At 37.7% G+C, this 52,857-nt stretch overlaps 2 protein-coding genes across 3 annotated transcripts; one reads left to right on the forward strand and one right to left on the reverse strand.

Moving 5' to 3' along the window:
* Positions 1 to 5,273: 5,273 nt before the first annotated feature.
* LOC130712908 (uncharacterized) lies at positions 5,274 to 6,453 on the forward strand. Its single transcript, XM_057562725.1, has 3 exons — positions 5,274 to 5,576; positions 5,713 to 5,932; positions 6,053 to 6,453. The coding sequence occupies exons 1-3, from the start codon at positions 5,274 to 5,276 to the stop codon at positions 6,451 to 6,453; spliced, it is 924 nt and encodes a 307-aa protein (XP_057418708.1).
* Positions 6,454 to 7,747: 1,294 nt separating this feature from the next.
* LOC130710163 (structural maintenance of chromosomes flexible hinge domain-containing protein GMI1) lies at positions 7,748 to 36,713 on the reverse strand. Of its 2 annotated transcripts, none has more exons than XM_057559323.1 (37): positions 36,263 to 36,713; positions 36,153 to 36,185; positions 35,969 to 36,055; positions 35,821 to 35,876; positions 35,578 to 35,661; positions 34,963 to 35,035; positions 34,685 to 34,740; positions 34,489 to 34,591; positions 33,958 to 34,023; positions 33,150 to 33,236; positions 32,532 to 32,582; positions 31,492 to 31,627; positions 27,639 to 27,700; positions 27,431 to 27,559; positions 26,562 to 26,652; positions 26,437 to 26,471; positions 25,688 to 25,763; positions 25,418 to 25,603; positions 25,057 to 25,215; positions 22,322 to 22,343; positions 22,107 to 22,221; positions 18,460 to 18,576; positions 18,171 to 18,314; positions 15,565 to 15,665; positions 15,186 to 15,363; positions 15,000 to 15,108; positions 14,817 to 14,911; positions 13,112 to 13,210; positions 12,806 to 12,872; positions 12,481 to 12,566; positions 12,121 to 12,402; positions 11,907 to 12,050; positions 11,463 to 11,574; positions 10,738 to 10,936; positions 10,432 to 10,623; positions 9,967 to 10,287; positions 7,748 to 8,202 (listed from the first exon to the last, which is right to left on the reverse strand). In XM_057559323.1, the coding sequence occupies exons 1-37, from the start codon at positions 36,593 to 36,595 to the stop codon at positions 7,971 to 7,973; spliced, it is 4,518 nt and encodes a 1,505-aa protein (XP_057415306.1). In that variant the 5' UTR covers positions 36,596 to 36,713; the 3' UTR covers positions 7,748 to 7,970. The 2 variants fall into 2 exon arrangements, with proteins under 2 accessions (XP_057415306.1, XP_057415307.1); XM_057559324.1 differs by having other exon boundaries at positions 7,749 to 8,202; positions 25,418 to 25,600.
* Positions 36,714 to 52,857: the final 16,144 nt, after the last annotated feature.

Here is a 52,857-nt window from a genome sequence, read left to right on the forward strand (position 1 = left end):
TTAGCACAATCCAGCTCCAAACTCTCCAGAGATTTGAGTTTCGAGGTCTGGCTAACACCTTGCTTTGCCCTTTTCAACCCTTCCTCGTCATCGAGCACACTCGATTAATAGTGGATTATCTTTCTCGGGTGAAAACCCTCCAGACGTAGGTGACATTGCACCGAACTGGGTTAACAATCTTCTGTGTCTTGTTTGTTATTTTTGTTCTTAAACTTGCTTATCTGAACATTATATTTTGTGTTATGATATACAAGATGTCATGGACATCTGGTAGAACATCTATCCGCGTGTGTCAGAATTTCAATTGGCATCAGAGCAGGCACCCTGTTCTGGTTGGGTGAGCTCCAGGGAAATACTATTATGGTAAGATGGACAACGAAAAAGATGTGGGATCGATTCATAGGCCACCTATACTTGATGGGACTAATTATGACTATTGGAATGCACGCATGGTTGCTTTTCTCATATCAATTGATGGCAAGACCTACAAGTCATTTCTCAAAGGATGGAAGCACCCTGTCAAGACTACTCAAGAAGGAACCTTAACCACTGAACTGAAACCAGAAGAAGACTGGAATAAGGAGGAAGATGAAGAAGTTGTTGCTAATTCAAAGGTTGTCAATGCTATCTTTAATGGCGTTGATAAGAATATGTTCAGGCTAATTCACGCTTGTATTGTTGCCAAAGATGCTTGGGAAATCCTCAAGGTTGCTCATGAGGGTACTGCTAGAGTTCGCATGTCAATACTTCAACTATTAACTACTCATTTGAGAACCTCAGGATGAAGGAGGATGAAACTATCTCTGAGTTTCACATGTGTGTACGTGACATGGAAAATGCATCCTTTGCCTTAGGAGAACATATGTCAGAGGAAAAACTCAGCCTAAGAAATTTGACATGAAAGTCACAGCTATTGAGGAGGCACAGGACATCAGTAGCATCAAGGTGGATGAACTTATTCGCTCGCTACAAACATTTGAAATGTCTTTCAATGATAGAACAGAGAAGAAGAGCAAGAGTATAACATTTGTGTCCAACACTGATGAGAATTATCAAAGTGAGAAAGACACTGAGGAGAATTTGACAGAGGCTTTAGCACTGCTTGGGAGAAAATTCAACAAAGTCATGAGGAGGTTTGATAGAAGACCTAGGCCAAATGGTTTAGACAAGCGGTCAGACATTGCCAAGAACTCTGGATAGGCTCACAAGAATAAGGAGGAAGACAAATCTAACAAAAGCAAAGGATTTCAATGCCATGAATGTGAAGGTTATGGTCATATCAAAGCTGAATGTGAAACTTATCTGAAGAAGCAAAGGAAAGGAATGTTGGCAACTTGGTCAGATGATGATGATTCTGAAGATGAAGATGAGAGTCAAGTACTGGGTTTGACAGTAAAATGCCATTCTAACAGTGAGTCTAGTGATGAAGAAATTTCAGAGGAAGAACTTGCTGAAACCTACAAGTTACTTTTCAAGAAATGGCAAGAAGCTTGTGACTATGCAAAGAAGCTGGAAGGAACTGCCAAGGGACTTCAGAAGGAAAAACAAAGTTTCAAGACATCAATGATAACCTTCAGGAGGAATTATCAGTGATGAAATCCAGACTTGAAGGGATGGTAAAATCAGTACGTATGCTGAACAAGGGCACTGATACGTTTGACCAGATTCTGAAATCAGGAAAAACAGCCAAAGATATGAAGGGTCTGGGATATGAGAGTGACACCACACCAGAAGAAACCAAAAAGGCTACTCCTAAGTTTGTTGCTGCTGAAAAGAAAAGTGAATTCAAGATGTCGGACAACATGTGTACCCACAAATACCCTATGTGTATCCACAGGTTCAGAAGGCAAAAAGCACTGGCTGGAAATGTCATCATTGTGGTAGATATATATGGACACATAAGACCTTATTGCTACAGGTTGTCTGGATTTCCAAAAGGAAAATCTTCTCAGTTAATAACTCATGAAGCAAGAAAGAAAGAGTGGAAGGTTAAAAGCAACATGTCTACTTTATTTGCTTACACCTCTCTAAGAGTATCCTCTAAAGAGGATTGATATTTTGACAGTGGTTGTTTAAGACACATGACTGGAGTGAAGAGCTATCTTGGTGACATGAAGCCTCACTCTACCAGTTATGTTACCTTTGGTGATGGTGCTAAAGGAAAAATAAAGGGATCTGGAAAACTTGTCAGTAGTGGATCTCCTGAGTTGAATGATGTGTTCCTAGTTAAAGGTTTGGCAGCCAACCTGATCAGTATAAGTCAGCTATGTGATTTAGATCTCGATGTTACCTTTTGTAAAACTGGTTGCAAAGTATCTGATGAGAATGGTGAAGTGATAATGAGAGGAGCTAGATCAAAGGATAATTGTTATATGTGGATCTCTCAGTATAAATCCATGTCTTCAAGATGCTTGGTAACCAAGGAAGAGGAAGTTAAAATGTGGCACCAAAAACTTGGGCATCTGAATCTCAAGATCATGAAGAAGATCATCTCCAACGAAGCTATCAGAGGACTACCCAAACTAAAAATAGAAGAAGGGAGAATATGTGGAGAATGTCAGGTTGGAAAGCAAACCAAGGTTTCACAAAAGAAGTTACAACTTGTGGCTACAAACAGGATTTTGGAACTTCTTCACATGGATCTCATGGGACCAATGCAGGTAGAAAGCATTGGAGGAAAAAGGTATGCTTTTGTTTGTGTAGATGATTTCTCTAGATATACCTGGGGAAAGTTTATTGCAGAAAAATCAGACACATTTGATGTGTTCAAGGAACTAAGTCAACAACTTCAGAGGGAGAAGGGATCTAGAATTGTGAGAATTCGTAGTGATCATGGCAAAGAGTTTAAAAACAGCAGGTTTTCAGATTATTGCACTGATGAAGGGATTAGTCATGAGTTCTCAGCTCCAATTACACCTCAACAAAATGGAGTGGTGGAATGGAAGAGTAGAACTCTGCAAGAATCAGCAAGAGTTATGTTGCATGCTAAAAGACTTCCAGATCATTTCTGGGTTGAAGCTATGAACACAACTTGCTACATTCACAATCGTGTTACCATCAAATTTGGAACTACATCAAATCAGTATGAGTTGTGGAAAGGAAGAAAGCCAACTGTGAATTACTTCCATGTCTTTGGTAGTAAATGTTACATTCTAGTTGATCGTGAGCAGAGAAGGAAAATGGATCCAAAGAGTGATGAAGATATTTTTCTGGGGTATTCTACAAACAACAAAGCTTATAGAGTATACAACTCTCGTACCAAGATATTGATGGAATCTATAAATGTTGTGGTTGAAGACAACCTAGAAGACATGAAAATTGCAGAGGAGATTGTTGATGATCCTTTACCTCAGTCAGATGTTGACAGACCAAATGTCTCAGACATCTGGTCAGACAATGAATCTGAAGAAGAAAATGAAAGCTTGACTCCTCAGAATAAAGGACCCTCTATTCGAATACAGAAGATTCATCCTAGGGAAAACATCATAGGGGATCTGAATGAAGGTGTCATTACTAGATCCAGAGAAGTCATCTCCAATGGGTGTTGCATTTCCAAAATTGATCCCAAGAACATCAAGGAGGCTTTGACAGATGATTAGTGGATAAATGCTATGCAAGAGGAATTAGCTCAATACAAGAGGAATGAGGTTTGGAACTTAATTCCTAGGCCTGATGGGGTAAATGTCATAGGTACCAAGTGGATTTTCAAGAACAAATCTGATGAGAATGATACTATTACCAGAAATAAGGCCAGATTGGTAGCTCAGGGATACACTCAGATTGAAGGAGTGGACTTTGATGAAACTTTTGCTCCAGTGGCTAGACTGGAATCAATCAGACTTTTGTTGGGAGTAGCATGCCTATTGAAGTTCAGACTGTTTCAAATGGATGTTAAAAGGGATTTCTTGAATGGGTATCTGAATGAAGAAGTGTACGTTGAACAACCAAAAGGTTACATTGATTCAACCTATCCAGAACATGTGTACAAGTTGAAGAAGGCTCTCTATGGATTGAAGCAAGCACCAAGGGCATGGTATGAAAGACTCACTGAATTCTTGACAAATAATGGGTACAACAAAGGTGGAATTGATAAGACTTTATTTGTGAAGAATGTCAAATGAAAGCTGATGATTGCTCAAATATATGTTAATGACATTGTTTTTTGAGGGATGTCAGACCACATCGTAGAACATTTTGTCAATCAAATGAAGTTTGAGTTTGAGATGAGCATGGTTGGTGAACTGAACTACTTCTTAAGGCTACAAGTGAAGCCGATGGAGGACTCAATTTTTATCTCTCAGAGCAAGTATGCAAAAAAGTTAGTTAAAAAGTTTAGTCTTGAAAGCGCAGCACACAAAAGAACTCCTGCATCAACTCATATCAAACTGACTAAAGATGAGAGTGGAGCTGATGTTGATGAAAGCATATACAAAAGTATGATTGGCAGTCTGCTATATCTCACTACTAGTAGACCAGACATTGCTTTTTCAGTTGGTGTGTGTGCTAGGTATCAAGCTGCACCTAAGGAGAGTCATCTCACTCAAGTAAAGAGGATTATAAAGTATATCAGTGGAACTATTGACTACGGTATCTTTTATGCTCACAACACTAATTCAAGTTTAATAAGATATTGTGATGCAGATTGGGCAGGAAATGCAGATGATAGAAAAATCACTTCAAGAGGATGTTTCTTTCTTGGGAATAATCTCATATATTGGTTCAGCAAAAAGAAAAATTTTGTTTCATTATCTACTGTTGAAGCTGAATATATAGCTGCTGGAAGTGGATGTACTCAACTATTATGGATGAAGCATATGTTGAAAGAATACAATGTCGAACAAGATGTCATGACATTGTACTGTGACAACATGAGTGCTATCAACATTTCAAAAAATCCAATCCAACATAGCAGAACCAAGCATATTGACATTTGTCATCACTTTATTAGAGATTTAGTTGAAGAGAAAATAATCATTTTTGAGCATGTGGAACCTGAGTTGTAGTTAGCAAATATTTTCAACAAGACATTGGATGTGGCTAAATTTGAGAATTTAAGAGGAAAATTAGGGATTTGCGTAATAACTTACTTATAGCAGTTATTGACACATGTCAAGGGCAACGACTATATTTCCTTCTATTTAATCTCCCTTGATCGCTTGTTGGAAGTTATCTATTCTCATTTCCTTGATCGTGCAAATGGAGATTACTCTCTCTCGCTCAAATCTCTAACCTCAAACGGTTATCTTCAAACTTCTTTTAATTTCTCCTACATCATGTCTCAAGAATCAGGAAAGAAGAATGTTGCTGGTCCCAAACCTGTCACAAATGTTCATGGTGTCAAGTTTCTTGGAATGAAGTCTTCATCGTCCACACCTTCTAGGGTGACTCGCTCCTCTGCTACAATTGCATCTCCAGAATCTTCTGGACCTGCCAAGAGGGCAAGAAGTATGAGAATCAAGCATGTTGCAACTAAGAAAGGAACTGGTAAAGCTTCTAATGCTCAGAACATTTCTGATGACTCCGTGCCTGACAACAATGTTGATGTTGGTCAAGAAGACGATGTTCCAAATGTTGAAGTAAACAAAGTGACAATGATGTTCTGGAGACCCTTGCTGATGCTGCAATAGCACCAGATGTTACACCACATGTCGAGTCTCAAGAAAAACACGGTTCTGCCACTGGTTCTGAAGAGAGATCTCATCCTCTGTGGAGGTCACTCCAAAGAAGAATCCTGAACCTTCTTCTAGAAAGGGAAAGGAAAAACAAACTGTTGCTTCTAATGATGAGGAATCTCATGAGGTACTAATCACAAAGGTTGTTGTTCCTGCTAGTGTTGTGAAGAAGGTTGCTGTCTCTGCAAGCAAGAAGATTGCAGATGGAAAGAAGAAAAAGAAGGAAGGGTCATCTCTCAAGACCCCCAAGACGTCTAGAAGTTCTCAGGTCTAAGAGTGTGAGAAGAAGAAAAAGAAAGAAAAGAAGAAAGAGAAGGCTAAAGCCACTGCTGGAAGAAAAAGAAAGCATGTCTCTGAATCTGACTCTGACTCTGAGTCAGATGTCGTGCCAGATGTCCCATACATCTCAACCACTGCAAGGAAGAGAGTGAAAGGGAGGAGAATTCCTACCAATGTTCCTGATGCTCTAGTGGATAATGTGTCGCTCCACTCTGCAAATTTTGCACAGAGGTGGAAGTTTGTGGTTCATAGGAGGCTGGCTGTTGAAAGAGAACTTCATGAAGATGCCTTGGAACTCAAGGAGATTGTGGATCTGTTGACTGAAGTTGGCTTGATGAAGATTGTCAAGGATATTGGCAGGTGTTTTGACCAATTGGTCAGGGAGTTCATTCTGAATATCCACACTGACTGTGATGATGAGGACAATGCTGAGTACAAGAAGGACCACCCTTCTCAAGTAGGAAAAGCAACGTTACACAAAATCAAATTGCTACCAAAGTAGGAGACTCTCTATTGCACTCTATTTTAGCTAGATAATCTGATAATAAATTTTCTTCTCTATAGATATGAACTACTCCAACACAATCAAGCCATCCCACCCAACCTACAGCTAGCAAAAGAATCACTTTTGACCATAATATGTTTATGAGAAAACTGTTTCCAAAAGAGTAGTGCTTTCAAGATGACCTTCACTTCCACTTCGTAAGCCCAAAGGGCTCTCAATAAAAGACATTAAAGGCCAAGAATTTTCCAATCGTGATTCCTCAGCCCTACTCACTCGCATGGCCCAGCCTATATAAGGCCAAGAATAGCCTTATAACGGGCCATGCGAGTGAGAGAGAGTAGTCGAATGATCATCTAGGACTTGATCTTGCACCGCTCAAAATGCATGCAATATGACATAAAGCTTGGTTCTCTCTTCCATGAAGCATGAGAAAATCGTAAACATGTTAGTGAATAGAGAAATGATGAGAACATAGTTATATTGAAGGTATGGTGAAGAGAAATAGTAAATAATATAGTGGGTTAAGGGTTTTGCTGGTGAATAGTGAGAGCAGTGATGGTGGTTGGTGATTTAAAGAAAGATTAGATTTCTAACTCAATTAAATTTGAGATATCAATTAACAAGAATATTTTTCATTAATTTCCTATTTTTTAGAAATTTACTTATATAAAATAATAAAATGGAACTATAATGAAGTGTAAATAAATCAATACTCAATTTACTTTTTTTTTTTTTTACAAATACTCAATTTGCTCACAAGTACATTTATGTTTTTTATTTTTAGAAAATATGTTAATAGCAATGGTAAGTTTTGACCTTGAGCTAGACGTCGTTATTGTTTTATAATTTAGGCAATCGAACTAACTATTAAGTTTCCTATATTTTTCTTTAATTTCGAGAAATTCATCAGGACAATCATTATTCTAAATGTAATTATTGCAGTTGCAAAAAGAGGATTTTCTCATGTCTATTATTTTCTCATATATGGTTTTTTTTTGTTACAAATGGAACTACCTCATATATGTTACTTCAACATTAAATAATGCAAGTTCAAAATAAAAACATTAAATAGTGCTAAATTGTTTTATAAAAAATTGAATTAAATAATGCTAAACAAAGACAAAAACACAAATAAATAAAATAATTGCACTTCTATAAAAAAAAAAAAAAGCTTATCAAATTCATGTGATAAAATAAAACGAAAAACCCATATGAATTGCACAAGTCACAATACTAGTGAGCAATAAAGTATAAACGTAAAAAAAAGTAAATTATAAATAAAAAAAAAACATAAAATATAAATTGAATTTTTTTCTATCAAAAACATTCATTTCCATCTGCTGAAATCTTCCATGCCTTTTTTTTTTTGAATTAATAATAAAAACAGATAAACATATATGGTGTTCAAGAGTAGCAAAGAAAATAAAGAAACCTCAAAATTAAAGGTATATCCAAAACATATAGCGCATATCCATCAACGAAGCCTATCCGACATATTCGACAGTTCACTCAGCTTATATTCCGAAAGACTCAGTCTCAGGCACCATTCTATCAATAAGCTTAGCATACTTATTTTCTTTCTTTCTAAATTTCTTTAGATACTTCTCATGATATTTAGTTGCTACTTTGATAGTTTCTTCATTCCTCCTAAAGTCAGACTTCAATTCTTCAATCTGGGTCCAGATTGCTCTAGTTTCTGGAGGTAGATTCTTCTGGTTCACACAAGGGAAACATATAAATGGATCCCTAAAAATTAAATGATTAGTGAGTTTTGAATGAAAGAAAAAATCAGTGACAAAAATCACACATAAGTAAATATGAAGGTTAAAAGAAACAAAACAATCACAGAAATTCTAATATGTCATACATGGCAGTTTTTATAACATTATTTACAATATATATTTCAAATAACTGATGAAGTTAATAAAATTCCGACCAATAACAGGGAGAATCTTGTCATATGTCCGAGGGAGGGTATAATGAGATATACAAGACTTTCATCTTATAATAAAACGTATTGAAAATAGGGTGTTGTAATCGAGAGGGTTTTAAGAACACCGTTGTTACTTTTTATTCTTCCAATATGTTTCATCATATATCTCTTCTTTTTCATCACTGACGTTTATATGGAGTAAATCAAGAGTAACAACAATGACCGGTAAACTTAGAGAAAAATAATGAACAGAAGACATTATTTCTCTCAAAAGAGGAATTTCAAAGATGACCATTTTTCCCTTCCAAATTTTAATTTGGTTTAAGAATTTGGGTTTGGGTATTAGACTTAGGGAGGCCGAACTCAACCCAAAAGTTAGCTCAAGAGTTGAGGTTGTTCTACCCTTTATAAGCACTTATTCGGCCACATCTCTAGCCAATGTGGGACTTCTAACACACCCTCTCACGCCTAGGGCTGAATATCTGAAGCTTGGAATTAACATAAACGGGTGGCCCAAATATGGGAGGTCTCCACAACAAATGGATCTAGGATAGGCTCTGATACCATATTAGAATTAATGAATCTAGTATGGTATAATATGTGGAGAAAATGAGGTTATCTTCTATTTCATTCACGGCAGCGGCGCAAGGACACATGTTTTCCCTGGCGCACCGCATAGAGATCGCACCCTAAAGGGTTTCAACGAGTATGAGCTCACCTACTACTCTCTCACTCACAACAACACTCTTTCTCTCAATGGTCTGTCTTCTTTTCTCCATTTCTATATGGCAATGACAATGTCTTCTTTTCTTTTTTCTAAAGGGAAGTTAATTTACGCTTGAGTGTTAGAATATGCAAAAGATATCTCATAATATCTCTATCATATCATTAGAGTAGCTTATAATATCTTGGTCTTAGCTTAGAGTAATTAAGGCAGTTTAGATTATTTCGTAGATTGATGGGCTTTTACTTATTTAATTAGGATTAAGAGTATTAATAAGTTTCCTAATTTAACAAAAATCAAAAGTCTACTCATTACTATAAATATGGGTAAGTAGTTTATCTTTTAATAAAGCAGTTGTTCATAATGTAAACCCTAGCGGACTTTCACTTCCACTTCCCTTCTCTCTTCTTTTCTCCCTCATTCCTTTGCATTGTTTCTCTGAACATGGTATCAGAGCATCTATGATCAAGTGGTCTAGAGTGCGACCTTTGCCTTTTTCAGCACATGCTATGTGGGCATATGCATTGTCCACGCTTCACGCCCAAGTGGGCTCTTACGTGAAGAGATGTGTTTGAAATATAATAAAAAATTATGCAAAGTTATTCACCCAATAGCTTAAACTTTTTGGATAATTGGTTCCTAACAATACCAAAAAGTAGTAAAAAAGAGTTGTCTAAAAGACCCTAAACAAATTTGGTAACAATCACCCTAAGTTCTAGGTGGACCAATGATATTTAAGATATGTGGACCACCTAGGATTACCAATGGTCATTTGACAAGCCCTAATAAAAAGAAAACAGAGCCGAGTGAATATTGAAGATGAAACAGAGCGAGAAAGAGAGAATATAAATACCCAAAACCAAGTGAGTGAATTCCATTTTCCCTTATAATACCACCATCTAACGAAACAGCACCATCCTCTATAGAAGCACGGGCAGCTTCCATGCTCTTTTTTGTATTGTAAACTTGAAGCTTCTTGAAAAGGCTAAACAGCACTGTCTCCCGAAGCCCATGACCTGAAGCTGTCCTCGTCTGCAAGTGATTGATGTCGAGGTCAACCATATTAACTGCATAGCCCATGAAGCCTGGTGGAGTACTCCCATTTGGTAACCTAGGATTAGGCAACGCTAGCTTTCTCTGAGAGTCATTTTCTTGCAAATACCGCGTGTAAGGCCTGTCAAACCAATGCATGCACATCTCAAGGAACTAAAAAGCAGCAAGCCACAAGGCCTTATCATAAATATTTGATAAAAATATATGAAAACTTAATCATATAACAATTAAAATTACTGTCATGGCTCATTAAGCACCCTATTACCTTAATTCTTCAAAGCATATAACAAGGAAACGCTTGCTTATAGCTCTTCCAAGATCAGCTGCTTGAGCATGCAAAGCTTGCTCAGAATCGATTTCGCCATTTTGAATATAGTTCTGAAGAGAAGTTGCAGTGTCAAAAGATCTACAGATAACACCTAGCATTCTATCTTCACCAAGATACTCTGCCAACATTCTGCACATAAAAGATATAAATTCAGAAGTAAAATAGAGCCGAAATGCAAGAAATTCCTGTTTCATCTTTTATCTTTTCTTTGGGAAGTAAAAGGGGGGTGGGGATTATACAAACCTACTAAGCTGAGGTCTCTGAACGGTACCCAGGAGGGCAACGACCCCAATAATATCTTCCATAAAAGGTTGCTTTTCTTGGGTAGAAAGATCACAAAACACAGAAGATGCCCAGTTTTCCACGCGTTTAATTCTGGTCACAACTTCATCTTTCGTAAACAAAGAGTCCATATTGCCCACTTGGTAATGTTGAACCATCTCTGTGAAAAATTAAAACAGACATAAATCAAATCATTTCTGTCAAACAACCACATATCCCAAAAGGGGTAAGGGCCACATCAATGGTTTTATATTATATTCTAATACGCCCCCTCACGCAAGAGCCATTTGGGCTTGAAGCGTGGACGAATGCACAGGCCCACCTACCATGTGCTTAAATTCCACTTTTTAATTAGAACGTGAGGGGAGCAAAGATCGAGCTCTAGACCGTTAAGTTATAGAGGTTCTGATACCATGTCAAACAACCACTTATCCCAAAAGCTTAAGTTGTTGGGTAAGGTCCACATCGATGGTTTTATATTAAATTCTAACAATTTATTTATTTTGATCAATTTTTAGTTTAAGACGTTAACAGGAAAAAACTAGCATTCATAAATGCACAGTGGCATCAACAGATATAACTCAAGACATCAAGTACCAAAATTTCATCCAATAAACATTATATTAAATACTCTATGCCCTATCTAGCTTTAATAACAACAGCTAAAAATAGAGAGAGAAAAGAACCCAGTAGTTTGAACATCTCTTGCTCAGCTTCGGCCTTTCCTTCATTATAAAGATTAAGACGCTTTTCAAGTTTAGCAATTTTCTCACCCAATCTGATGAGTTCACCAAGTTTCTGCAAACAACATGCACATGAAGACAGACGTTTTGAAGAAAAGAATTTATTGAAAGAGACTAAAAAGCGTAAACAAATAGTTTTCTGTAACCAAACAATGACTATGTAAGATGTATAAAAACAACCGCAAAACTTTCATACTTCACCTAAACATAAACCCAATCTCACACTATCACCTAAACATTTCAGGAGATAGTCCATGACTGACACTATTCAACAAGTTCAGTGTATCATGAATTACTACAATTCATGATAAAAAAACACAAAGGACATTCTTTATTCACAGATTAAACACTCATATCAAAGAACAAAGCAGAATTCAACTTTGATACCTTGTCATCATTATCATTATTTACAACGGAAAGCATTAAGTTACATTCTTGGTTAAGTACTGGATCATCTTGCAGGAATATGATACTCTTATTGGGGGTTGGAGGTAGATCGAACTTCTTGTTTGGTGTTTTAAAAACAGGAACCTGCACACAAATCTTAACAGTTATTATTCGAAGCGAGGCCAAAAATAGGTAAAGACATAAATGATATAACCTGAACAATTAGACAGAGCTCTGAATATTGCGAATGAGCAGCTTCAAAGCAAAAAATCCCATCGTTCACTGGAATACGGATTAAAGGGACAGTACAGCGTCCATGCATAAAAGTGTAGCGAACAGATTCCTCTGCATTTAACAAGTCCGACTTAATTGTAAGCATATGAAACTGGCCATCTTTATCGCTGTGATGAATCTTTCTATCTACTTCTCCATCAGGATTGACAATTTCAAAATCAATGTTTTCCAAGTGACCACCAGCAGCACAAAAATCAGGCACCTGAATTCATGTAATAACCATTGAAACAAACGGGAAAAAAAGCTATTTACACTTTTACAAAGGTGATGAAAAACCAACCCCTGATGCAATTCTCAAAATCCTTCTCACAGTTGAAAAATCCTGCTTGACCATTGTTTTATTTTCAAACGTAATACATATGGACACTGCACCATGAAGCAAACAAATTAGACCATGAGGTGGAAATAAGAAAAATCGAAAACATTAAAACAACATAGTGAATCTGCATAAAATAGTTGTCAAGACAAGTCTTCACAGCTTTCAAAAAAGAAAACAACTTACAACAATGTAGAAGATTTAAAAGTTAGAGGGAATAATGAAAGTTACTAAGGGCAGCCAATTAAGACCAGTAGCTTAGCTGATATCAAAACTAAATAGTACGTACCATTTTCTCCATAACCTGCTGTCAATTTCAGTAGACCACTAAGATTAATTCTTCCTTCTTCATCCACCTGTATATAAGAATTTTGATAGACCAATTATATCTCATAAGATTAAATCTAAGGGTTCCCAAGTCCCAACTAAGCTCGGTTACCAAAACAGTTAACATAGTTCTGACAGAGTCCTAACAGTGTAAAATAATTAAATAAAAAGAAGGAAAAAGGATAATCAGTGTCATTATATTGATACGATGATATAAACATATATACATGTTTATCACAGTACACCATAGTTGGTACAAAAGCATTACCTGGTGCACTGTACCTAAATGATTCAGTAGGATGAATCCAGTCAGAGTAATAGTAACCTCCAATCCTTTAGGAACATGGTTTCCATAACTATCAAACATCTGAATGATACACATCAATATGTCAGCCAGAAATTACCATTAATGCAATTCCGAATAATACATAAAAATTACAATAACTAAAAGCTTCTGATTAACTCTTCAAGGAGATTAAAAATAAATAAACAACCAATTTTATACAAAAAAAAACGTATGAACTCAAGGTCCACTTGATTGTTTGCATGGTATGAACTCAAGATCCCCTTGAATAAGCGCTTATTCCATAAGCTATGAGTCCAACATTAATAGTAAGCCATCAAAACCATTTGTTGGGTTGCCTTATTGACTTTTTACAGTAGAATAATCACTATTAATGGCTGTGATGACTTACTGGACCATCTAAAGTAAACTATCTTACTTTAGAGGAGCTAAATCCAAACATGTTAAATATATAGAAATTCAGATACCAATCAAAAAGATACACTATGAAACTCTTAACACAAGATTTCAATATTGTTGTCTATAGATTGCTGTCACATAGCGACCCTTGGACACTACAGGTTTTCCAGAGGGTTTAGTTTTTAGTAGCTGTCACGGCAGCTATAGAAAAAGAAAATGTAGCGGTGTGGCATCTGATGGGACTTGTGAAAACTAAGAAATTCCCCTCAACTGATAATGTTAGGCTTTTTTTACTTTAGAATTAATCCAAAAAAGGCCCTGTTTGAGAAAACCCTCACTCCTTTGTGCTTTTCATCCTTTCGCCATCCAAGTAGACCGACCAATCGGGCGACCAAACTGTTGACCTGCTAAGGCTTTCATCAGCTCATACTCCAACATGAAAGTGCTGATTGTCTGCCTGCTGTCTTAGCTCTTGATCTTGAAACAAATGTTTACAAGTTGCAACTTAAGAATCACCCTATCTCCAGCCACTAGATCAAGTGGTTTTTGCTGCATATTGCTTGTTTGCTTCATCTACTCACCATGAAAAGCAATACTGTTTCGTAGAACCAAACATATGATGAGCCCAAAAGATCTTTTGTGATAGAAATAGTGGTCTCAGCACTGAAAATCAACACTATTTCATGAGACCCAAGTTTTAAAGGATACATCGAATGATGCCTCAAGATCTGTTCTTGCCTCATTGTACAGGTCCAAGTCTTGGCGGGGCTTCGTGACATTTTACCTTGGTTATACTTTGTTTGTTTGAGGTGATTTTAGATGGAGAGAGGTTTCTAACATTGTTAGGTAGAAGAGAGTGATAGCGGGAAGAGAGAAATAATATGTGGGACCCACCAACTTTTGGGGGTCTCTCTAATTTGAAAAGTGCGGAAGAGAGTAAGTTTTTTTACACACTTTCCCATTTTATCCCTCCATTAATATCATATTTATTTATAAATGTTTATTTATTCAAGGTAAAAATATCATTTCTTAACAAAGTATAATCTCTTCTTCCATTCTCTACCCAACCAAACAAAAAAAACGAAGACACGCCTCATTCTTTCTCTTGTCTTTCAATCATACCAAACAACTACAAAATCCTATTTAATGCACCTTGACAGTTGAGCGAAGCACCCATCCAAGAATAAGTAAAACCGGAGAAATTAGATAATGCCAAAATATATAACATTCAACATTATAACATTCAACATTTATACACATTCTAAAATACCTCCAACATAAACTCTTCAAAAATGTAACCTGGTACTAGTTGATCTTCAGTTATTTTTGGCTTCAGTTCAACAAGTTTAAGAACACCTGGATAAACTGAATATGAAACATAAAACAAAGATGAGCAAACCAGAAAACAAACTCATTTCCAGATGAAGAAGAAGTCAACATCAATAATGAGCACCTCGACATGGAACTGAAAGCACAAATGGGATACTTTTTGATTCAATAAACAAAGAAGTTCTGTAGCTTGGCCGTATCTTGTCAAGTTCATTACTTATGACCATTGCATCCTATGACATGTACCAAAACAATTCAATAGGCGTTTTCTTTCAAGCTATAAGAAAAAAGAATTACATAACTAGCATACCTCAATTTTTAAAGTCAGTTTGTCAGAAGTAATCGTATTTTTCATTCCACAAACATCAAAGTGCAAGTTATTAGCTGTCTTAATTTTGATTGTTACATCCGAAATTGATTGAAAAGGTACTCGTTTATCTTGGCTGTCATAACCTGCAATGGCTAAGGTTGGAAAAGGAGAACCAACCCTGTCCAGAAATTATAATCAATTCAACAAGGGCATATTAATGTAAACATATGATAGATCAGAAGTTTAACAGTACATGTGCAGGAATGTAAAATTACAGAATATATTAGAATAAGGAAAACAGCTATGTCTGAACTAGTACATCACTGGAAAAAACTATAAAAGTTTTGCTGTGAAAAGACGTTATCTAAAGTGATCGTACCTCACATCTATTCGGTCACCAGTTTGAAGGGTAAACTTCACAGCAGCAAGAGAAGGCTTCACAATCACGTTTCTCTCATAACTTTGACAATTTGAATCAATCTAGTAGACAAATTACCAAGAAAACTTAATGCATGACGCTTCCAAAAAAAAAAAGAGCAGAAGAGAAAATCAGTTTGTGCTGCTAGACAACAGAACATAGGAATAAATGAAAATCAGCCCTGCAAAACATATTAGGCAATTTGCATGTATAGGTAGAAAGAAAAGTCAACCACTAAAGGTATGTTTGGGGGTATTCGTTCATTCATCCCAGAGCAAACGGATAATAGCACACATTTCATGGTAAATGTTTTTATTGATTTACCTAGTGACCAGAATTTTTTATTGATTAAGATAAAAGTATATTAGGGTAACGTGGAGAAGCTTGTGGAAATCGGTTAAGGTGGTATGGACATATACAAAGAAGACCTTTGGAGGCACCGGTGAGAAGGGTTGATAACATGGTATTTAGTCCTGTGAAGAGAGGTAGAGGGAGGCCAAAAAGAACTTGGGGAAATATTGTTAAAAATAAACTACTCCCTCCGTTCCTAATTATAAGCCCTAATACAAAAAATTGCGCTTATTAATATGTGTCATTTTCTCTCACTAATTAATGCTAGGTGATAATTAAAACTTTGGAATTGAAAACACACAATTAATGTGAGGGTTATAAATGGAAGAGTAGAATACTTTTTGCTAGATTATTGTAGAAGGTCTTATATTTTGGAACATGAAAAATCTAAAACTAGGTCTTATAATTAGGAACGGAGGGAGTAACTATCAATAATATCTCTTATACACTGGTTTTTATGGAGTTCAATGGTGTAGTGTGATTCATATAGCCGACCTTATTAAGTGGGACAAGGTTTTTTGTTGTGGTTAAATAAGATGAAAGTTTGTTAATGTTGCACTCAACTGGTATCCAAACATACTAAACAATTAACATTTTTATGATAATACCAAATTTCATTTAATTTTTTGTACATATAGAAATACCAAATTTAAAATAACATCTCAGCCTACTTTTAACAAAAATTTTGTAGCCACTTTAGCATGTAAATGGTTTTGCAGTAGGAAGTCTGATGAACATTGACCTCCAATTAGGAAGGTTTATGAGAGGAGAAATAGGAGAAAGGCTATAGCCTAGTTAAATAGGGATAACTAAAATTGTAGGCAGTTATTGCCAGCTGGATCAGTTAGTTAGTTCAGTTACTGTTAAGTCAGTTGGGGAAGGGTATAAATAAAGGGAAAGGAGAAGTTAGAGTCAGTTAGATATTCAGTTGGAAATAGGAGAGACTGGACTCTCGAATATTCCAGAGGGAAACTAGGGTTCTTCATTCACCATTATTGTACTCTGAGCTTTGATTCTCAGTTTCTGTGAATCACAGTTCCAATTCCATCAATAAAATCTCAGTTCTTGTTCTTGAGTTCATCAAAGTCTCATAAACACTACAGGATCAATGCAAAAAGAGTAGCTTGAGAGTTTAAAATTCTAGCAATTTTAGAAGGTCAATTTAGCTTCCATATAAAAAAGTCACTTCTCAAGGAATGTGTTAACATTCTGAAGGAAGGACCTAAAGAAAAAAATGTATTAGAGGATGAGCAAAAAAGGTATGTTGCTAGCTATATTCTTAGCTGGTATAATGCAAGCAAAGAGACATTTCTACGACAGAATTGCAGTTGCGGTTAGTGATTTCTTTTGCATACAGCATACCCAACATAACCCTTCACAATGTTATGGTAACATAAACATGTCCTTTATAGAAAGATGTTAAGTTTCTCAAAATATCCATCTGAAAATTGTTTAATTTTTCTTAAATTTTCCCTTTGTTGAGTCCAGATTATATTCAAGTTAGTTGTGAAAAATTTATATAATGAAGTCAATATCAGCAGTGGCATAAATGTTAAATAAAAAATGTGCCTGCATTACAGCTAAAACCAACACAGATTCAGCGATTTCTTGTTTTTACAGCAAGATTAAAGACCTACCGTCAGCGGACATATAAACAGGATCACATAAAAATATATAGTTTAACAGCTTAACTAAAGGAATATAGGCCAGATCAGTTATGAGCTCAAGAAACCTCTTTGACAAAAAGAAACATGAAAAGCTATATATGTGCAATACAGGTGTTGATTAAGAAGAACATTTGTAATCGAATTTTTCGTAAACCAGTACAGTTCAAGAATTGTAATCAGTATTTTTTTTGTAAATTTGGCGAATAAATTAAAAACTATGCAAATGCCAAAACAATTTACAGGAGAGAAGAATGGAAAAAAATAATACTAAGCCCAAAAACTACAGAATCTTTGTAATGGTTTGAACACAGCAAATCAATCAAAGCAGGAGATTTCTGCTGTTTCTTATTAACTTGATTATCCCATTTAGTACTTTTGACAGCTACGACTTGATTAGAAATCATATATCTTTCCAACTGCATAATATAAAATTTAGGATATACAGCCATTTTCTTAAAGCTTAAATAAATGATTAGAAGATTGTAATTTTGAAGAATATAGTGAAAGAAACTTTCTATCAGCAGAATGGGAAGAAATAAATATACCAACCCCATCAACCTCCGAATCTTGGTAATGGTCTGAACCCAGCAAATCAATCAAAGCAGGAGATTTCTGTTGTTTCCTATTAACTCGATTATCCCATTTAGTACTTTCGACAGCTACGAGCTGCATAGAAATCATACGTCCTTCCAACTGCATAGTAAAAAATTTAGGATATACAGTTATTATCTTAGAGTTTAAATAAATGATTTGAAGATTGTGCAAAAAAACGATTGTTTGAAGAATATAGTGAAAGATAAATTCTATCAGCAGAATGGGACAAAATAATAATACTAACCCCATCAACCTCTGAATCGTGGTAATGGTCTGAACCCAGCAAGTCAATCAAAGCAGGAGATTTCTGTTGTTTCTTCTTAAGACGATTTTCCCATTCAATACTTGCAACAGCTACGAGCTGTAACACGTTAAAATCCTTAGATAGCACATATCCTTCCAACTCCATAAAATAAACTTCAGTAAAAAAAAATTGTAGATTGTGCAATAAAGCAATTAACATTTTGAAGAATTTATATAAAGGGAAATATAATTTCTATTCAAATGAAATTATAAAAAAAATTGAGAAACCAGAGAGAAAACTGAGAAGAATTTTATTGATTCTCTCTGAATCTGAAGAAGAAACAGAGGAAACTCACAAGCTCACAGAACAAGTCACTGGTTATTTGAGACAGGTCTCTCCACAACTCTCAACAACCCAAAACTGACTCTAACTACCCTGCTAATCAACCTTTATAGTAGGTAGTTAACAGTTACAATTTGCAAACAGAATATTACGCCTCCCTGGAGTTAGTTACAGAGTTATTATTCCCTGCTACTCCTCTCTCCCTCCTAACATAGACCTTCCTACAAAGTAGTTTGGGTCCAAAATGACTTGAAACTCTTGATGAGACGAAGCATAGTCTCTGCTGCTCCTCCTCTCTCCTCCGCTGCTTTCCTCACCGGTGCGGCTTGAAGAGGCGAAGCATAGTTGCCGGCTCGCCGCTGCTCCTCCTCTCTCCCATGTTGGATGTTGGTTCTTCTTGTTTTCTTTGGTGGTGACTGCAAACAAGGCTGTGTTGTTCAATTTTAGTCACCATCCCCTCCAAAAGTCTATCCTTTCCTTCTTCTTCCCTTGTTCACTTGTTACCCGTGAAAACCGACCAGTCCAACCCGTCCACCAACCCAACCCGCACCCGAGTTCCGATTCTTGATTCGGTCGAAAATGGGTTAAGATATCCTTGATTTAAAACCGTCCAAACCCGACAAGTCTGACCCGAACCCGCCCGATGCTCAGCCCTAGTCCTTATGATGAAATGGCTGCCAAAAAGATCACGTCACCACCTCTGAATAGCCCTTACCACAGCCATCAATTCCCTTTCATAAACAGATTTCCTCTGCCCTTGATCAGATATGATGGAACTCCAAAATGCCAAGGGCCTTCACACCTGTAAAAGGACGACCCCAGTCTCTCAATAACAAAAGTTATTGAAAATCAGGGACTGCCAAAGCTGGCAGGTCAATCATGGCATGCTTGAGCTGGTCAAAAGCTAGTCGTGCCTCCTTACTCCACACAAAACTATTCTTTTTCAAGTAGCAAAGTCAGGGGTCTAGCAATCTTCCCATATCCTTTCACAAACCTTCTATAGTAGCCTGTGAGCCCCAAAAATCCCCTTAACCCCTTGACATCCTCATGGGGCAGTTGCTGCCCCATGAGAAATAATCCAAATACTCTAATTTCAATTGGCCAAACAAACACTAATATTATGGCCCAAATACTCTAATTTCAATTTCAACCCATTCTGAAACAGTAGTTCAAAGATCTACCTCAATTGAATAATGTGGTCTTCCAGATACAGACTATACACCAAAATGTCATAAAAAAAAAGACCAAAACAAATTTCCTCAGTTGGGGCTTCAAAACCTCATTCATCAAAGCTTGAAAAGTGGATGGGGCAATAGTGAGCCCAAAAGGCATCACTAAAAATTCAGTGGCCTTCATGGGTCCTAAAAGCTGTTTTTTCTATGTCACAAGCGGTTTTTAGCCTCCCCCAATTTATAAAGCAACTCATCAATTATAAGGATGGGGAATTTATTGGGTATGGTAATCTTGTGAAAAGCCCGGTAGTCAATGCAAAATCTCCAGCTACCATCCTTCTTTTTAACTAAGATAACTAGACTAGAAAATTGGCTAATGCTAGGTCTGAATATTCCAACATCTAACATTTCCTTGACTAACTTCTCTATTTCAGATTTTTGGTAGTGGGGACACCGGTATGGCCTGATATTTGGAATTGCAGCTCCCTCTTGCAAGTGAATGGCATGATCCTGCACTCTACTGGGAGGTAAATCCCCCATCAACCCTTGCAACTGCTCAGGTACAGCTACCAACTCTTCTTGTACCTCAGCCAGATGCTGAAATTCCACCCAAAACCCCTCAGCCTGTTGCTGCAGAGCCTTAACCAAGGAAGATAAAGAAGCATTCTTCCTAATGAGACCAAGTTCACCTCTCAGCAACACCTTCTCCCCCACATGAAATCTCAGACTCAGCTCCTCAAAATTTGCTCTAATGTGCCCCAAACTTGCAAACCATTACAAACCTAGAACCACATCTAGTCCCCCCAAATTAAACAGAAAAAACTCTTGTTCAATTGGGATGTGTTGAATACTTAATTGAACATCCCTGCACTTCCCTTGACATTCCACCTTATGTCCATCTTCAAGCTCTACCATATAAGGAGTTTCCACCACTGGAAAATGCGCAGAAGACATTAATTCTTGAGAAATGAAATTGTGTGAAACACCACAATCCACCAGAACAATCACTCTCAGTTGTCCCAATTCCCCCCAAACTTTCAAGGACATTCTAGAGGTAAACTCGGCTATGCTCTTGAGAGACAATTGGAACATTTGGGCTTCTTATTTGTCGACTTGGAAAATACGCTTTTTCCAACTCCTCAACCTCCTCTTCTGCCCGCCGCAATGGCGCGCTATTGACAACCCTGCTCCAAACTCTTCTTGACCATAGAAATTCGATACCACATCTCCTGCATGGAGCTCTGATACCAATTGATAAACCAGAGAGAAAACTGAGAAGAATTTTATTGATTCTCTCGGAACCTGAAGAAGAAACAGAGGAAACTGACAAGCTTACAGAACAAGCCACTGGTTATTCGAGAGACCAGTCTCTCCACAACTCTCAACAACCCAAAACTGACGCTATCTACCCTACTAATCAACCTTTATAGTAGGTAGTTAACAGTTACAATTTGCTAACAGAATATTAACCCTCTCTAGAGAGTTATTATTCCCTGCTACTCCCTCTCCCTCCTAACACAGACCTTCCTACTAAGTAGATTGGGTCCACGATGACTTGAAACTCCTGCTTCTCCTTCAGGTCCACAATGACTTGAAACTCCCTAAGCCTCAGGTCCACGATGACTTGAAACTCCTGCTACTCCTCTCTTCCTCCTAACATAGACCTTCCTAATTAAAGGTCTACTTATCAAAAGTGCATTCAATTTTAAAAATCAATTATAATATTTTTAATGTGTTAATTTTAATTTGAGATGCACAAAATAAGAATATATATATATATATATATATATATATATATATTTCTGACTATTTTCAAAAGGTAATTTAAGTAACTTCGTGAAATAAACTGCAATTATCCTTTAAAATCAAAAGATAATTTATATAAAATCTCTAAACAAAATCAACTTTTTCTCACAACTTTAGAATCACTTTTCATTTAAATTTTCACATACAACTAAAAAAATTCTATTGTTCCCTGAATCTAATCAAAATAGTTTCCCAATTTCTTTTTTCATATTCAGACTTACTTATAATCTTAAACAGATTAAAAAAGATTAAAAAAACATTTTTTTTCAAAATAAAAGTATCTTTTGTTGATAAAAAACACGAAACAATCAGACTCATAGTTACGACCTTTCCAGAGTCGATCACGCCGATAGGTATAGACATAGAACCACGAATTTCCAAACTTGCATTTTCATCAGTGACTGAGAGGAGACATCCATTTTTGTCTGGAATATCCATTGACCTTTAAAATCAAACAAGAAGCAGTGATAATTCTGGAGGTGCAACAATTTTAGAGGAAACACTGGCTTAGAGAAGGTTTTGCAAAAATGTGTACAACTAACCTGCATATGATTCGGGAGTCTCCTATTAACAAAACGAAAATAAAAGTGGTCAGCTTTAATCATGTTATCATAACATAATTTCAAATGTGAAGTTAATATCTTGGTTACAGCATATTATTTTTTATTTATATAGTTAATATAGTTCAGTTGAAAGGGAATAAAGTGTTTAGCTTTTTGTTGCTTCTTCTTTAATTTTAGTACAATAGGACCAGTCCGCAGTTTAAAATTAAACCACAGTCATAGGATGTAATTATATTTCAAAGTATGAACTAAACGACATAATTTCAGTTTCGCTACTTTTAGGTCTTAGAATTTAATAGTTATATAAACAAATTTTAGACAAACTTCCAATCAAATTCCATAACTTTACATTCTTGGGTTATTTTTAATTTTAATATAATTATAAAATGTAAAGAGGGTGAAAGAAGAATGGACGTCCATGTAAAACTTGTGCAGTTATTAAATTCTTTTTTTTAATAGACATATAAACATTACAGTTAAACATTAAAAATTAAAATCAACCGACAATTACAAAGACAGACAACTGATGGGGAACTCGCCGCTGTCTGTTCGGATAAATCTCTATCAAGAGTAAAATTACATGAGTTTGAATTTCTGTTAGTTTTCATGTACTTTCAACAAAGGTTTTAGGAGATTGTAACGGAAATTCAAACACAAAGTAAAAGTAACACAATTATTTGTATGCATATAAAATCAATTCTAATGTAGATGGAATTGGGTTTCAAAAACAAAATGTAGATGGAATTGACTCTACAACTAATAGTTGAAACTTTTACATTTTCCGTTGACAAAAACAATTTTAGATAAGCAACCCACACGAAATATCTACCTCAACACCTTAAAAGAGACTACAGTTGTTTAAACTTTAAAATATCATAACAAAAGACATCAATTTTATTAAACTTACTTGATTTGAAATTAATTCTTTTGACATCAATTCTTTCAAAATCAATTCTACGAAAACCATAGGCAAACAGACCCTAGGTAGGTTTCAGTGTTTCGTTGTTCAAAATGAAAAGGGAGATAATAAATTAGCATATCTTTCTTATTTGACTACAAACCTACAATATTTAAAACAGTGTTGTCAAATCGCGATCGCGGAAAATCGCGGCGAGGCAAAAATCCGCTATTTCGTTTAGCGGATCGCGTCGCGGGCAAATAGCGGTTACCGCATAGCGGTTAAAATAAGTACAATATTATACAAAAAACAGTTAAAAACAACATAATTTTAACTCAGTCTCAAAACAACATAATTCAAGGCTGTCCAAGAGCTCAAAACAGATAACAAAAGTACTTAAAACAACATAATGTTAATGCAAGTCTCAAAAGAGCACAATTTAAAGAGATAAGAATACGTAAGAGATAAGTTAAGAGAAAAGGAAGAAGAAACAATGGAAAACAGAGCATGAGTTTTGAACAGAGAAGAAAACTGTGAAACAATATATTATAAGTTTAGTAAAGGAAGAAGAAACAATGGAAAACAGATCATGAGTTTTGAACAAAAATAAAAGAAAAAGAGAAGAGAAGATGACTGTTAAAGGAAGAAGAAACATTGAAAAACAGAGAAGAAAACTGTGAAACAGGTAAAGGAAGAAGAAACATTGAAGAACAGAGTATAGGTTTTCAACAAAAAACAGAGGAATGAGAGGATGCGGAAAAGAGTATGATCTACTCAGCAGAAAGCAGAAACTCTAAGAAGGTTTGCTTGCAAGTTGCAACCGTGCTGTAGAGTGTAGTCTCTGAGAAGTGAGAACCAGAGAGAATTTGAAAGAGAGGAGAGGAGAGTTGAAGCGTTAATATAGAGAATAGTTATTAGGGAATTAGGGTTTTTTTTTTTGAAAATGGGAATTAGGGTAATTAATGGGAATTAGCGTTAATAGGAGGTGGCCCATTATATGCTGTTTTTAAAACCCTAAAAACTAGCCAGAAAAACGTTTGAATTCCATGAAATCCGTTATTTCCGTTTCTGGCATAACGCCGCTATGGCGTTCGCGGCCGCGATCGCGATTATCGCGGTGGCCGCTATGTAGCGGCATAACGATTGCGGTGAAGCAAATTCCCGCTACGCTATAGCGGGTAGCGGCCGCTATCGCCGCTATTTAACAACACTGATTTAAAATTTATTCCATGTTGAACATTAAAGATCAACAGAAGATGATGAGTTTGATTATTATGTAAAAATACTTTTTTACATGACTCCTGAAATATAGGATTTAAATTTTATTCCGTGCTTATTGTTGAAGATAAATTCAAACGATGAAATAAACAAATCTCACATAAAAAATGCATTACAGTATTCCACCAATAAGACACTGTTTAATCCCATGACTTTTGCCAACCATGTTTTTTTAATACCACAATCATGTTAACTTTCAGTGTAATATGGTACATCGACTAAGATTCTGACCCGTAATTGTTCCTTTAGCATATGAAATAAGAAGACTTATCATTATCACCAAGCAGGACTGAATTGCTTATTAAAAATAAAAGAATTTAGTTCACAACACAGAAGAAAGGGTGATAAGTCAAAAATTAATGCTTTACTTATGTACTACAATCGTCCCCGAAGGATAGCTCAAGTGGTAAGAGCTAGGGACATAAGGGTTAGGTGGGGTGAGGATGAAGGGTCCCGGGTTCGAACCCGGAGGAGGGACTAATTTACTAACATTTGCCTATCAAAAAAAAAACTTATGTACTACAATCAGAAAGCTTACCACCAGCGTCTCCTTCAAATCCTTCGAGCAAAAAGTACTCTATGGTTGCAAAAACAGTGTTCTTGTGACACCCAGCACATGCGCCCTTTTGCACCTTAATTCTTTCTCCGTGCTTCCATAATTTTTCCTTTCTCTTCAGAACCTTATGAACTCTGATAACTGCATATAATAAGAAAGATAATCAGATAAAAGACTAAATTTTTTCAGTAGTAGCATATATAAAACATACACTGGTATTTTCACTACCCTAGACTACAATAGAATAGTTTGTGTTCATATCACAAAATTACTGTTTCAGGAAGAATTGTTTTTTATTTCATGAGAGGGAAACTATTTTTTTAACTATGGTTTGAACACATACCATCTGAAGAGATCCGAAGTTCCTTTTTGTTTTCAGGATTAACAATAATAACTGCCTGATCCTCACCAGAATCAGCTTCTTCATCATACTGACCATGCATTTGCAATAACCACTCCACATACTCTTTTTCTAGCTGTAAAGGAGTTAACACTTTTCGATCCTTAAAAATTTCAATAGCAACATCTGCTGATTTTAAATAACTAGTTAGTTGGGTATCTAAAAACCTTGACAATAAAGTTGTAACAGTGTAATAGGAATTAATAAGAATACCCTTCTGATTGTCTGAAATTTTATTGCCTATGTTCTTCAGAGCAGTGGTCAAAGGACTGTGGTGAGCTAGATCAGTCTGAAAAGGCAATAACTTCTTGATGATCATTAAATCAGGAAGAAAATAAAATACAAGACGGGTTCATTTTTGTATATATTTGTAGTCAGACATTAAAAACAATGGAGCAAACCCATTGCTTCTGTATCCAATGGTAAATGCCTTTATATTGATTTCCAATTTACTCTACCAAGGTTTCATCTCATCGGCGTACATGCATAAGCAAATATAAAAAAAATCCATTACAATTCAAGTTACGTAGCTATGCTCTACTATTTATAATGAATTATTTAGTCATATCTCTAGTCAATCTAGGACCTCAACACACCCGCTCATGTTAGCTCAGGGATAAGGATTGTTCTCCCCTTTATAAGAAATTATTTAGCTAGCGTATATGATACAAAGAAAGATTCAATTCAAGCATGACATAATAGTTTAAATAGCTCCAGTTAATAATTAATTGGCAATAAACTTCAAAAAATTAGTTAGTCCTGGTACTAGCAAGGATATTACAACGATGTTATGTCTGGTATAGATCATTACATAGTCAGAAAAACTTATAACTTACTTCAAAAGTAGTTCAAAAAAAGTGAAATTACATAACAGTTAGAGACAAAACAAGAACACAGGTCAGGTTAGTAAAGGACACAAAATAGTATATTCAGTAATATTATGCAAGTATTGCAGGTCTAACCTTGGTCTGTGTTGGCTTAAAACCAGCATCAGTTTCTGCAAATTAAAAAGTTTGTCTTAGATGGACAAGCAAAGAAACAAAAAGTAAATACAAAGTATTGGTAACGGATCACTAATACGATATACCAATGAAGCATTTCACCCTCAGCGAACATCTTTTCAATATGTTAGCTCTATTTCCCTTTTTGTTCCTAATGTCCATAAAAGGAAGTAAAGTCTGTAGACAAAAATGAAAATGCAAGTCAATAGCACTCTAGGAATTAAGATTCAGTATGAATAAAATGAAAACACGAGAGTCTACTAAATGGAAAAACATGTAATCTATATGAACAAAAAGCAACATTAGAATTGTCAAATTTCTTATTTATTTCAGTCCCGTTATGATTTAGCATACTCCTATTGAAGCCTGCTGGCAGTCAGTGTTGTGCTTGTTGCCCAATTCTGAGATGAAGTGGTTCAGATATGGTACAAAGGAAGATTCTTCAAAAGCTCAAGCTCAAACCAACAAGTAGGTCTGATTGTATAATGTCTAGTCAATACTTCTCCTCATGACAGCAGCATGATAAACCCAACATACAAAAATGGTTTGAAACAAGGCATGATTTCAACTTAGCGGCAACTACTTAAAAAGAAAATTTGCTAAAACCAAACAACAAATGAGCCAATGGAAAAAAATTGATGCATAATATATAAAATAAACAATAAAAATGAATCAACATAGAAACACATTTTAAAGTATGCACATGCTAAGGAAGGATGGAAAAGAGAAAAGACATTGCAGAATAAAATTAATTGAAATAATGAGTTAGGAATAGTACAAGTCCAGTCATACGTATAGTTGTGTTACATAGGCAAAAATTGAAAGGACAAGACGAATAAGAAGTCTTGTTTGCACGACAAAGTAAATCATATGGCTTTAATAAGAAAACAGCTGCTGGAACCAAAGTACAGGGTAAATTTTCACTGCAAGTTCAAAGCCAAGGTTGGAAGTTTACCCAGCGAGCATCAGGAAGTAGACGGCCAAGCCGCCTCACAGATACACGACTAAAGTTTAGGAAGTTTTCTCTGATTACACAACCATCATCCGCTAATTTTTCCAAAATCCTCTCGATATTCTCCTTTCCCTGTAATATAGAAATACTCATTGAATTGGTTATGAATTTCAGATCTAAATAGACAAATACTATATGTTATCTGTATTACCTTTGTGAAGGGGAAATACACAACCCTCAGCCGTGCATTTGCTACTTGGATTTCCCTTGAACCTGAAACACAGTTATTCAAATGGAACTTGATATCCATATTTCTTTACAGATTTACAGATAACTAAATAAAATGATTAAACTGTACAAATATTAGGGATACAGCTAAAGAAATACAACAATGATTTTCTCAAATCCTCTTTCTCTATCACCACTTTTATCGTTCATATTTTCTCTCTCGAAAAGAATAAATTAGCTGGAAGAGGTAGAAACTCTAATTAATTACTCAGCAGTGTTCTTGGAATTTTTCTCCTTGGTTTATGAGTTTTGTAGAGGGCTGGAAATTGGGAATTCATCAATACAGAATTAAATTTTTTAGCTTTCTATTAATGGTTCTTACTTCCTACTGGTATCAGAGCTCCACCCTGGAACTGTAGTGTAACTAACTAACTAGTGATAGCAAGAAAATGAAGGAAAGGCAAGCGATTGAGAAAAAGTTGGAGGCATACAGAGGGAAGGAGAGGCGGGGAAGAAGGAGCAGGAGGCATGGAAGAGAAAGAGAGGCATGATTCAAGAAGTTGGTAAGGATGTTGGCGGAAGAGAGCTAAAGAAGTGGTGAGAAAAACTGAGGCGAGAAGGAGAAAACGACTAACTGTACGAGTATCGAGAGGGCATTGCGCGTATCAAGGGTCTATTAGAGTATACTATATAGTCTGGTATAGTTACTGTTAGTAGTGTTCTAATTACAGTGTGTTACTGTTAAGTAGTTAGTTACCCTAGCAGTTAAGCCTAGCTGTCAAGTTAGTTATCTTAGCTGTCAAGCTTAGCTGTCATAACAGAATTAGTTAGCTTCTTACGCAAGCTTTGTAAACTCTCTATAAATACAGAGATCAACTCTTGTACTCTTTAGTTTTACAATCAATGAAATTCGGTTAAACATTTCAGCATTTCTAACAGGGTCGACGATGGAGGACGAAGGGTGACGAAGAACAATGAGTGAGTCACGCATCTCACGCGAGTCAGCAGGGCAGGAACTACAAGGAGTTGTTCAAGTCGTACTCGGCTCCAGACTCCACAGGCAGAGTTTGGAGGCGTGGAAAAGTGGATGGATGATAACGAGTATGTCATCCCATTCCACCAACCATGGCGACCGTAACAACCCAAACCTGAGTCATGTATAAACCCGAGTCGTTCGACAACTCCTGAGCATAGCATGACTAAAAAGGCAACCAAGACACATGTAATGAGTTTCAATGAATTGGTTTAAAAGCTTTGATCTTCATATTGTAGGTTCAGATTTATATGGGACCAATAATTCTAACCCACGAGATGAGTGCTGCTTTCACAAATTGATAGAAGCTCATATTATTGAGTTCGAGAAAGTTCGAACAGAGCTGTCAACACACAAGATATGAGAGGCATAGGAGCATTGTCTGAACTTTTGGTACACTGAGTTGTCTCAACTATGCAAACCTGAACAAACAGTTCGACCTTGCCCTCTTCTCCCCATGTCAATGAAGGTCACTCTGATGAAGATGAGGATGAAGGGAAAGTGACCCATTGTTGTCAGACTGCAGAGGAAGGATTTGATGGAGCCCTTTTGTAGATAAGTGGAGAAAAGAGACAATTTCTGAGAACAAAACAGTGCATTCATTTGGGTTTGAATTATTGGTCAGAATTTGAGGTGGAAGGAAATTTCTGAGAAGAAACCAGTGGATAGTTCTTAGAGTTGAAATGGGAGTTTAAATGATCTCGGCCAAGAGATTGGCTTGGATTGTTATTGACCGGATAGTCCTATGGATAATAGTTATCAATTTCTGAAGATGATATATGGTTTGAAAGAGTGGATTTTGGTTTTTAATGTTGTTTATGGTTGGAGATAAAGATGATGAGATGAAGAAGCTGAAGAAGGAAAATTTTAAAAAATTATATTTGTGCAAAAATAAGTAAGAATATATAAGCTTGGGCATCCAATGTCTTCAGAATTTTAGTGAAAGGTGTGGTGTCCTTCACTAATCTAGTTCAATCTTTGTCTAATGTGGTATGCAGAAATACATCTATGCCTCCCTCATGACACAACTCGTTTTCAGAAGAAGACAGTCTTGGAATATTGTGTCTTCAGCTATAATGGTATCTCTTAGTTCCCAGCAATGAGACCCAGACAGGAGATAGAAGCTGCTATACTAGGTTCAGCAAACAGGTGGTAACATAAGGTTGGCCTAGTACTTCCAATGAACTTAGATTTCCAAGCTTAAGATTCCAAATGTCAAGAGTTCAATATTCAAAAGTAGAGGCATGAAGAGCCATTTTCGGCTGCTAAGTTCATAAGGATCTTTTTTATGTAGCATTACTGCAGTGGTGAATCCCACATGTTGCTTGTCAAGTCACCAAGACATCTCAGAAAGGGAACTCCGAATCAATTGTGCTTCTATTGAGGGACAATACAGATGAAATGTGAAGCTGAAAATTATAGTTGCAGTCATTTTAGACCTCAAATGATGGGATCCAGGAAAAAGTCTTGTGGCTACCCAGTTGTGGACATTTGGGAAGAATCAATAGGTAGCAACTCTGCCTTGAGTGAACAGCCATCAGAGTGCATTTGGTTGTATAGTTCCTTGAAACATAGTGGGACTAGAGTTCATCATGAACAGTGCAAACCCCTACAATGACAGGGGATTTCCAAGCCACTACAAAAGATAATGAAGGAGTATTTCCAAGCTTCAGCTGAAAATATGAAGTCAACTGCTATTGGAGTCTTTGAAGAAGACTAATGGAACCATGAAGGACACTACTATTTCCTATTTGTACCCTGGTTCACTTGTTTCAAACAGTTGGACCAAGGTAGAACATTGTTTCAGGTAACGGTTCTGGTAAGCTCAAATGGCCACTTAGCCAACCATCATCATGGTTGGCCCAAATAACTACAAGGATGGTCAAGCTGGTTAGCCAGGACGACCAAATTTGGAGCACCTATTTGTTAACCAATTGGCCCAACATAACGTTAAGGTGATAAAGCTGATCGAGTGATTCAACTTAGCAAGGTTAAAAATCCTCGACACCGTTCACTCCAGCCTCTATATATACAGGTTTGTCATTTCAAAAAAAAAAATTGATCAAATTGTAAGATTTAAGCATAGCTCAAAATTGTTTTCTCATTGCTCTTCTAGACTCTATGTGAGTTCTCTCTCTGGTCCATCGTTGACTAAAACGTCAAAGTGTCTTTTGCAATTACCTCCGCCGTGGCCCATCCTTTACCACCATGCCCTCAGCCGCACTTTTCACCGTGCACTGCCATACATGATCAGAGGACCATCTCACCAAATTTTCTCGAAGAATACAGGTCCTCCTGTATGATGGGAAGAACCACAAATTCGAGGACAACAAGCAGAGGTGTGGCAGATCTTGAGAACAGGATGATCACTTTTGGTATTGAAAGGAATAAACCTCCAATAAGGAATGTCTATTAGAAGGCGAGAGGATGACAAGCAGGGAGAGAATCAAAACCGTTTGAGGGTTAGTTGGTTATAGAGATTGGGAAGGGTGAGTTAATGGTTACGACATAGGAGGTTAGGAAAGACATTGAGCGGGGGACACAGTGTAATCGAGTCTCGGATTATTCAGCAATGTTCTTCTATTCTTTTCATCATCCGTCTCTCGCTCTCTTACGTACACCAGTCTCACACTTGTAGATGTGATGTGAATTCAAGGAAATATTACATATCTCACACACAAAAAATTGCTAGAGATCAAGAAATTCACACTTGTTGATGTGATGTGAATTCAAGGAAATATTACATATCTCACACACAAAAAATTGCTAGAGATCAAGAAATCATAGAGATAGAAATGGTTACTTGCAGTTTTGATGCCATCACTGTCAGGTGAAAAGGAAAGACGAAGCTGAAACTGAAATTCAGGACCATTGCAAGAATGCAAATTGGTGATTGCAACCTCCCCACCTTGAATCTCAGTCAAATCAACACTATTGACCTGTAAAATTACCAAATTTGATGTGCTTGTCCATAGCTACTAGTAACCATTCAATGGGGGAAAAATTCAAATATCAAAACTAAAACTTGTAAAATTGACTATAGCGTAAACATTTTTTTCATCTATTGAAACTGATAAGAATAAACCTCCTTTGATCCATGTTTATCGCCGGAAAAAGAAGAATTTCAGGTCTGGAACCACCATGGGAGGTGGCGCAGCCACTACTGTGGCCATGGAGACTGCTGAGCAGCCAAAACAGCAAGGAGAAAGGGGAAATTCAAATTTGGCAGATGGTTTAGAAGCAGTTACCAGTCAGTAGTTATTAGGAGTTAGCAGTTATTAAGTGTGTAAGTTGGTTATTATGTGTGTATGTCAGTTTGTATTCAAAATAAAAACTGCACTATGCAGTTGTATAAATAATAGGCGCAGCCTATTAGATGGTTGTCCAGAAAATTAAAAGTGTGGTAGTAGGGAGAGATCAGGCTCTCGAATTCCTGCTGTATTGTACTATTTCCGGTAGAGATTCTTCATCTCTGCAGTATCAATAATAATTATCCATTACTCTATTTCCTTATCTTATCAGAAACAGTGAAAATATGCTCTAACGTGAAAACTGCTAAGCTCATAGTCTCATATAAAAGAAAAATATATTTAGAAGAGAGAAATAAAAAATAAAGAGTTCAATATCTGCATTATGATCTTGTCATCTTTCTTCTCATTAAGATTTGACATGGGCTTGACAAGACTGCCACCAAAAGAATAACAGAATCCTTGTACAGATTTAGAAAATTAGGTTTTCAATATATTTGGAAAAAATTTCTTGGATAGTCGAGAGTATAAACATGACTCCAGATTAATCATAACAGTATAAGTAAGCTCACGAAAATGATGGTAGAACAAGAACCTGAAACTTGATTGGGGTAATAGTCTTCCCTCTTTCAGATAATTCATCGCACTGAATGAATACAACAATTAGAAACATACACCTCAAGTTAGTGAAGAACAATATGTTTCCCACAAAATTCTAAGAAAAAATATTCTGAGCACTTGAACATTAAAAGCAAATTTCTCTAACATTAATGTAAAATTTAACCCCTTAGAAACATGAAAAACTAATTAAAATATTTGGAAAATCCAATTCTACACAGTTGCAATATAATATAAGGAATAAACAGACACATTGAATGTATTCAAACATATACTTAGTGTGTATTTTAGATACCAGTTGAATGCAATGTGAATGGACTTTCATGTCTGTCCATTCAAAATTGTTTTTTTTTAGTTGGTGCTAACATCTTTCGTTTGAAGTATTTATTTTCCTTTAAAACTGATGAATTCTGAAACCATTTTTACTGACAGGCATTACTCTCATTTCAAAAAGTTTCCCCAACGAGCTCTACTAAGTATAAGCATCCCTATGACAATATAGGAATGAACAGAAACATGAATTCATAAAATCTGATAAGAAAATATATCATCTCATCTGAATCATGAATTTTATTCACTAGCGGGTTAATCAAACCTGAATGTAGGGAAAATAAATATCTTTCAGGTGGCACTGAAGTCTGTTTATGTCAAAATCTTTTACTTTAGGGTCGAAAATTTCAACCTGCAACAGGACCATATAATGTTTATATGACTAAAAAATGACAAGATAACCATTTGCGCACGTAAGTATAACATAAAGAAGAAACTAGAAAGTGAGAGAATTTTGCTGGTTGTGCTTGTACACCTCAATATAGAATTCCATTAACAAGACAAACACAAACTTATCCAATAGCATCAATGAATTAAGAGAATACAAAACAAGTGGAGCTAGCAAAATGGCATCTCAAAAATAATGAATTGTCCTAACAATTTAGAATATTCATGAACATCTCTTTACAAATGACATTATCTCTTTGTGAAAAAATAAAAATGTTAATAGTTGTGGTTAACTACATAATGCACTTTAAATTATATAACAGGTGAATACAACTTTACTTGCTCATTTTAGAGGAGCGTAGAGTACTATAAACAAGTGATCATCTTTAAATCTGCCTTGCATCATGGCTACGGAAAATTTTCAACTTACAGAAGCAAAGAAAGTTTGAGGATTCTCATAAAACTCAAGAATAAATAAATGATAGCCAAAAGAAAAAAAAAAGATAAGAGATACTTTGCCAGGAAGAAACATCAGGGGAAATGGAAGGAAAGGAAGCTTACCGTAAATACATGATTAAGTAATATCATATATGATTAAGAGGTTAATTAACAACTAAGGTCATATCCACAATGCCTAAAATGGATAAAAGGACGACAATATGCAAATGATAGATATAATGATATACCATTGTAAAGCTTCCATGACAGTCCTTGATTTCGTCCTTTGAGGGATCTCTGATGCCACCATCAGTCTGAATGAGAAAACAAAAATCTATCACTACACAGAATATTTGATTTCTCATTCTCATTTATTATGAAGTCATGTTATCATTTCAATTCTCAATTATTCTTATAAAATCATGCAATCATTTTCAATTCTCAGAGAACTAAAAAGTTAAATAAATTGAACATAAAATCTAGACATTTGAAATTAAGTTTTTGAATAAGATCATACAATTTTAAATGCAAAAGATACATAAAAAGATTTTCTTAATTTAAATTTAAAATTCCTGTTGAGATAGTAAACAAAGGAATTTGTTTTTGTTTAAAGAAATGACAGATGATGAGTGATTTTTAGGGGAAAAAAACAATACCAAGAGAAAGTATGTTAAAATGGATTGGACGAGAAACTGGGTGTGAATCTATCAAAACCCATAAATAAATAAATTAATAAGAGAGAAGAAAAAATACATGCATTGATAGGGAAACATGAATACCTTCCATTTGACTTCAGAGCATGTATTTAACAAAGCTTCCCTCTCAAGATGTAACATGTAGACTTTCTTCACATGTTTTGTTTTGGAGGAAACTGAAGCACGCCTGTTATGTGATAAAACATGAGAAGGAGCTATGAAGAGATAAATATAATTTTGGGGAAGTGCTTGAACAGAAGTAGGAAAACTGTGTTATTACCTCCCCAAATGCATAGATGCTATAGGTCCACCGTATCCAAACATTCCAAAGTAAGGCTGCACAATCACTAAAATAAATCATTTTAAATAACAGAGCTGAAATTAACCTGCCCCCCTCTGATTAACATATTGCATAAAGAAAATAATTCCAGTTACCAGTACATGTCTTATATATGTACGCTCTTGAAGCTTAAAAATACTTGTACTTGTTTAAGCACGTTACAACAAACAGACACAACAAATATTGAAATGCAAAAGTGAACAAAAAATTAAGAGCACCATCAAGTATGGAGGTTTTCCTCCAATAGCCTGCAATTTTGAATTTCTGTGAAGTGAAGCACCCAGCTTTCCCCTGTCAAAGAGAAAAAAAAGTATATATAATCAAGAGAAGACAGTGCAGCTGACAGATGTCCTGACTGAAGTATTCTATAATTTGATTGAAAGTGGTTGCAACTGAATCTTTCCAAACCATCAAGTGTATCATGTATTCATGTATGATGAAAGTATAAACAAAGATAAACATGCAATTACTCTTGTACTATGATTGAAAACGAGGTGTCATTTAGAAAACAACTAATGTGTGAGCACTGAGCACTAGCAGAATTGAGACTTCAGAGCTGTTTCCTTCGAGTTTTGGGTAAACGCTTCTGTCTACATTTCATGTTTCGTTAAGAATAGTAAAAAGTCTACTTTGTTTCCTGTTTTAAAGAAATTGTAATAAGATGTGGTGAAAACAAAAAATAGACAAAAATTAAAGTGATATTTTTGAAAATTACAACAAAAAGCTGAAAAGGAAATATTTTTTCCAAACATTTACTCAAACAACTTAATATGATCATGTAATTTGGAACTTTCAGAAAATTCAAGAAAAAATATATACAATCAGATAGCTACCACTTCACTAGGGAATTATCATCAGTGTCATCCATGCCAGGGCCATTGTCGAAAATTGAAATCTTATCTGGACCAACAATTACTCTGCCAATCAAAAAATACACATAAGCAGGTGATGATTAGACCGGGGTGTGAGAAACCAGCCAAGCAAACAGGAGAAAACCAGATAATTAATATACCTATGTACTTTTAATACTAAAAGGAAAGTTGAGATCCTAAACGAACTGAACTGAACGGTCATACCTAATTAGCTTTCTACTATTTCCCCCATTAGACCACACAGCTTGCAAGGAATTATCCTGTAAATGATCAGCAGTTTTAGTGTCTGAATGAGAAAAATATTTATAATTATGAGATTATAGTCTCTGTTCTGTTTTGTTAATGTTCTCACAATCAAGTCTGCAAGGGCTGTTTGGAAAGAATATTCCTCAGGAAGCTCCAGAAGCAGATCAATATCTGGCGTCAAATCCCACATATTCTGCATTGCATTTCAAACAGAATCAAAATATCCCTAAAAAACAAAAGAATAGTAGGCTAGTAGCAAGGACAAAGAAACTACGATAGGAAATCCTAACCTCAAAAGATTTGGCAATTTCAGTTCTCCCATCCTGATTCAGAAGAAACAAGAGTATAAAAAACTGAGCAGAGGAAAAAAACCTAACTCAAAATTAAAGAAATAACTAACATGAAGCTGTAAAATGTGACATTTGTGAGGCTTATAGTTGTGGAAATCAATAACGTTCTTAATCTTAGCGTCAGTGGAATCGTGCAGAAACAGAGGAGCACCAATCCAGTTAATGTCCTTTTTCCTTTTCATTGATTGATTGTGCTCTCGAGCTCCATTGTAAGCATCTTCCACCAATTGTAAAAAATCCGGCAACGGCATTTGAGGTTGAGGATCCCGCAATGTGAGTTCCACACTAGTCCCGTTAGGTAACAAGATTTTGAACCTATATGCCTTTCCAGTATCATCATCGTCCTTCCTCAGCACCAGTTTCCTCTTTGCATTGCCATCCATGTCTGTTTCCAATACATATGGCGGAGGTGAAACGAGGGTTTGTGAGGGAGAATTTGCTAAAATTGGGAAGAGAGAAGGAAGAGTGAGTGAGAGAGAAAGAAAGAAAGAAAGAAGGGAAAATAAAACGACGATGGAGGGAGGAGTTAAAGAGCCTGCGGTGAAGTACTGTTGGCCAATAAAAGGTTGACACGTAGCATCATGGTTAGAGAGTGCTGGACTGCGTGCTACTATTTATTATTTATTATGCGCTCGTCGTTTGGACTCATTGAGAAAAACAACGATTATAAAAAATAAAAATAATAAAAAATAAAGAGTAAGAGGAAGACCAGTAGTCGTGATTTCGGTGACTTGCGAAGGAAGTCAAAGTGGAGCCTTCTATATCTATCTACTGCATATAATTAGCATGTTGAAGTTAATTGTATTGTTATTCGGAGTGAATGCTAATACTTAGGTAGCGTTGTGCCAGATTTTTTAGAGCTTAAAAGTTACTTATAAGTCAAAGTTAAAAATAAGAGCTTTAAAATTAAAGCTAAAGTTGTTTGGTAGTTTACATATTTTTACATTGTAATTGTAACTTTTAAGCTAAAAATTGTTTGATAAATCATCTATATTTTCTCATATACTGGTCTTAACATTTTATCAAATGGTTGGTATGCACTACATTTTCCATCTGAGTGGCCTTCTTTATACACCAAACCATCAAGCTTACATAAGAAACAAAAAGCAAACCCAGATTATCAGAGACCCTGAACGGTTATCTTAATACACCCCTAAGGATTCCCTAAATCATTAAAATTGACAACCCAACTCACTAAAAACATACTTCTAATTGTTACTGTCTGCATCTTTCCAAGCATAAACAATAATTGGTTCCCAATTGCTACCGTTTGGGATTACCTCGCACACTCTCCCAATAGAAAAAGGCTCGTGTCCAATTTGGATCTAATTTGCCATCAGCAAATACAGTGATGATTGGATCTAATTTGATACCGTCTGCATCTTTCCAAGCCGACGAATTGGATCTAATTTGCGATCAGCAAATACAGGATTTATTATTCTGCAGAGCAATGGCACGCCAAGGATCGACCAAACAGGGAAGGGAACAAGAACGAGATGGAAATTTTTAGAGGAAAGTTTGTGAGTTACTTTTAAGTAAAAACTCCTCTCATTAACTTATTCTAATAATAACTTTTCTTTATTTTACACTATAAAAAATAAGCTCCTTAAAATTTAAGACCTTTTTTAAAATTGTGTTTGGCCCAACTTTAACTTATGAGTTACTTAAAAGTAAAAAAAAAGCTGGGTCAAACACTACCTTAATTAGAAATATGAGAGAGAAAGTTAGAGAGAGAGAGAGAGAGTGGGAGTGGGAGAGGAATCGTTGAGGGGAAAGGAGGCAATGCAATCCGCGACAGAGAAGGAGAAGGCTGGACTAAGGTACATGGCAGAAAGAATGGGCGTGAAACCCTGGTCACCGGCGATAGCCCCGACCAGTAGGGTAACCTGGGTGCGGTGTTCAGGCATCCCGTTACATATGTGGTCACTAGATTGTTTCAAGTATATAGTGCTACAACTTGGTGATGTGGTTAAGGTTGATGATAAGACGAGTACTCTCTCCATCCTGGAGTTTGCGAGACTGCAGATTAGAACTACGGCACTTGATTTCATCACCCTGGCAAGGAAGATTATGCTAAATGGCACCAGTTACACGGTCAGGATTATGGAGGAAGTGGGCATATCTGACCATCAAGGTTGTTGTAGCATCGATGAATCAGAGGATGAGGAGGATGATGACTACTCAGAATGGTCCCTGAACGGCGGTGCAATTTCACCAGAAGGCTCGGAGGTTGGCGGTGGTAACGGCGAGAAAAACCTAGAGGAGGACGACGGTCAGCGCAAACCACAAGAGAATCCTAATCATTCCCTTGGGGACAGAAACAATCATAGTCCCAAGGGAGGTGCAATCACTCCTACCACAGTTGTCGAGAAAGCCAATTATGAGGGAATTATCAGTGGAGGAAAATGTGGAAACTAGGAATGAAGCGGTGGGACCGACAAGAGGGGAAAAGAGAATGAAGAACTGTTTCAAACTGAATTACAGGAGGAGGGTAATATGGGTAATGCACAGGGGGAGAGGTAATTCTCATTCCTACCCTGAATAAAAATGGAGTGGGCCCGAGTCAGTCAAATATTTGGGCCCCGGGTGTGGAGGTGGGTTAGGAGAACCCGATCCAAAAAGGAACAACCCAAGTGCTAGAGGGTGTGGAGGATAACGCACGTGAAATGTAACACCCCGATTTCGGATTGAACATACGGATCCGCGCGAGTCCAATGACTATCGCCGAATCGATCCAATCCATCGGATTGAACATACGGATCCGCGCGAGTCGAAAGGTTATCGCTGAATCGATCCAATCCCTCGGATTGAACATACGGATTCACGCGAGGTAAAATGGCAATCGCTGAATCGATCCAATCCATCGGATTGAACATACGGACTCACGCGTGCCTGAGTGACTACCGCCGAATCGATCCAATCCATCGGATTGAATATACGGATTCGCGCGTGTCGAAAAGTTATCGCTGAATCGATCCAATCCCTCGGATTGAACATACGGATTCACGCGAGGTAAAATGGCAATCGCTGAATCGATCCAATCCATCGGATTGAACATACGGACTCACGCGTGCCTGAGTGACTACCGCCGAATCGATCCAATCCATCGGATTGAATATACGGATTCGCGCGTGTCGAAAAGTTGTCGCTGAATCGATCCAATCCATCGGGATGGACATACGGATTCACGCGAGGTAAAATGGCAATCGCTGAATCGATCCAATCCCTCTGATTGAACATACGGACTCACGCGTGCCTGAGTGACTACCGCCGAATCGATCCAATCCATCGGATTGAATATACGGATTCGCGCGTGTCGAAAAGTTGTCGCTGAATCGATCCAATCCATCGGGATGGACATACGGATTCGCGCCGCAAAGTCGAAGATACACCCAACAACATAGCTGCTCCAACAGCACAACCACAACATCTACATACTCGAAGCCCCTCAACTTTCTCAATGCTGGGATCCGACGACACTTCTCGTTTTCCAAAACTATGATTTGCATCCAAAGCTTCCTTCCGAGATTATTACCATTACTTAAAGATTTAGAGGTTGTTTAATGTCTTATGAGTTTTCTTTACAAAATAATTATCCTTTTAGTCTTATCGCGAATCCTATAAGTTCTCGGGATCTCCTAATCCCCAAATGACTCCAGAGAATGTCTCGATCCATATAACACCACAACAAGGCCCGAATCTCATTCGTCCTTTCAAGCTTTCTCAAAACTCTCAAAATAAAATCGGCATGACCTGCCCGCTTTTCTCACCGTTCAGAAACTCAGATTATAGTGCAAAAGCAGAATTAACTCATCATAATCAATCAACATGTCATATGTCAATATCTTAAGCAATAACCACATAGCACCTAGCATATAAGGCATGCACCACACATCCTAAATTACCCAATTAGCACTTAGCATGTCATTCACTCATCAAAAACATTCAGTAGATGCATCATCTACATTGTCAGCCGAAGCCTCAGAAAACATTTTCCAATCACACACAATTCCAGTGCATAAACAGTAAACAATGTCGAAACATCGACCCTAAGCATTAACTAGAGATTCAGTGAGAAGCCCTCACCTGTAGATTCTCCAGGACGATCTCCTAACACTTGTTCACAATCAAAGCCTTGCTCCTCTGGGAATTCCTCAAAATCACCTTTAGAGCAAAACCACAGAAATACTATTAGAATCTATCGAAAACTAAGCTATCGATACTTACTAAGGTTACTCGAAGTAATCTATACTCTAAGGTACGATAATCTAGCGCGAAAGACAAGTTTTCGGAAAAGGAAATTTTCCTCCTCCCCCTTAATAGGGCTCGGCCACTTTGGGTAATTATGGGGCTCGATTTTTCTTCGATCAAACTTGGTTCCTATGCTTTCATAAGCCGTAACTAAGGGTATTCTGAACTCGGAAAAATTATCGGATCAAAAACTGTCGCAGGGGTATTTTGGTCATGATTTTTAACTTAGGATTTTCAAAACTGAAATCCCAAAAATAAAATTTTGCAGGGACGTCACCAACGACGTTTATGACAACTAATCCTACTAGCACTAAGCTAAGGCGATAGTTTTCAGCCTAAAGGTTGAAGCTTTACCTCAAAAACTCCAAAAATAGGTATTTAAGGCTAAAATTGATTCCGGCGGAATTCCGGCGACATAACGGAAAATCTAACCCGGCTGAAGTGATCTTGGGCACATATAGAAGAGGTTTAGAATCAGAAATGAAAGATTCAGGATAGTTTTGCAAAAACCCATAAACTATCCACTCAGAAAACTCTACAGAAAAGCTATGTAAAAAGCGATCAGAGGTAAGGATTAGCGACTATACCTCGAAGCCTTGAAGTAGCAACTGATTGATCAACGATCAAGCAAGAATTGAACAAAATCTTCTTCTCCTTCTTCCTTGATGAACTCGCGGCCTTGAGAGGGAAAATGGAGGAGTTTTGTGTTTTTTTCTCACTTGCTTGCTATATATAGAAAATGGTAATTCGCGGGAAAATGAAAGTTTCGCGAATCTGATTTTTCCGGCATCATTCTCCATGAATTCTAAGATAGGTTTTGGCAAAGGAATTCCTAAGCTAAGAAGATGTCTCCTTGTATTTTTGGCAACTAATGCAAAGTCGGTGCAAAGTCGGTGTAAAACTATTTTACCCGATAAGTTGCTTTTTGCATCGAATGTCGGAATGGAAAACTTCCTTCTGAAGAAAGATTGAAATCATCAAGAGAAATGGGTGTACGCGTGTAGAATATTCATTTGAAGCTCTGAATAGAAAAAGTCTTCATTGTCGAGAAATTCTAGGGTTTTCGAAATACCAGGGTTTCGGTTTCGGCAAACTTCCGATGATTGGAATCGGACGTTCGTAGATCCTAGAGTTTCGCCTCGAAACGATTGTGATATATGGAAGAAGAGAAGTTCTAACATTTCTCTGAAGATTTTTGGAATTAACTTCCGTCGTGCCTAAAAGTGAAAATTAGCTATACACTAGGGTTTCTGACCTAGGTTTAAGCGTATAACGATCGTGCTATAACTTTTATCGACTTCAATACGAACCTCAGACTTTTCCTGAACTTTCTCCTTCATAAACTTATTTCATTTGGTAAACTCTTGTTCAGGTTTCCCTTCTCAATACATCAACCCTAATCGTAAATGGAAATCTCTTCCACTGATCCTAAGCTTAAAATCTTGGGTCTTACATGAAACAACTACAGATAAGGCCATAGCTATTGTTGGTGCTCGCAAGAAAAATAGAGCAAAGCCAAGGTTGAATCTGAATCACTCCTTCTAGGGATCCTCGATGGACTCGGTTAGAAATCCTCAAGCATCTCATCTTCCGTTCACTCTGCTTCGACGGCCATCGACGAACTCAGGGAGACGGAGCGATGATCTTCAAATTGTTGCAACAGTGTCGGGAATTCAGAGGAACGATGGTGGATTCAGAAGTCCACTGTTGTCCGTTAGTAATTCTAATTCGGGAACTGACTTTCATAATTGTAATAAGGATGTATGGTTGAGAGGAGTGGAGGAGGAAGCTAAGAGGATCTGGGAACTTGGGAAAGAATTTGGGGTTACTGCAACAGGTGATGAAGGGGTAGTAGTCTCAAAATTAGTAGATATGGAGCATAGAGATGCCAAGGAAGTAGGCGACTTGGTGAATGTGGAGCCAAGGAGGGGTGAAGATGGTGAACAATGAAGATTATGTCATACAATGTTAGAGGGCTGAGGAGCACTGCTAAAAGGCGAATAATCAGGGAACTAGTGGCAAAAGAAGGAATTGATATGTTGCTCATCTAGGAGACCAAACTTGAGGATGTGGACTTACAAACATGTTCTCAGGTTTGGGGGGACGCGGATTATGAATGGCAGGCTACATCGGCAGTGAATAGGGGAGGCGGGCTATTGTGTATTTGGAAGCGGGGTGTATTTCTCCTTCAGAATTGCGTGAGAGGACAAGGCTTTCTTGGATTGATTGGCACTTGGGGAGATATGTCAGATGTGTCTGTGATTGTGAATGTTTACTCTTCTTGCAGGCTTGAGGAAAAGAGGAACTTATGGCGTCAACTAGTTGATTGGAGGAACAACAGCGACGAGGTCACGTGGTGCTTAGGAGGAGATTTTAATGCAGTAAGATCATAAGGGGAACGCAAGGGAGTTGCAACAGAGGTGGGTTCACAGAGACGTGAGATAGCTGAATTTAATAATTTTGTAGAGACAATGGAGGTCTTGGATTTACCATTGGCAGGACGTAAATTTACATGGTATAGGCCGAATGGACAAGCCCAAAGCAGAATTGATCGGTTTCTGATTTCTCATGAATGGCTATTACAATGGCCAGGATGTCAACAAGTGGGTCTTTGTAGAGATATCTCTGATCACTGCCCACTTGTATTGAGATCTGTTTTGCAGGACTGGGGACCGAAGCCATTCAGGGTACTAAACTGTTGGTTGAAACGTCCTGGATTTTCTGGGTGTGTGGAGAAAACATGGGCGGAAACACAGGCAGTAGGATGGGGAGCTTTCGTGCTCAAGGAGCGCTTAAAAGAGCTAAAATTGAAATTGAAGGAGTGGAATAAGGAGGTTTTTGGGGACTTGACAACCAAGAGGAATGACTTGGTGCAGAAAATCAATGATCTGGACCGCAAGGAGGAAGAGGGTGGGCTGACTACGACAGAAGTGGATGCAAGAAAGGTTCTGATTGGTGAATTCTGGTCAGCCATTAAACACCAGGAATCTCTTCTACATCAAAAATCCAGGTCCCAGTGGTTGAAAGAAGGAGACTAAAATACAAGGTACTTTCATTCTTTGATTAATTGGCAGCGAAGATCTAACTCGATAGTAGGACTTATGATTGATGGCAAATGGGAGGAGAATCCGCAGAATGTGAAGGAGGAGGTAAAAAAGTACTTTGAGAGGCGATTTGTAGCTGAAAAGTGGGCGAGCCCGGTGTTGAATGGATTGTCTTTCCAAACACTGTCTCAGGTTGATAATGAGCTACTTACTAGTAGGTTTGGTGAGGAAGAAATTAAGGAGGCTGTTTGGGACTGTGGTGGGGATAAAAGCCCGGGACCGGATGGATTTAATTTTAAATTCATTCAGCAATTCTGGGAACTAATGAAGACTGATTTTCAGAAGGAATTGGATGAGTTTTGGAGTAGGGGGTGTGGTCGAAAGGTAGTAATGCATCTTTCATTGCATTGATTCCTAAAGTGAGCTCTCCGCTTGGCTTAAATGATTTTCGACCCATTTCCTTGATTGGGTGTATGTATAAGGTGGTCTCAAAGGTGTTGGCGTTAAGACTGAGGAGAGTACTACCAAAGGTTATTAGTAGTAATCAATTTGCTTTTCTTGGGGGCCGGAATATGCTTGACAATGTGGTGATGGTTAATGAAGCTCTACATGCAGCAAAGAAATTAAAGAAAGCAACTTTGTTCTTCAAAGTGGACTACGAGAAGGCTTATGACTCAGTGAGCTGGGAATTCTTAGCATACATGATGAGGAGAATGCAGTTCAGTAAAAAGTGGATTAAATGGATTATGAATTGCATCAAATCAGCCTCTGTCTTTGTATTAGTTAATGGGAGTCCATGTCAGGAGTTCTCAATGAACAAAGGCCTTCGTCAAGGTGATCCACTAGCTCCTTTTTTATTTTTGATTGTGGCTGAGGGTCTTAATAAATTCTTTGCGAAGGCAGTGAGTATGGGCAGATTTCAGGAGTTCAACTTTGGAGGAGACGCAGGGATTAGTATCTCTATGTTGCAGTTTGCAGATGATACTGTTTTTATGGGTGATGCAACAATCCAAAATGTGTAAGTTGTCAAATGTATATTGCGGTGCTTTGAACTTATTTTTGGTCTTAAAAGTTAATTTTCATAAGAGTAAATTAGCAGGGGTGGCAGTGGATCGGGACTTTTTAGGGAGGTTTGCAGCTATTCTTCATTGCAAAATAATGACTATACCCTTTGTATACCTGGGAATTCCGGTAGGAGGTAGATTAAAGAGCTTGGAATTGTGGGATCCGGTTATAAAAAAGCTGCGGGGGAGACTCTCATCATGGAAACAAAAATATATCTCTTTTGGAGGACGGGTATGTCTTATTCAGAGTGTATTATCTGCATTACCATTATTCTTCCTCTCCTTTTTTAAAATTCCAGTTGGTGTGCTTGAGATTTGTACTGGAATTATGAGGAGATTTCTTAGGGGGGTGTCGCTGCGGAGAGCAAAATTAACTGGGTTAAATGGTCGGAGGTTTGCAAACCAAAGGACCATGGTGGGCTTGGTATCAAGGATTGGAGGCTGTTCAATATGGCACTATTAGGAAAGTGGCACTGGCGATCTTTGACGGAGCCGTATAGTTTATGGTGTCGTGTAGTTAAGGCCAATTGCAATAGTTGTGGTGAATCCTCATGGTGGAAGGCAGTTCAATCAATCAGCCAAGAAGATGGTTGGAATTGGCTCCAAGACAGCTTACAAAAAACTGTTTTTGAAGGTAATGAGACAAAATTTTGGGATGAAAATTGGCTGGGCTTAGGAAGCTTGGGTCTCCGCTTCAAACGATTATATAATTTATCCTGTCAGAAGCGTGAATGTGTAAAGGACATGGGACAGTGGGAGAATTGGGTATGGATATGGACATTTCGGTGGAGGAGGAAATTGCAAGGAAGGGAACTAGTTTGGCTAGCAGAGCTGAAGGAGGCGTTGTGTAGTGCACAACTAGTAGAGGACAAGAAGGATCGCTGGGTATGGAAGCTGGAGGAGGGTGGAATTTATTCAGTTAATTCCTCTTATGTTTTTTGCAGGAACGATTTTTAGAGGAACCTGATTCTGTTTTCCACTAGATTTGGGCAGCACCAGTTCCGTCAAATATCAAGGCGTTTGCATGGCGAGCTATGCTGGGGAGGCTTCAAACTTGTGATAATTTACGCAAGAGACAAGCCATTCATGATGCAGAGGAAGCCTTATGCGCATTTTGTAGATTGGAGTAGGAATCATGCTCTCACCTACTCCTATCTTGCTCTGAATCTTTGACAATCTGGTATGAATGTTGTGCTTGGTTGGGGGTGTCTACTGCCCAAGTTCCAGTTCCAAGGACTCACCTACTACAATTCCCTGTGGTTGGGAGAAGTAAAGCTCAAAGGTTATGCGAAACAACAATTTGATTGGCAACTGTATGGTCGATCTGGTGTGTGCGTAACAGGGTAATATTTAATGGAGGTGGGCTGGATAAAGGTCAAGTGTTGGATCAGATTCAAGTGAAGTCCTGGCAATGGTTAAAGGCATGGCTGGACAATTTTTCTTATTCCTGGTATGAGTGGAAATTAAACCCACGTGTGTGCATCTTGTCCTTATAGCAAACAGGGGCGTGAATGGAGGATATGTGGATTGTGCTACTGGTAGATGTGGTGTTTAGTCCATTATGCTAATACAAAGGCGTTGACAGAATGTAGCTGCTAATGTTTCATATTTGAAGTGGCTGAAGTTGGTTATGTTGTTGACTGAACCGAGAAGGAGTACCTTATGATCTCTTGGATAAGGGTTGGGGAGATGGATCTCTTGTGGCTTCATTATTGACTTTAAAAACCTTGTACTCTTTTTCCTTACTAGGTTTTCCCAAGGGGGTTTTCCCTAGTAAGATTTTAATGAGGCATTGTTTTAAAGTCTTGCTCACAAGAGATTACTCTAGGCAATGTTAGAGGGTTTTTTCTTTGTAATTGTCTTTACTTTTCTTGCTTTTATCTTTCCTCGCTTTGTATTGGGTTGAAGTACCCATTGTACTTCATTTCAATATAATTTTTGCTTACCAAAAAAAAAACTACTCTTAATTTCTTTCCTCCTCTTACCTTATTTGTATTGGGTTGAGGTACCTGTTGTACTTCATTTAATATAATTCATATTGCTTATAAAAAAAAATTAGCATGTTGAAGTATTTACTGTGAATCACTGTTAATTTGAGTTTTGCTTGCCATTTGTTTTTTTTTAAAAACTTCCTCCCTTCTTTCCGGTTTGACAAAGATTGTTAAAGAAAAACTAAAAAGAGATTGAATAACACAAGTTCCAGTTCAGTAGATGAAACGTTGTGAATAAATATATCATATGAATTTCATGAATCACACTTATACCCCTCACGACACGGGTGTATCCAGGATTTTCTTGTTGGGGGGCGAAATATAAGATTAAAAAAATTATTAGGGAATTGTTATTCAGACCCCCCCGATAGTTATTCAGACCCCTCAAAATTGGCGAATTGTCCAAAATGCCCCTGTTTAAAAAAAAACTTCCCACTTTCCCCACTAATTCCCCCCCCCCCTCCCACTTCTCCCACTTCTTCAAACTTCTGAAACCCCCCTCCCCCAAACACATTTCACTCATTCAAAATCTCTCTCCCTCTCTCACGCATCTCCTCCACTGCCTCCGCCTGCCACCGCCATCGCCAGCGAAACCGCAACCGAGTGGAGTCGCTGCCACCCCCATTGCCACCTTCTGCTGCAACATTCTTCCCGAAACCCAGGTTTGTTACGCGACCCGACCCATTCTGTTATGGTTTTGATCGCACCTTGTAGTGTGTCTGTGTCGCAGCTTGAAGGTGCGTGTTCAGAATGCACGCACCTTAAGGGTGCGCTTGAGACGCACCTTTAAGGGGCGACACAGACGCACCCTGAGAGTGCGTCATAGACCCTTATATGTCAAAGCTTCAATGCCTTTATGTTTTTGTTCTGTTTTGAGTCTTATGTTTCCAATGTTGGTTCAGATATGGCAAGAACAAAGAATTTGAATGTGCCCCCGGCCAACGAAAGGAGAATCCCCCCCCCCACGGCATCGGTACGTAAGGAGCGTGAAGCCGCCGCCCTACGAAAGAAAGAAGAAGCACGTAAAAGGCGTGACGAGGCAACCCGTAAAAGGTGTGCAGGTAGTGCAACGACTGCTGCCATTGTATTGCATAAACAACTTGGTGTTACACAAGCAGCTGCTGAAGAGGAGATCCGGAAGTCCTTAGGACCTTATGCTCGTTATACATGGTTGTTGAAGGTGGCTGAGGACATGGCTAACGAAGGGAAGACCAAGAAAGTTGCTAGAGCCTTCTTGCTGCGTTTGGTGGGGATGACGATCTTCTGTGGGAAGACAAACAACAAGGTGGATGTTGCATATTTGGGGATGTTCATGGACTTGGAAAAGGTTGGGGAGTATGCATGGGGCGCCATGGCATTGGCTTTCCTTTATGACCAGCTGAAGGATGCCACCAGGTCTGCACCACTAGCCTTGAAGGATTGGGAAGCCTTTTTATAGAGCTGCGGTGACCTAGGTTGTAACGACGCACTTAATGACTTATTTAATGAGTTTTACCGGTTGTTGACTCATGGTCAATGGCAGGTGCGTTTTTAATTCACTCTCAAAGTGCGTCAACAACGCACTCTCAGTGTGCGTTAGTGTCGCACTCGGAAAATGAGGTTTGTAACACCCCGATTTCGGTGGCGTCACTTTAGTAACCGAAAGTAAACTTAATGCGGAAAAACGTGAATATATTTTTTTTTTTGATAATAACTAAAACAAGACTGAAATAGATAAAACCTAAAAGCGAAAAGCAACAGAACTAATGTACATTATATAATGCAGCCCCTGCTGTAAGTAACAACCTCGTCACGAGTAACCTCCAGTGACGGAAAGAAAAGTGTAGCGCCCGAAGGCAATATGTACAGACTGAAAGTAAAGGTGAAGTGTCCGCAACACCATCCCTCAAAACTGAGAATAAGCTGGCCCATCGGCCTGAAACGAGACCTCCTAAGTCCAACCAACTCTCTGTGATTCCTGTAAAGAAACCACACAAAAAGCTATAGGTGGGAAACTACCCTGTCCCCAAAGAAAACAATTGATGTTCAGAGCTAAGACTCTACTCCTACACTAATCCCATCTCGAGGAGCTCACACCAGCACTAAAACCTACATGCTAGCATGATCGTCGTCCGAATCTGAATTCCAGAACGACCTAGTCTATGTACACCATCCGTCCTCCTCTCGCGATCGCGATGCGCTCCTATTCCCGCATCTCAACTCTAGTCCCCCCCGAAGGGTGAACCGTCGTGAACCAGCCCGCCAAAGACATCTGACAATGGGCGTTTGTCCGCCAAAGCACACACAGAAGACGCGAGGGTCAACTCCAAAGAATTATATAAATAATACCACCAATAGATAACGATAAAAAAATAGCCACTTAGGCTTATAGCTAGGGATAACATCCTAGGGTTGCATATTCCACAAAACATAACAACAATAATAACACTTAACATGTTCCAAGTAAGGTTATCAAATAGCAATCACACTCATCAACTAAGTCAGTATGCATGTTGCATGAAATGATATGCAGGTTAACCCAGTCAACCAATATGCAATCCGGAACGGATGGACATCAACGGATCAGCCCTAACACCAGCCACGGTGGAGCCATTTCGGCCCGCGTGCCTCTTACTCCAACAACAGCGGTAGTCAGATTAGCAGTAAACCCGTAGGTCTGCCATTTCGGTCTGCTACAAGAGACGTCTACAAACGCTCTTACACGGCATTCCGGGTCTTACGACCATTTTGGAAACCGACGAGGTCCAGAGTACGTCCTGTGTTAATACCTCATTAATGTTGCATGAATGCAGGATGATTAGTCAAACAACGTCTCCGATCTCACTCGACACGTCGCCACGTGTTCTAGCTACATTAAAGTCTCTAAAAGCTTACCCTAAGGTAAAGTCGATTCTGCGACAAAAGACACTTCTTCACAACAACACATAACCCACGATGATCTCCAAATCATCCGACTCATCTCAATCCGATGGTCACAACTGCTCAACGAGCACAGAGTATCAACATACTCGGGAACTATCAATTCCCCGGACTTATCCCCAGGATAGCCCAACAACATAGCTGCTCCAACAGCACAACAACAATAGCTGCTCCAACAGCACAACAACAAACGCTGCTCCAACAGCACCACAACATCTACATACTCGAAGCCTCTCAACTTTCTCAACACTGGGATCCGACGACACTTCTCGTTTTCCAAAACTAAGATTTGACTTCCACGCCTTCCTTTCGAGTTTATTATCATTAATTAAAGATTTAGAGGTTGTTTAATGTCTTATGAGTTTTCTTTACAAAATACTATCCTTTTAGTCTTATCGCAAATCCTATAAGTTCTCGGGATCTCCAAATCCCCAAATGACTCTAGAGAATGTCTCGATCCATAAACATCATAACAAGGCCCGAATCTCATTCGTCCTATCAAGCTTTCTCAAAACTCTCAAAATAAAATCGGCATGACCTGCCCGCTATTCTCACCATTCAGAAACTCAGATTCCAGTGCAAAGCATATTTAAATCATCACAATCAACAACATGTCATATATCAATAAATCTCATCATAAACACTTAGCACTTAGCATATAAAGCATGCACCACACATCCTAGATTACCCATATAGCACATAGCATGTAAGTCAATCTCAAAAATATTCAGTAGATGAATCATCTACATTGTCAGCCGAAGCCTCAGAAAACATTTTCCAATCACACACAATCCAGTGCATAAACAGTAAACAATGTCGAAAGCATCGACCCTAAGCATTAACTAGAGATTCAGTGAGAAGCCCTCACCTGTAGATTCTCCAGGACGATCTCCTAACACTTGTTTACAATCAAAGGCTTGCTCCTCTGGGAATTCCTCAAAATCACCTTTAGAGCAAAACCACAGAAATACTATCAGAATCTATCGGAAACTAAGCTATCAATACATCACTAAAGTTACACGAAGTAGTACATACTCCGAGGTACGATAATCTAGCGCGAAAGGACAAGTTTTCGAAAAAGGAATTTTCCTCCTCCTCCCCTACAGGGCTCGGCCACTTTTCACAATTGTGGGATTCGATTTTTCTTCGATCAAACTTGGTTCCTATGCTTTCATTAGCCGTAACTAAGGGTATTCTGAACTCGGAAAAATTATCGGATCGAAAACTGTCGCAGGGGTATTTTGGTCATGATTTTTAACTTAGAATTTTCAAAACTGAAATCCCAAAAACCAAATTTGACAGGGACGTCACCAACGACGTTTATGACAACTAATCCTACTAGCACTAAGCTAAGGCGATAGTTTTCAGCCTAAAGGTTGAAGCTTTACTTCAAAAACTCCAAAAATGGGTATTTAAGGCTAAAATTGATTCCGGCGGAATTCCGGCGACATAACGGAAAATCTAACCCGGCAGAAGTGATCTTGGGCATGTAAGGAAGAGGTTTAGAATCAGAAATGAAATATTCAGGATAGTTTTGCAAAAACCTCAAAACTATCAGCTCAGAAAAGTCTACAGAAAAGCTATGGAAAAAGCGATCAGAGGTAAGGATTAGCGACTATACCTCGGCACCTTGAAGTAGCAACTGTTGGATCGACGATCAAGCAAGAAATGAAGAAAATCTTCTCCTCCTCCTCCTCTCCTCTCAAACTCGCGGCCTTGGTGGGGAAAATGGGTATGGTTTTGTGTTTTTTCTCATTTCTTGGCTATATATAGAGGTTGGCAAAACGCGGTAAAATGAAAGTTTCGCGAATCTGATTTTTCCGGCGTCATTCTCCGTGAATTCTAAGATATGTTTTGGCGAAAGAATTCCAAAACTAAAATGAGGTCTCCTTGTATTTTTGGCAACTAATGCAAAGTCGGTGTAAAACTATTTTACCCGATAAGTTGCTTTTTGCATCGAATGTCGGAATAGAAAACTTCCTTCTGCAGAAAGATTGAAATCATCAAGAGAAATGGGTGTACGCGTGTAGAATCTTCATTTGAAGCTCTGAATAGAAAAAGTCTTCATTGTCGGATGATTCTAGGGTTTTGAAATACCAGGGATTCGGTTTCGGCAAACTTCCGATGATTGGAATCGGACGTCCGTAGATCCTAGAGTTTCCCCTCGAAACTATTTTGATATATGGAAAAAGAGAAGTTCTAACATTTCTCTGAAGATTTTTGGAATTAACTTCCATCGTGCCTAAAAGTGAAAACTAGCTATATACTAGGGTTTCTGACCTAAGTTTAAGCGTATAACGATCGTGCTATAACTTTTATCGATCATGATGCAATCCTTAAACTTTTCCTGAACTTTCTCCTTCATAAATTTATTTCATTTAGTAACTCTAGTTCAGGTTTTCCCTTCACGATACATCAACCCTAATCGTGAATAGGATTCTATTCACTTAGCATAAGTTTAAAAAAACTTGGGCCTTACAAGGTTCAAACTGCGACCATCACGCAATTTAAAGGTGCGTTCGAAATGGGTAATTTCGGGTTTCAGAAAATTCCGTCGTTCTGAATAGCTGTGGGGGGGAGGGTCTTAATAACAATTCTCAAATCATTATTGAATAATATATAAATTTTAAATAATAAAAAATTATTTAAATACAACTTTTTGTTCTTTCATAGTGCTAAATTTATCTATTATTGTATCAATAGAGATTTTTTCAGCAATTTCTCTTTCGATAGATACAACTAATAAATTTCTGAGAAGATCATCTTCAATTTTGTTGCGAAGCCGAGTCTTAAAAATTTTCATTGCAGAAAAAGATCGCTCTGTAGATGCTGTCGAAACAGGGAATGTCAAAACAAGACGTATCAATATATTAACAAGTGGAAATATTGTTACTTTTTCAGTTTCAACTAACTTCTGGAAAAACTCGGATAAACTAGAAATTTTTCCTAAATTAGGATCTCGGGAAACATTTGAATGATAATGTCTCAATTGGAACGGAAAATTCCTTCTTTCTAGCTCGGAAAAATACTTATAGTCGGTGAACATTTCAAAATTCTTGGGAGGCGATGGCCCCTGCCAGCCCTGCCCTAGATACGCCCCTGCCCTCACGTTGTATAGTCTAAAGGAGCAACGCATGAAGATGACAAGAAGACGACATCTCCAAAGAAGAAGACTGGCTAAAGCATACAAGGCTATACAAGAAGTTAACTCAATCATGAACGAGTAAGAGCAAAGCTACAAAGGCAGACGACACAGTTAAAAGAAGTCAAACATGTCACATCGTCTGAGCATCAACAAAGAAGAGATTGACCAAAGCGTCAAGACAAGATGAACAATGAAAGGAATGCTGAGTATGCTAAATGGATCAACCAGAAG

The sequence above is a fragment of the Lotus japonicus genome, chromosome 4, assembly GCF_012489685.1.
Source record: "Lotus japonicus ecotype B-129 chromosome 4, LjGifu_v1.2".
Lineage (NCBI taxonomy): Eukaryota > Viridiplantae > Streptophyta > Magnoliopsida > Fabales > Fabaceae > Lotus > Lotus japonicus.

Coding starts and splice junctions, on each gene's coding strand:
- LOC130712908 (XM_057562725.1), top strand. CDS start 5,274: ATGTCTCAAGAATCAGGAAAGAAGAATGTTGCTGGTCCCAAACCTGTC. Junction 5,577..5,712: donor ACGATGTTCCAAATGTTGAA/GTAAACAAAGTG, acceptor TCCTCTGTGGAG/GTCACTCCAAAGAAGAATCC. Junction 5,933..6,052: donor GACCCCCAAGACGTCTAGAA/GTTCTCAGGTCT, acceptor ACTCTGAGTCAG/ATGTCGTGCCAGATGTCCCA.
- LOC130710163 (XM_057559323.1), bottom strand. CDS start 36,595: ATGGATGGCAATGCAAAGAGGAAACTGGTGCTGAGGAAGGACGATGAT. Junction 13,211..14,816: donor TTGAAGAGTTTATGTTGGAG/GTATTTTAGAAT, acceptor TGTATCATTCAG/ATGTTTGATAGTTATGGAAA. Junction 10,288..10,431: donor ATATGCTTTGAAGAATTAAG/GTAATAGGGTGC, acceptor TTGGTTTGACAG/GCCTTACACGCGGTATTTGC.